Source organism: Ailuropoda melanoleuca, chromosome 8 (genome assembly GCF_002007445.2).
Source record: "Ailuropoda melanoleuca isolate Jingjing chromosome 8, ASM200744v2, whole genome shotgun sequence".
Lineage (NCBI taxonomy): Eukaryota > Metazoa > Chordata > Mammalia > Carnivora > Ursidae > Ailuropoda > Ailuropoda melanoleuca.
In genome coordinates this window covers 108,856,427-108,928,515 of record NC_048225.1, presented here as the reverse complement: position 1 = coordinate 108,928,515, position 72,089 = coordinate 108,856,427, and the positions used below count along the sequence as shown (strand labels likewise).

Here is a 72,089-nt window from a genome sequence, read left to right as displayed (position 1 = left end):
TTGCAATATGGTGATATTTTAGTAATATTTCAATGATACAATGCCAGGCTGTTCTCTGTTTTAATTAAATGCATTAGAACAGGGCAGTTACCCTGCACAGAATTACACATAAGTAACAAATCCAGGGCTTATAAATCTTCTCAAGATGAAACAGGAAGTGCCAATAACACTGTATGAATATTTTGCTGAACAATTACTTGTGGAGCCTCTAGTGTGTGTCCAGCCAATGACTCCTCTGCACACTAGTACCAGGTAAATTATCTTGTCTTGACTCCACATAATGACCACAAATAGCCAGCTTGCTGATCTACCACCACTTACATACTCCCCATTATCTCACAGTCTGGTAGTGCAAATTTGGTCAGCTATTATCCTCAAAGCTGTAAAACAGCAAAATTTCCCTTGATACTTCTGAGAGAATTACTGCCAGTAATTTGAATGTGTTACAATAGACTGAATAAATTGAGAAAAATTTCTCTTCCCTCATCTTTATTCACCCTTCTATCATTTCTCACCTTTCTCTACACCTGCCTTATCCTTAACCAATAAGGATTTTGATTCTTTAGAAAAGAGTTTTCCATTGTTCCACTGTTGAAGTGTCCATCTCCTGTCCACATAAGAATTGTTTTTCAAAGTGATGTGTGTTGCCCACACCCAAACATTGTCAGTGAAAAGTTGTCCAAACCCTCTTTTGTGACGCCTGTGTATCCAAAACACAAGCTTATCATAGCACTGACAACATGCATTTGCATAATTTATTTAATGACAATAATTGGACTGTAATGTCTTTGAAGTCAAAATGTCTAATTTACTTTTGCATCTCGGTCCCCTCTTAGTCCTGACAAATATGCATGTTTGCTAAATGAATGAAAATATCTTCCAATCTATCAATTGCCTCAAACAACAGTGTTCATAATTATATTCTGTGTAGGAAATATGAGTTAGGAGGAGAAACAAAAAATGGTCCCTACAGGTAGCTGAAAGAGAAGAGAAATGGAAAGAACTTTCTGCTTTGGTTAAGAATTTTCCTTTGGTTCACGAGCAGCTTTCCATAGAACGGAAAATATTGCAGTCTTTACCAGGATAGTGTATGTTTTCTGGATGAAAGTCTTCTTTTAGGTTGCATTATTTCCATCACTAGCAATAAATATTTGCCCTGTTCAATAGGCAGTCTTTGTGTATGATATCTCATTGTTCTTCATGATAATTATAGTGTATCTGATAAAAAGTCAGTGTTTTCCTTAGGATAGGTTAGAAGGTAAGGGTACAGGTGTCAGAATGAATACAGGAAGGGAAAGAAGTCCTCTGTAAGAAAGGGGACAAAGTTGCTGTAACAGCTCCTCAAATTAAGTGATAGCTATAAATGCAGAAGAGACAAATAGGAGAAAGGAAAGAGAAGGGCCAGAAACAGAGAGAGGGCCAGAGAGGAGGTGGTGAGGTCACAGAGCATATTGGATATTTATTGTTTTATTTGAGGTTGACTTATTATGATATAAATCCCTTCATTTTACCCAATTCTGCAGACACAATACACACATTTTGTTTTTTTCCTCAGTAACATCTACTTACTTACCTAATAAATGCTTTGTGTGAATGAAGACTTTTTTTTTTTAAAGATTTTATTTATTTGTTTGACAGAGAGAGACAACCAGCGAGAGAGGGAACACAAGCAGGGGGAGTGGGAGAGGGAGAAGCACACTCCCAGCGGAGGAGCCCAACATGGGGCTTGATCCCAGGACTTGATCCCAGGATCACACCCTGAGCCGAATGCAGATGCTTAATGACTGAGCCACCCAGGTGCCCCCTGAATGAAGACATTTTTTGTTGTTGCTACTAATAAAGTTAAGGAGGAGTCTTCTCTTTTCGGTGTGGAAGGGCTAAAGAATAAACAAAGCGTATCATTAAAGAAACAGGAAGCCCTGGAAAATATGAAATTTAAGATCTCCAATTTCCCTTTGCTCCCAGAATTGATGGAAAAATTGGTATGGTTTTTGGACTACACAGGCTATAAAATTCGAGTTTCAGAGACATTTTTACTGAGAACTTGAGAGGAAAAGAAAGCTCCAAAACAAGTGTGATTTGCACATGGTTTCTGAGAATGAACTCTCTCATGTAAACTGAAATAAAACTGCTAAAAGATGGTTTCACGGAAATATAGAGATTGGTGCACAGAAATTTTACTAAACGAGACTTGGAACTAGTCTTGACTTGAGATAACAAACCTGTACCCATCCTCACACTGAAAGGTAGTTTGAAAATGTGGCTAAGAAAAGTTGAAGTTTTTGGTTGATTTACAGGAAACTGTTTCAAATGATGAGCTATAGAGATTAGACTTCAACTCCATTTACTACAAAAAGATGTGTTTGTCTCGATGAGTGATTGTAGAGTGGTAGCAGAAGTAGAAATGAAATCTTAACAGGGATGGAGTATTTCTCCATTGTGTATTCTGAAGAACAGATTTCCTGGGAGTGTTTGCCGTACTACTCCTGAAAGGATACAATTTTTACTGGTTGTTGGCATCAAAGCATTACTTTTGATCTTGCAGAAACTTGTGGTTCCTTGCAGCGATTTCAGATCTCCAAAATTTAACCTAAAGGTTTAAAGTAACAATTCCCACAAGGAGTCCTTTCCACTTTCCAAAAAACGAAAAACCTCTTTATCGTATTATTTTGGCAATTTTCTTCATATTATCAACAGCGATTGTGATGATTAGTTTTATGTGCCTGCTTGGCTATGCTATGGTTACCCAGTTGCTCAAATAGTAATCTGGGTGTTGTTGTGAAAGATATTTTGTAGATGTGATTTACATCTATAATCAGCTGACTTTAAGTAAAGGAGATTATCCTTAGAAATGTGAATGGTCTTCCGTCAGTTGAAAGGCCTTAAGAGCAGTTTCCTGAGGGAGATGAAATCCTGCCTCAAGACTGCAACATTCCTTTCGAGCCTACCAGCCTGCCCTACAGAATCAGCCTTGGCAGCCCCCGTAATTACAGGAGCCAATTCCTTGAAATCTATCTATTTATCTATTATCTCTCTGTCTATCATCTATCTATCTATCTATCTACCTACCTATCTACTTACCTATCTCTATATAGACAGATATAGATAGATAAATAGATTACACCATGGTATTGGCAACAGAATTAGCTAATACAAGAACAGATATGAGAGAGATGGTTAACTTAGCAAAAAAAATGTAATTGCTCAATTTTTTATGCAGTAGATACGTAAGAATATCTTCTTGAGCTGAGAAATTAGATAAAAGCCCATTTTTTAAAAAAGTCAAGCAATATGAAAGATTGTTAAAGATAATTTGATTGTTGCCCAGCCTACATTTTAAGATTGAATGAAACAATAATCATCTTGGAGGAAAATATGCTATTTCATTTAGTACTAAATACATTTTTTATCCCCCTTTTCCTAAATGATAACCTTCTGGAAGGTAAGGAACATGTCTTAGAATGCCTTGTTCATGATAGGTATACAATAAATGGTTACTGAATAAATTAGCATTTTGATGTTAGTCATTCAACACATATTGACTGTGTTCCAGCACTGTGCGGAGTGTGGGCGCTACAGTGGTAAATACACACTGTTCTTCCCTCATGAAAGCATGTCGTGGTTTATCTGACCTAGGGTCTGACAAAAGCATCGAGAGATGCACTGGAGAAAAAGAGATTCCCCTGATTTATGTCCAACTCAGAAAGTTAGTTGTTTTGGTTTTTTTTTCCCCCAGAACATTTTGTTTGACTTCCTAACTATTATATATTTAAACCATTTTGTGGAGACAATCCGGAGGCTAAGGCATCAGTGGAGTGGTCAGACAGACCCAAGCCTATATCCTGGCATCTCTACTACCTATGTGACCTTGGACAAGTTGCTTAACATCTCTGAGCTTCAGGATTCCCAACTATAAAATGAGAATAATACCTATGGGGAGTGTGTGTGTAATGAAGCACTGTCTGTAAATCTTGTAGCTCAGTGTCTAGCATGTGGAAAGTCAGCAATAAATGGTAGCTAGCTTTGATATACTTTACACTTTTTTGTTTGTTCGTTTTGTTTTATCCCTAGAGTTAATGTTGATGTACAACACATACACTTTAAACCACAGTCTCTGGGGTGACAAGTTCCTTAAGCAAAATAACCACTACCCTAAATAATGCTTCCTCATTTTTGTCAGAGCATACATCCATTAGGCTCAGGGGAGCTTCCCTTCTCGTAAGATGACTTTGAGGGTGTGCTCAAAACATTCGTTTATCCAAGGGGAAATCCCCCCCCCAAAATCCTAAGACCTAACAGAACTCAAAACCTTTTTTTTTTAAGATGAGAGCGAGCACTCATGTGTGAGGTGCAGGGGAGAGGGAGAGAGAGAATCTTAAGTAGACTCCATATTCAGTGCGGAGCCCGACTCAGGGCTCAATCTCACGATCCTGAGATCATGACCTGAGCAGAAATCAAAAGTCAGACACTTAACTGACTGAGCCACCCAGGTGCCTCTATAATTCATAAGTTTTTAATTCAAAGCCTTTGGTCACTACATGGGAACCACAAGGGAAATTATAACTGGGTGGCAAGTCTGACTGTCATTCCCGTGTGCTGGGCAATATATTAAATACTTTGCTTATGCTTTCTTGTTTAATCCTCACCCACAACTGGTTAAGATACATTCCTGTACTTTCAAAATTATCCAGATGGGTAAACTTTGGCTCAATGAGGTTAATTTGTACAAGTTCACACCACTAACAAGTAGGAAGGCAAGATTTGAACCTATTCAGCCTGACGCCAGAGGCACAGAAATATGGGAGATTCTTGGCACTACAGCTTGCAAAATCGTTCCATTTTATCTTATTTTCCAGTGTTTCCCTGCCCAATCTATGATAAACTATTCCGAGTGTTTAACTTGATTCTCTAGCTGGTTGACGAGAGATTACAGTCACATAAATCAAAAGAAACCAGTCCAGGGTTTTGTGCTGATACCTAAGGAGCGGGATGGATCAGCCTGGACCTTTTGCTCCTTCAAGTGATGTCACGGGACTGCACCTTCCTTGGGGTGTGAACAGGATGGTCCAAGAGGAGGGCCCAGTGTCCTGGGGACCTCAACAAAATAAAAATCTTCCTGCATAGCTTTTCAAATTACTAAGAAAATTACATTACTCAAATATCTCTAAAAGCCCACTGCCTTTAACAATTCTCTTTGCTAATCTGATATGCTACATTCGAACAGAAAATGGATAAAGAGTGTAATGAAATAGTCTTTTCTTCACCAAAGTTACAGCAAAGTACCTTGATGTCCCCTGTGGTAGCAGACAAAGAGAATCAGGCAGAATAGCTCTCCTATATATAGGTAACATAACTGCAATGATAAATAACACTTGCAGATCTGTTTATTTGACAGAGAGTGTGGAAATTGAATTGAATTGAATTGAGTTCAGAAACTTGGGCCTGACTCAAATTAGCCATATAACCCAGGGCCTGCCATGACCCTGTGTGAATTTCAATACCTTTTTATAATGGTTTCATTTGCTTTTATTTATTTAATGTGTTTATTATGCCCATCAAATAAGAATGTTTGGGACATGGAGGTAAAAAATATAAAATGTTATACAAATACCTGATACTGTCACTAGTAACTAGTAGTATTTGGAAGGACTTTTTTGGCTTGTTTATCATATGTAGCTTACTGAGGCAGAGGTGTCTCAGTCCTACACTGAGAGAATGACACAAACCTTTGTGTCATTTAACATTGTCGTCACCAATGTTAACCAGAACAGGTGACAGACTCCAAATAGCAGAGCTGAGAGGGACTTTTAGAGATGATCCATCCAAACCCACGTAGGGAAACAGAGTTTTAGGAGAGATATGGGGACTTCCAGAAACCCACCCAGTTGACCCAAAGCAAAAGGGACTAGAACTCAGCTCTCTGGGATTTCAGTCCAGTGAACTCCTGTTGTTTTATTCTCTTCTGCATTTCGATTATTAAAATCTAATCTTCTTTTAAAATAATCTAAAAGGGAGAAATTCATGTGACTAATCCAGTGGCCTCTAACAGCCAGACAGCATTTTCCGAAAACTTCACAGTATAACTCAGACGAAAAGAAAATGACATCAGGGCAGCTACGGGACATGGCCTTGCAATCATCACCCCAAGATGACAACCATAACCTTGTCACTAAATGACATAACCACAAACAGGATGACTCTTTTCCTTCTTTCTGTGGTTACTGAAGAGGTGACAAAGCATCAGCCCCTAGGAAACTCCTGGAAAATGAAAGGAGACTAGATGAGGCATATTTTCCCTCAAGTTTATTTAAAACCCAAGGATGGTGATTGGCTTTTGAAGAGTACTACCACTCCTTCCTTCTCAAACACTCTATTTTACTCCCACTCACTCAACACTTTTTATAAGACCACTTAGTCACAGGATAAAAGGAAGTAACCAAGACTGATGGTAGCTCAATTATTTCATGTGTTCAAAAGCTTTAAGCTTTCAATAGATATACAAATGCCAATTGAAAATTTTAATATTGTACATACATTCTTGGAGTTGGAAAGTATAATAGGTTCTCTCATTCGGTCTTGCACCTGAAAAAAACGTTCGCTATGTGAGATCCTGTGCAGAAAGCCATCTCTGGAGGCTCCCATGACTGATCTAGTAATGACGCTTTCCTTATCATAGGATGGGAACCAGGGGTCAGAAGTCCACTTCATTTATGCATAATAATAGTTATGCATTTGAACGAGTCTTGCTGGTTATATCCATTCTGAATGAGTAGCTTTCATCTTTCCTTCTGATCACTAGTACCTCATACTGACTTGACTTACTTTTTATTTATTTATTTATTTATTACCCAGGCCCTGATACTAGCCCTCTACTAACTAGATCTACTAATGGATTTCCACTAGCTCCCTATCTTTCTGGATTTCTGTTTGTTGACTGCTATTTCAATCTCTCTTGATAGTTAGCCACGGGAAACCACCATTCTACTCCCTGCTTCTGAGTCCCATTTGATTTTTTTTTTTGATGTTCCTCATTTTTAGAATGCTATGCTTCTCTTTTGCAAAGCCAAATCCATCGTTCAACGCCGACTTCAAGTCTTACTGCAACAAAAGAATTTGAGTGTTTGGTATAACATTTCTGAATGTTATAATAGTTATAATATGTATTATAAGTAATATCTTACCTTTCTCTACTCCCCAAAGTGTACAACACAATTGTTGCTAATAACATTGTAGTTACATAACACATTTTATTTCAGTATGAAATTGCATTTCATACTGAATTATTATAAAATACATTACAAAGCATTGGACCATAAGTTTTACTCATATATAGATGGAAAGATAGATAATTTACATGATATCAAAGCTGTAGGAAAATTTTAGACTCAAGTTCTCAATCATTTTCCAAAATAAATTATATTCTGTTGTTGATGTCCATCTAGAAAATAGGTATTAAATAGACTAAAGATAAACCAAGAAGAGTAAAATATAAACCCTATAATGTAAGCAGATTTAGGATGAACTGCTTTAGATTATATTCTCTCTGATGGGAGATGATTGTTCCAATATATGGTATTTTGATTTTCTTGTACGTTAAAAAATGTATTTATCATCATAGGACAAACTTGCTACAAACTATGTTTATTTAATATTTTCTACATATATGAACAGTTAAAATTTGGTTTTGATGGATTAACAGGAAGGAACTATCATTACAACAGAAAATAAAATGAGGTGGCCAGATAAGTTCTCTTGAACCTATCTAGCTTTACAATCGTAGTATTCTAAGAAATATTCTATGAATATTCTATGAAATTCTATGAATTCTATAAAATATTAAATCATCTGCTACAAATGGATTCTTGAGATAAATTTCATCTCAATAATATGTAGACCATAGCAAAGAAATGGACCTAGATAATGTTTTCTGATGGTTTTTAACTTTATTTTGAGACTACAGTCATTGAAGATTGATTGAGTCTGGGCTTCACCATTAATTAGTTATATGAACTAGGACAAGTCACTTCTCTGACATCATTTCCTCATTTATAACATAGGGATAATAAAAACAATCACCCTTTCTTCCTCAAGATAATATTATAAAGAACATATGAGATAACATATATTAAAGTGCCTTGCAAATAATAAAGTTTAATATAAAATTTAATTATTGCTTTATAAATAAACATAACTTCTAAAAACTAAATATTTCAAATTTCATTATGTTCATTCAATTTCAAATAGCTAAAATTTTGCATTAGTATCAGTTCACTTCTTCCTGCCTTGGTTACTAGTGAATGGCCAAGCCTGTTGCTGTAAATAAATGGGCACTAGGATGTTTCTAAAAAATACATGTGGCTCAAGATTAGACTTCTTCCGCTTTGTGGTCTCACATGTCTGACCACAGCAACTATTTTTAATCACAGTCTATGCTTTTTAGTGACATCTAACTTCATACATAAGAGTCATCATCCTTAACAAGACGTAGAGATGTATGACGTGTTCAATTACAATGTAATTCTTTTTTTGTTTTTTTTTCCTTTTATCTTTTTAACATGTGTTTCTACTTTGATAATTTTGAAAACATTCAGGTCACTTGACAACATTGAGACAGGCATTGACCACTAGTTCCTCAAGTCTATAAAGTTCTGATATGAAAATGCCCTAGCCAACTGTTCTTGACCTAACTTAACTAATAAAAATGTTTCCAAAGAAAATTTATAAAATGACAATGAACTGCCATTATTTCCAACTCTGTACTTAGGGCTGAACAATAGTATTTTAGTAAGCACTTGGAATTCCAACTTAGATTGTGTCCCTAAATGCTGATGCATAATGAAGCATGCCTTTTTCCACTTTAGCTGCTTTCAGTCTTGATGGAGAAAACATGGCAAAGACTCATGAATATGTGGTTCAGCTGGATTAACCAAAACAGCATTAATATTATACAGTGTCATCTGTTTCTCTCTTTTTATATATATTCAGAAACTACAACTCCCAACACACAGTAAGGTTATGGGAAGAGAAGTAGCATCTTAAAAGGAGTGTACTCCATAGTTAAACACTGACAGGAAGGATAAGACAAGGAGCTGTGGGGACTAGTTGCCCATCCCACAGTATGAGATCAGCTTCCAAGGCCATTTCAACCTCAAAGATGGAACAGGGTGTGGTTGGGGTTGGGGTTTGTCAGCACAAAAAGTCTGCCATGGACTCTATTTCTTCAACACCACACTCCCAACTACTATGGCCTATTGGTAAATTTCTTTCAAATAAATATGGTACAGTTCAAAAGAATTGCAGTAGATAAAAACATATCTTTTTTTTTTACCATAGATATGTTCCCTCTAAAGAGAATAAATGCATCTTTCTTGAAGACAAAATAGAACATTAGAAAAATTGTTCAAAAAGAAAATCCTCAATAAATTCCCAAAGGGGAAATTACACAGACCACAATTCAATAAAAATTTGATACTAAAAATACACACTTAAACAAAAAATAATTTGCAATTATAATATTCTAAAAGAACCTCTTAAGTCAAAAGAGTAAAATAAAGAACAATTTGTAAAATAAAACATACAACTATTTCAACAACGAACTTAAGAATACTATATATAAAATCACAAGTTCATTCCTTGTTTTTAAAAAGGGAAAGTAAATGTGTTAAATATTTACATCACAAAAAGAATGAAGAAGTAACCACAAGAGAAAGCAGTTATTCAATGAACAATGAAGTTACTCAATAAAGGAAATATTGGATTAAAAACTGAAATTAATAAATTATATATTGATGAATCTAGGGATGGTTAATTGGAAGAAAATAAAATAAATAGGAAAACCTCTGTTAATTCTAATGAAACATAAAAGGTAATTATATCTTGAAGGAAATATAGTAAGAAGGAGATGATTCGTTGGTCATTCATTCATTTGTTTGTTCAAAAAGTTAATGCAGCATCAAGTGTTAAATTCTAAGTGCTGGGGATACAATAAAGAAAGATCAGGAAAAGTTCTAACCTTAATGAGCCAATATTCTAATGAGAAGAGACAAATTATAATAATAAAATAGAGAGAAAGAGGGTGGGAAGAAAGAAAAGACGGAAAGAAGAAAAGAAAAAAGGGAAATCAATTGGCAATAACTGCTAAAATAAAAACATAATGGGATTAAAGGCATAGAGAATATGCGGATAGAGAGGTTTACATAGTGTGTTCAGGCAAAGCCTCTGGATAAGACAATGGTGGAACCTGAAGGAAATGAAGAGATGATCTTTGTGTATTTATGGGAAGAGCATTTTAGGAAGAATGAACAGCCAAGTACAAAGTACCCAACTGACCAAGTGAGGTTGATGACAGGGGAGTAATACTACAAAATCTCCATCTGGTTCTTGGGAATCCAGGTGCTGAGGAAATGGGCCAATAGAGTCCAAAAAAGCAACAGGTATGGCAGAGTTCCCCAAACCCAGCAGGAGCAATACAGGAAGAAGAACTGCATAGGGTCTCTAGGAAACTGGGTTCAGGAAGCTTTAGAATGCCCCTCTCTTTGAATCAGAGGAACACAGAAATAGCTGGAGAGTTGGACTCAAAAAGCCTTACAGCCAGAGATGAGAAAAATTTAGCAGTTACTTGTCTGAACCAACAACTGAGGACTAGACAGGACCAGGGATGACTAGACCATCAGTGTGGTTCAACCACCAAGGACCAGAGGGCAGTATGGAAGGACACCAAGATAGACAGAGGATGACAACTTAGGACCAGATGGTCTCTTCTGCTAGAAACAAGATAATAAATCCAAAAGGGAGTCACTTATGCTAAGACTCCTGTCACCAAATTGAGACGGTTTCAGCTCTCCCAGAAATGGAATCTTAAACCAGTCAATGAGGGATCACCAGATCAGCACTATTTAGGTAATCTGCCTGATAGACTCCTGCCATCCCCTAAAGGAAAGTAACCTTGCAAAAAGCAACCCACAGTTTGCCTAATACAACTTCCTCATTCCTGTTCCCTTCTGCCTATAAAAGTCTTTCATTTTGTACAGCTCCTTGGAGCTCCCTTTCTATCTGCTAGTTTAGACACTGCCTGATTAGAATCAATTTTTGCTCAAATACAGTCTTAAAAATTTTTAATACGCCTCAGTTTATCTTTTAACACTTGCTACTCTCATACCACGATTTTATGGAAACTCCAGAACAATCAGAGATTTGAAATTAAGTTAGAGATGAGAAATTTTAATTTCTTGAATACATGAGTTAATGGATTGAAGGCCATATTCACTTAACTGTTGAGAGCAACAAGAATGCAAATATGTATATTTCTACACAAATATAAAATACACATTTGGCATGAAACATATACCAAGGCATCTTTTTTGCTCTATTTCTTTGGAATTAAGGTTATCTAAATTCTGGATATATCATCCATCTTGTACAGACAAAACCCTTGACATGCTAGGTAAATCTTCTACTGTAATTAAAAAACAAATTATAGCTATGAAACTGTTATGAAGAAGGAGAGAATGTTGTGGGAGGGCAGCCAGGGAAATCTGATCTAGGTTAGAAGATCAGGTAAAGCTCCTCTAAGCAAGCAGCATTTTAATTCAGTTACCTGCATGAGGGAGCCTCGCCACAAGCCTCTCCAATAGGTTTTATAGGTGAGGAAAAGGGTGATGATGATTTCCTGGGGGAAAGGTCAGGCATTGAGGCATTGAAGGGATATCAGAGAATTTTATTTAGCCTTATTTCTAATTGTTTACTTTTCATAAAGAGAATCATATTGTCTATTACGTATGTAATTAAAAATCCATTTTCACATAAGTTTAAATAACTCATGCCTGAGATCACCTAGCAAGTAATTGCCAATGCTAAGATTTCAACTCAGGTTTGTCAGACCCAATGCTCATAACCAGTATGCTCTGGAAAACATCTAGACTTCCAATAATAAGGCAATGGGTATATAAATAGTAGTAAAAAATATATGGAATAGGACACTTTAATTTGGAGGTTGAAGGTACAGATGTTTTTGATAAACAGAATAAGTCTACCACAGATTTACTAGCTTTTGGGACTTAAATCCTGCTCCAAGGGAAGTACCCTATGCCTTTGCTCCTCCATATTTATGTTCTCCATTTTTCTGCATAAAAGCTGTGACATTCCCCTGGCTACAGGTTCCATAACTTGTGCGTGATGTTCTGAAAGATGAAGAAAAGATCCAGAACATAAACAAACAAACAAATACCAGGGCAGGACCTGGATCCTTAGCCTTAAGGGAGGAATTCTCTCTCTGTTGTCAAACACACACACACACACATCACATATCACACATATACACACACATATACACCACTACTGCCACCACCATTTTATCCAGCTCATTGTTGGCAGCAAAGAGGACATCTATGATAATCTGGTAAGAAATGGTAATAGGCCTTATTTTATCACAATGTAAGCATTGATGCTTTTCTATCTTGGAAACTGGAAGTACATTAGCCATAATTCTTTGTTGCAGCAAAAATAAGACAAAAACCTAATGAATCATAAAAGGAATGTATGTATTAGAAGGCTATTGGCTAGCTCTTATAATCTCTAGGAGGCCCAGAGTTTGGGAACTCCATCCCCAATCCTGCTGCAAAACTGCCTCACAGACTGGCCCTCACTACCCCTCAACCTCTGGGCACAGGCATGGTGCTTGTGGTGCCAACACTCCAAACACCGGGCGCTACATGTTGCTACAGACACCACAACACTTCTGCCCCCGGGAGCAGACAGTAGCCACCGCCCTCACCACTCTCATTGGAAGGATTCTGCAGTTTCCCTTGCCATGGGCCTAAATTCTGATTCACATTATGACACACACACACACATCTGTTTGGCAGATGCTAAGACATGTACCCATGTCCTAGCTACAAGGGAGTCTGGAACGTTTTTAATTTTCCTTTACAAAGTGGGAGATGGACTCTATCTTATCGGGTAAGGGACTCTCCAAGGGGTCCCGATGCTGAGAAATCCACAGAATAACAAATATCCACCCCCAGAGCACCATGGAAGAGATCAAGAGAACTCAAAATGTCTTTTTCTGTCTACTTTTCTTTTCTAAAACAAAGGACTAAAAAACCAAAGAAGTCAATGGTGGATGTGGACAGACCCATTCTGAAAATATCTTAACACCTTCATTTTCAACCATGAGTAAACAAATATTTTCCCTGAGACAAGCAAACATTCATACAGGTGAAAGTGTAGTATTGCAAACTAGTGCAGGAGAAAATAGATGCCCAGTTGGCCTCCAGTCAGCCAGGCCCAACAACCACACCCTTCAAGCACGGAGTCACAGGTCCTACAAATCCATCCCAGGTGACCTTCCTCCTCCTCTGAAGCCCCTGCTCCCCTCAGCCCTGCAACAGACTGCCTAGGCAGATCTTGGATCCTCCTGCAACCTTCCCTCTCTCGTGAATACCACGTGCACGACAAGTGGATTTGAAGATGTGATGAACGTTGTCATTATTTAACATCTCCAAAACACACTGTTTTGGTCATCAAAATCCTCAGTATTACAATTAGGCCTCGTTTGTGGACTAGGAAAATAACCATGTGAAGACTATTCCTAATTAATCTTTCCACCTAGAGCTTAGATATTGAATCCCAGGGGTGAGAAAACTAAAGCTATGTGTCTAGGTCTATAAAATACCACTTCGTGCTTTAGCAAAAATGTTGCTATCAACTTTTCCTACAAAATTATCATACTGGCTTTTAATTATAGTGGGTTGTGGTGACACCTAGTGGCTGGTTGGCATATTTGGAAATACTTAGATTAACTTAATTTTCAATTTTCCTTTTTTTTAAAATAAATACAGTCATAATGTCCATTTATGGATTCTGGCACATTTATTATTTTTAAGATTTATTTATTACTTATTTGAGACAGAGAGAGAGTGAGCACAAGAGGGAGGGGCAGAGGGAAAACGAGAGAGAGAATCCTAAGCAGACTCCCACTGAGAACAGGGCCCAATGTGGGGCTCGATTCCAGATCCTGAGATCATGACCTGAAACATTTCAGTGTAGAAATAAAGAGAAAAACTGAATTTAAGATCTAAAAATTTTAAATCATAATTTTCTCATGTAGAAATTATGAATATCAGTCAACAAAGCAAAAACTAAAGGAGTTTGTGAATACTAAACCAGCTCTACAAGAAATATTAAATTGGACCCTTTGAGCAGGAAAGAGAGACCAAAAGTAACAAAAACTAGAAAGGAACAGAGACAATCTATAGGAACGGCGAGTTTACAGGAAATAAAATGGCACTAAATTCATACCACTATCAATAATTACTCAGAATGTAAATGGAATCAATGCTCCAATCAAAAGACATAGGGCATCAGAATGAATTTAAAAAGTAAGACCCATTGATATGCTGCTTACAAGAGACTCATTTTACATCCAAAGACACTTCTGGATTGAAAGTGAGGAGATGGAGAACCACCCGTAATGTTAACGGACATCAAAAGAAAGCTGGAGTAACCATACTTGTATCAAACTAGACTTTAAATCAAAGACTGTAGTAAGAGATGAAGAAGGGCACTATATCATAATAAAGGACTATCCAACAAGAAGAGCTAATCATTGTAATTATTTGCGCCCCCAACTTGGGACCAGCCAAATATATAAATCAATTAATAGCAAACTTAAAGAAACTCATTGATAATAATATAATAATAGTAGGGGACTTAAACACCCTACTCACAGCAATGGACAGATCTTCTGAGCAGAAGATCAACAGGGAAACAAAGGCTTTAAATAACACACTGAACCAGATGGACTTAACAGACATATTCAGACCATTTCATCCTAAAGCAGCAGAATACACATTCTTTTCAAATGCACATAGAACATTCTCCACAATAGACCACATGTTGGGTCACAAATCAGGCTTCAACCAGTACAAAAAGACTGAGATCATACCATGCATATTTTCAGACCACAACTCTATGAAACTTGAATTCAACCACAAGAAAAAATTTGGAAAGACCACAAATACATGGAGGTTAAAGAACATCCTACTAAAGAATGAATGAGTTAACCATGAAATTAAAGAAGAAATAAAAAAAGAAAAATACATGGAAGCAAATGAAAATGAAAACATGACAGTCCAAAACCTTTGGGATACAGCAAAGGCAGGAAGTATATAGCAATAAAGGCCTTCGTCAAGAAGCGAGAAAAGTCTCAAATACACAACCTAACCTTACATCTAAAGGAGCTGGAAAAAGAATAGCAAATAAAGCCTAAAACCAGCAGAAGAAGGGAAATAATAAAGATTAGAGCAGAAATAAATGATATAGAAATAAAAAGAAACAGGAGAATGGTTCATAAAAAGAGGATATGGTTCTTTGAAAGAATTAACAAAACTGATAAACCCCTAGCCAGATTTATCAAAAAGAAAAGAGAAAGGACCCAAATAAATAATACCAGGAATGAAAGAGGATAGACCACAACTAACACCACAGAAATAACAAACAATTGTAAAAGAATATTAAGAGCAATTATATGCCAGCAAATTGGGCAATCTGGAAGAAATGGATAAATTCCTAGGAACATATAAACTACCAAAACTGAAATAGGAGGAAATAGAAAATTTGAACAGATCCATAACCAGTGAAGAAATTGAATCAGTAATCAAAAATCTCCCAAAAAACAAGAGTCCAAGGCCAGGTGCTTCCCAGGGGAATTCTACCAAACATTTAAAGAATTAACACCTATTCTTCTGAAGCTGTTCCAAAAAAATAGAAATGGGGGGGGGACTTCCAATCTCATTCTATGAGACCAGCATTACCTTGACTCCAAAACAGAAAAAGACCCAACTAAAAGGGTGAATTACAGACCAATATTCCTGAACACGGATGTAAAAATTCTCAACAAGATATTAGCTAATTGAATCCAACGGTACGTTAAAGGATTATTCATGATGATCAAGTGGGATTTATTCCTGGGCTGCAGGGGTGGTTTGATATCTGCAAATCAATCAATGTGATATACCACATTAATAAAAGAAAGGATAAAAACCATACGGTTCTCTCAATAGATGCAGAAAAAGCATTTGACAAAATACAGCTTCTTTCTTGATAAAAACCCTCAAGAAAGTAGGGATAGAAGGAATATATTTCAACATCATAAAAGTCATATATGAAAGACTCACAGCTAATATTATCCTCAATGGGGAAGTACTGAGAGCTTTTCCCCTAAGGTCAGGAACATGACAGAGATGTCTGCTCTCATCACTGTTATTCAACACAGTATGGGAAGTCCTAGCTTCAGCGGTCAGACAACAAAAAGAAATAAAAAGCACCCAAATCAACAAAGAAGAAGCCAAACTTTCACTCTTTGCAGACGACATTATACTCTATCTAGAAAACCTGAAAGACTCCACCAAAAAATTGCTAGAACTGATACATGAATTCAGCAAAGTCACAGGATATAAAATCAATGTACAGAAATCTGTTGCGTTTCTCTACACCAAAAATGAAGCAGCAGAAAGAGAAATTAAGGAATCCATCCCATTTATAATTGCACCAAAAATCACAAGATACCCAGGAACAAACCTAACCAAAGAAGTAAAAGATCTGTGCGCTGAAAATGATAGAACACTTATGAGAGAAATTGAAGAAGATACAAAGAAATGGAAAAACATTCCATGTTCTTGGATTGGAAGATAAATATTGTTAAAATGTCTATACTACCCAAAGCAACCTACACATTCAACGCAATCCCTATCAAAATAACACCAGCATTTTTCACAGAGCTAGAACAAAAAATTCTAAAATTTGTATGGAACCAGAAAAGACCCTGAATAGCAAAAGTATGTTGAAAAGGAAAAGGAAAAGCTGGAGGCATCACAATTATGCACTTCACACTGTATTACAAAGCTGTAATCTTCAAGACAGTATGGTACTGGCACAAAAACAGACACATAGATCAATGGCAATGGACCCATAGCTGTATGACCAACTAATCTTCAACAAAGCAGAAAAGAATATCCAATGGGAAAAAAAAGACAGTCTCTTCAACAAATAGCGTTGGGAATATGGACAGTGACATGCAGAATGAAACGGGACCACCTTCTTATATCATACACAAAAATAAATTCAAAATGGATGAAAGAACTAAATGTAAGACAGGAAAACATCAAAATCCTGGAGGAGAACACAGGCAGCAACCTCTTTGAGCCACAGCAACTTCTTACTAGACATGTCTCCAGAGGCAAGGGAAACAAAAGCAAAAATGAACTGTTGGGATCTCATCAAGATAAAAAGCTTCTGCTCAGTGAAGGAAACAATCAACAAAACTAAAAGGCAATGGAAAGAATGGGAGAAGATATTTGCAAATGACATTATGGATAAAGGGCTGGTATCCAATATCTATAAGGAACTTCTCAAACTCAACACCCAAAAAAACAAAAAATCCAGTCAAGGTTTGGGCAGAAGACATGAATAGACACTTTTCCGAAGAAGGCATCCAGATGGCTAACAGATACATGAAATGATGCTCAACATCACTGATCATCAGGGAAATGCAAATCAAAACCACAATGAGATGCCACCTCACACCTGTCAGAATGGCTAAAATTAACAACTCAGGAAGCAACAGATGTTGGTGAGGATGCAGAGAAAGGGGAACTGTTTTGCACTGTTGGTGGGAAAGCAAACTGGTGAAGCCACTCTGGAAAACGGTATGGAGGTTCCTCAAAAAGTTAAAAAGAGAACTACCCTATGACCCAGCAATTGTACTAATAGGTATCTATCCAAAGGATACAAAATTGCTGATTCAAAGGGCACATGCACCCCAATGTTTATAGCAGCAGTATCAGCAATAGCCAAATTATGGAAAGAGCCCAACGGCCATTGATTGATGAATGGATAAAGATGTGGTATACACACACACACACACACACATATATATATAAAGATGTGTGTGTATATAGTATATGCATATATGATATATATACTGGAATATTACTTGGTGATAAAAAAGAATGAAATCATGCCATTTGCAAAAACAGGGATGGAACTAGAGTGTATTATGCTAAGCAAAATAAGTCACTCAGAGAAAGACAAATACATGATTTCATTCATATGTGGAATTCTTTTTGAGAATCACATAATGGGGTGTTTATTTAGATGATCCAGAATATAATTACAATAATTTTTTGATTGTCATCAAAATGAAAATACAAGGGGCTCCTGGGTGGTTCAGCTCGTTTAAGCATCTGCCTTTGGCTCAGGTCATGATCCTGGGGTCCTGGGATCAAGCCCAGCATTGGGTTCCCTGTACCATGGGGAGCCTGCCTGCCTCTCTCTCTGTCTCTCATGAATAAATAAATAAAATATTTTTTAAAAAATGAAAATGCAAGATTTAAAAATTCTTGCAGAACTCCTGGATCTCCATGAATGCTGTGATTGCTACAATTTGTAAAATACCACATCCACATAAATGAAAATTCATATTACAAGTTATCTAAATTTTTGTGGACTGTCTTGGAAACAAACTCTTCATATAAAAAGATTTGTCTGAGGATGTGCCAAATCCAAAATAATGGCCTTGCAAGTAGGCCTCAAAATACAACCTACTGATGAGTTTTCACCATCTAGATATTTTTTGGATAGTCAGTAGGATGAAAAAAAAAAAGTCCTAAAATAACTTTTTCAGACTGTTCTAAAATCTACAGTGTCTCTTTGTCATCTATCAAAAAAACAACATATGTGGAATTTAAGAAACAAAACAGATGAACATAGGGGAAGGGAAGGAAAAATAAGATAAGAGAGAGAGAGGCAAACCATAAGAGATATTTAAATATAGAGAACAAACTGTGGGTTGCTGGAGGGTAGGTGGGTGGGGGGATGGGCTAAATGGGTGATGGGTATAAAGAAGGGCACTTGGGATGAGCACTGGGTGTTATATGTAAGTGATGAATCACTAAATTCTACTCCTAAAACCAACACCACACTATATGTTAACTAATTTGAATTTAAATATATATAAATAAAAAATAAATATCAATCAACAAATTCAATCGTGCAAAAACTTCATTTTTCTAAAGTAAACATATTGTCCATACAAGTAAGTTTAGACTTAACTATGAAATAAGCCAATGAAACTTATCACCACAACATAACTTAGACCACGTGGTCCTAGAACTGTCTTGTTTTTTTCCATGGCACTAACCAAGAAATAGGACACATTTCTATTATCCTGTTAACCTCTTCCAGAGTTGGCCCTGAGTGGACAGGCACAGCCTCTTCTCAGTAACTGACTCACAATCTCCCCAGAACATAAGTTTCTTGCTGCTACCAGACTTTTATTTCCTTCTACAATAGAATCTTTATTTAATCTACGGACAGAGGTAGCCATTTCTTTTTTTTTTTTCCTTAAAGATTTATTTATTTATTTATTTATTTATTTATTTATTTATTTATTTATTTGACAGAGAGAGAGAGACAGCCAGTGAGAGAGGGAACACAAGCAGGGGGAATGGGAGAGGAAGAAGCAGGCTCCCAGCAGAGCAGGGAGCCCGATGCGGGGCTCAATCCCAGGACTCTGGGATCACGCCCTGAGCCGAAGGCAGACGCTTAATGACTGAGCCACCCAACCACCCCAGAGGTATCATTTCTATTGCCCTCAAAATCTATACTTTATACTCTAATTTAAGTGCTTAAATTTCAAAAGCCAATAATCATCTTTTTTTTTTCCTCTTTTTTCTTTCTGCATATTGGGTAACATTCTTCCCGGAAGCAAAGAAAACCACCAGTCTGACTTCTTGAAATTTTGAGACAGGTTGGGGTGAACAGGAAGGGTAAAGGAAATTCCAAAGAAATGAGATGATTTGTCTGCTTTATCAACAAAGAAGAGATAAGCCTTGGAAGCCAAAAAAGTTGGCTTTAAACTAAATAGAGATATTGGCTTGAATCATATAAGATTATTAATTTGCTGGCATTTTTTACGTTGTAAAAAAACAATTCTGGGGCACTTGGATAGCTCGGTTGGTTAAGCGTCCAATTCTTGATTTTGGCTCAGGTCATGATCTCAGGGTTGTGAGACTGAGCCCACACTGGGTGTGGAGCCTGCTTAAGATCCTCTCTCTCCTTCCCTCTCTGCTCCACACCCTCCCTCTCCCTCTTTAAAAAAAAAAAGGCAATTTTATATGGTTCAACCTAATATAACTATATACATGTTATAGTAAGTCAGTTCATGAGTTTAACATATTCTCTCTTTAACAGGGAAATCAAGCACCATTCTGAATCTATACATTCTATATTATTCTGTAGAGGAGGACTATAATTCCTTTCATAATGCCATCCTAAGAGATGAGGGTCATAAACTCTCCATCTATGAATTAAATAATGTCAAAACGATTGGACAATTTACAAATACCTAGACGGTGGCACAGAACATTGGAACCAGTTGGCTTAGGTTCTAACCCAAGATCCACATTTGCTCGCTGAATGACCTTTTTGTGCCTCAATTTTTTTTTTTTTAGTCTTTAAAGAAGGGATAATAATAGTACCTATCTCGTGGGGGTTTTATGAGGGTTAAATGAGTTAATGCTTCTAAGTACTTGTCAGAACAGTGCTGGGTACATTCTGTGCTATGTGCATATTGTTTAGTATCATTATCAGATGTGCTGGGTGGAACTGTGTTCCCCAAAGATTCATATTTAACATATGAATCTAGTCCTAACCCCCCAGTACCTCTGAATATGATCTTGTTTGGAAATAGGATTGTTGCAGATGCAGTTAAGATAAAATATTGCTGTAGCAGGGTAGGACAGAAAGGGTCAATGTGGACACAGGGATGGACATGCACTCAGGAAGAACATTTTGTGAGGAGGAAGGCAGAGTTGTGGTATTGATGGCTTCTATAAGTCAAAGACTGGCAAAAATTGCCAGCAAACCACCAGAAGCTGAGGGGAAAACTACAAAACGGATTCTTCCTCACACCCTCAGAAGAAGCCAACTCTGCCGACAGCTTGATCTTGAATATCCAGCCTTTAGAACTGTGAGACAAGATATTTCTGTTGTGTTAGCCACCCAGTCTGTAGTATTTTGTTACAACAGCCTTGACAAACTAATATATTAGATAAAACACACTTGTCCAGAAATGTGATCAAGAAGTCTGAAAATAAATCTATTTTCTCTTTTAAAAGACACCCTCTTTCCTTAAACAGAGTACTGTTTGACAGAGAGTAGCCTGCCCCAACTATTGACCACAGCAGGGCAGAGCACTGGCCTTGAACTGCATGGACAACAACTTGTAGAGTGTAATATGACACTAGAAGCCTATGAATTCTCAATACTTGCTCAACAGACTTTCTGCACTCATACATATGACCAGGATAGATTTCACTGTGATGTGTGTTATGTGTTCTTCCAATTCCAAAAATACCTGAGCCAACATGTCTAATATTCATTCGTTCGTTCATTCGTTCATTCATTGAGAAAGCATGTGAGCAGGGGGAGGGGAACAAGGAGAAGGAGAAAGAAAATCATAAGCAGGCTCTACGCCCAGCATGTAGTCCATTGCAGAGCTGCATCTCAGAACACTGAGATCGTGATCCTAGAGGAAATCAAGAGTCAGATGCTTAACCGACTGAGCCACCCAGGCACCCCATCAAGTCCGATATTTAAATTCAAAATCAACTACAACTCGGGATTGACTTAAAATTATCATAATATTATCTCTTTCCTCATTGAAAAACGAAGTGGAAGGATTATCATATTATCCAACCAAACATTTTCATCCAAATGAATGAGACATTTCTGGTGAAATGTCTTGATACCTAATTTATTTGTTTCATTTCTTCATCTCTCTACATGTATGGCTCTTGCCCCTTTTTAGTTCTGTATCTGTGAGCCCTATATAGAATTAACCCTTAACTTTATCACTCACCTCTGAAAAAGTACAATGTTAATCTCACCTTTCCTAGTTATTTGTCAGGTTTTTGAAAACAGGAAATATGCTTTACTTTGAAAAAAAATACTCCTTACAGTCACCAATTCATAGAAATTTTTCAAGAATAAATTACGGTGAGGGGCGCCTGGGTGGCACAGCGGTTAAGCGTTTGCCTTCGGCTCAGGGCGTGATCCCGGCGTCATGGGATCGAGCCCCACATCAGGCTCCTCCGATATGAGCCTGCTTCTTCCTCTCCCACTCCCCCTGCTTGTGTTCTCTCTCTCGCTGGCTGTCTCTATCTCTGCCAAATAAATAAATAAAATCTTTAAAAAAAAAAAAAAGAATAAATTACGGTGAAATGTCCAGAAAAGACAAATCTGTAGTGACAGAAATTAGACTACCGTCAGGGGCTTGGGAGAGACTGCAAATGGGCACAGGGGACCTTTGGGGAACGAAGGATATATTCTAAAGTTAGATTGTGGTGATGGTTGCATCATTGTACATATTTATGAAAATCATTGAATTTTACAATCAAAATGAATGAATTGAATGGCATGTAAGTTATTCCTCAACAAAGTTATTAAAAACAATAAGTTGTTTACCATTTTGAGTAAAAATATTTCTCTTACACTAGTTCTATGTTCATAGCCAGCAACATGAAACTGTACACATGGGAGATGAATGGAGGAGCTCAAGGTTGTAGAAAAAGCTGTTGCCACAGTGCAGCTAATTAACATCTTTAATATCCATCCCATTTTTCTTCTATTAGCAAAAGTATTTCCGGCCACCCTTGCCATGGGAACAGTTCTAGCATTTGATTATGTGTGCTGCTTTATTCCATTTTACAATCTTAATCAAAGGAAAAGCTAGTTGATCCCAAAAGGAACCGACCAGGCAGTCCCCACTATATTTTACGTTCAAGCTATTGTCATTTGAGAAAGATTATTTACCATGACAAATCTTAAATGGGAAATGAGACAATATTTAACTAGAAAAACATTTCTGTGCCAGAGTCATATGTTCACTGCAAGAGGAAAAACAAACTTCCCTTTCAAGTGGTTTTAATTATTCAGTCTTTGACGTGATTTCAGTATAATCCAACCCAAATGCTGCCTGATTCTTCTTTGCCAATTCTGATGAATAGTACAACAACATACTCCACTGTTTAAAGAAGGATCCTTTCCCTTTCCAGACCCTGTGGATTCCATACTCAAAGCATTTTGACTTCCCAAGAAAACTGAGTCACTGTACCAGAGCTTACGTTAATTGAGTTTCATACGTCTAAAAGCCCCTTTTAGATCCATTTTTAGAACAAACTTTTAAGAGCCAGATCAACGTAACCTAAAATCCTAGGCTCCCTGGCTGCTGGTTACCCATATCGGAAGTCTTTACTATTCCCCTAGAAAGACACAAAGTCCCACGTTATTTTTTCAATGTTATCTTGCGTAATTATTTAATTGGATTCTCCAGTCCACTGTTCTCTGACCCGTTAATACTCCATACTCATTTCTGCCACGAAGTCTTGGTTGCTCTTAAAGGCAGAGATCATGTCTTTATTAAATGTTCAAATATCCAACACATGAAACTGTTCAATGCCACCCATTTTTCAAGAGGCATCCCAATGCTACCCCTTCCATAATATATTTCTATCACCAGCCAGATATAAGTACCTATTCCTTTTATATCATCCCTATATTGTACCACTTTTATTACATGTATTATGTTCTCTTTTGTTATGTAGTAATTTGATTATCCTTCTTATTCCCCATCATACTGTACATCTTTGAAAATAAAAGGTATATTTACTAACTTGTGTTTTCCATTCTGCCTCCAACACCCAATCTCCCCCAGTGTCATTCTCAGAATTAGAAAGTGCTCAATAAGACCAATGAAATCAAATAGCTTTGGTATGCCATTCTCACTTATAATTACAATATCCATGAATATAGATTCAAATGGCAGAAACAATGAACAAACATGCTTTATCTAGTTTGTCTAAGGACCAAGAAATATTTGTGTGTTTTTTTAAAGATTTGTTTATATACTTGAGAGAGGGAGAGCATGCAAGTGGGGGGAGGGTGGGGAGGAAGAAAGAGAATCTGAAGCCGACTCTGAACTGAGTGTGGAGCCCTTTGCGGGGCTCAATCCCATGACCCATGAGATCATGACCTGAACCGAAATCGAGAGTCAGACAATTAACTGACTGAATCGCCCAGGTGCCCCGGAGCAAGAAATATTTGTATTCAATGAAAAGAATTTCTCTGTGAAAATTTTGAAGGGAATACATCCCTATCAATGTTCCTTTGCCAGAGTATCTTACAAAGCTCTCCATGTCTCTCATATTTTGCAGTTTCCCTCAGCATATGAGATGATTTTTATATCACTCTACCTTCTGATATAGAAAACAGTGTGGTGTAGTAGATAAGGCATGTTCTTTGCAGTCATATAGATCCAGTTCCAAACCATACATAACTCAGCTGTACGACCTAAGCACATTGCTTACCCTGAATTTCAGATTATTTCTCTGTAATAGGAAAACCAAAATAACACTCTCATGTGGTTACTGTGAGGATTATAGGTGTTTAAGGAACTCTTTACCATGCCTGGCATAATAAAGGTACTAAAAAATACTGAATTAAAGGTACCAATTCAATTAAACAAATACCTATTGAGTGCCAGCTGAGGGCCATGCATTAATTTGTTCTGAGGACCCAATAATGAATAAGACTGGCATAGGCCCTACTCTCCCAGAGCTCAGAGTCCAGAGGGAGACAGACACTGGAACATGCAAATGTAGCACCTGTGACAAGCCCAGTAATGCGGAAGCAAGTACAGAGTGTTTTTAGGGCCCAAATAAGGGACACCTATGGAATCATAAAAGACTTTTTTTCACTCTTCTGACACCTTCAAATCTTAGTGGAAACTCAGTACCTACAAAGTATAGTCATTATTAACAATAAAATCTATTCAATAGTCCAGTGCTGGGGCTAAGACTAAGGTGCCAGGGACCATATGACCACATCAGAGAATCATCATGCCTTTAGGGCATGCCACATTCTAGGGTCCATGAGCACAGTCTCATGGAGAAACAGGAATCAAATCTACACACAAAATATCCACCCTTTAGATTTATAGAAGAGCCTCAAGACAAAAGCGTAGTCAATATACACGTCTTCCATTTGCATATTTTCCTATCTTGGGTAATAACTTAAAACTCAATGTGAAGAGACAGGGACTCTGCAAAGCAGATGCCCTTGTTACACTTCTAAAACCTTTCTTCATTTCCTAAAATAGCATGCTAATTTTAAAAGGCAAAATAATGAAAGACATACAGGGTGGTGGATGGAAAAGTTTCAAAGCTCACAAGACCAATTTCTCATTATAAGTGGCCCCTGGGGAGTGATGAGAAACTTGCACTCCACTTGTCAAAGAGGAACCTGTTTGGCTATTTTACACTTCACTGTACTTACAGCAATGCTACCTGACCAAGAATGTTCTGAGGAAGAAACAACACGAGTTTAGGTAAATGAAGTCTAGCGGCTTCGCTGTTTGACGCAAATGACAGCTGGGACAGAGGGGCCTTGAGTTGATTTCCAGGGGCTGTATTCTCTGCCTCTGAACAGGGCTGACAAAGGGCTGCAGGAGGGAGGGCACACCCCCCTCTACATCTCCTTTTCCAGACTGGCATCTACTACCCTCTTCTTAACTCTGTCCGCTCTTCTCTGCACCAGCAGAGGGGCACAAGTGCATGTTCTGATCTGTAGCCTAATTCTAAATGTCTTGGTCACCATTATATTTCCCTAAAGTGGCATGCTCAGAGCTCTTATTCACCCCCACTTCTCTCACCTGGATTCTCTGTAAAGGTGAGTAAGCTCTCCAACTTGGAGATTGGATCATGAAGAATAACTTAAGCTTCTATGTCATCAACTGGAAAAAACAGTGAAATGAAACATCATGAATTAACACATGTAACAAAAGACTAAATACTGTAAGATAAACAAACATCCTTGTAATTAGTGGTTCTTGCTCAGCAGGGAGGTATAGAACGGAAGATCTCCCACTAAATGCACTGGAGTTTCCTCTGAGACAATCAGCTGCTGAAAACTGCTGGAAGGTTGATGAAGTCCTGAAATCGATCTAATTAAGAGCCATGAGATACTGAGCTTTGATTTCCTCTTCTGATAAGTGAAGATAGTAAGCTCTACCTCTTAAGGTTGTTAAAAGGATTGGGGGGAAGTTCTGAGCTCACTATGCCTATTGCAGGACCTATATAAATCGTATTTAGTAGTAGTGGTATTACCCTGATGGCTAAACACTCCATAATAACCTTGGAACATCTGTAAACACAGAATGCAACAGAACTCCTCAAATATACCAATAATAGACCTAACTGCCTGCAAGACATATGTGGTATAAGGGGAAAGCCCTGAACCAGAAGCTACTACCTCTAGTCACTAGAGATCTGCACACTTAGCTGTGAGACCTGAGCCATTCATACCCCTTTCTCTTTCAAATTTGTTGTCTGAAAATTCAAGGAGTCAACCTAAATTGTTTCTTAATGCCCCTGAGAGCTCACAGACTATCATTTTAATAGATCTTCCAGATTAAGCAAGGCCCACCTACAATATCTGAGAGACCTAATGTCTTGGGTCTGACCCCATACTTAACTTTATGTGGAAATATATACAAGCAGATAATATACTGGAGGTGTTTGTGGGGAGGTGGGTGGTTATTACCTATAAGATATCTCCCTAGAGTGCCTTGGTGGTACAGTCGGTTAAAGTGTCTGACTCCTGGTTTCAGCGCAGGTCATGATCTCAGGGTTGTGAGATGGAGCCCTGCTTTGGGCTCTGTGCTCAGCACAGAGTCTACTTATGTTTCTCTCTTCCTCTCTCTCTGCCCCTCCCCCCTCTTTCCCCAGCCCCTCTCTCAAATAAATAAATCTTTAAAAAAAAAAAGATATCTCCCTAGAGAACTGCTAACTAGAACAATTGAATTACTAAACTTCTTTGAACCAGAACCACATCCTCCCAGGCAACTCTACTAGACCCCGAATTTATTTCTGTTAAAGGAACAAGTGGCTGCGCTGATTGATAAAGAGCCTATCTCTTAGGAGCTTGGAGCACTTGACAGATCCTATCACATTAAAACTGTTAGTTGTTGGAGGGCAGCTAGTATGAAAAGCCATCCTACTGATAAGGAATGTGAAACACAGAAAGTCAAGTGACTTTCCCTTGAGCACCAAGTGAGTCAAGGCCATGTAACTCTCCAAATTCTATGGACTCATAAGGCCTCCTGATTAGGGCAACTGTGACGTCCCCTGTTATGGATCTCTCACCTATCAGCCACTGCTGTGCTTCTCCCCCCAATACCCAGAACCCCAGCCCTGGCTCTGTGCCTCCCCCATCCCACCTTACCACTCCCGCCTTTACTCCACCTGAAGCATCACCTCTCCATTCTCAGCAACTCCATGGTCAAATGCCCTCCAGATGCTTATCCAGTCATAATGGTAGGAGGATTATTTAAATGCCTTCCCTCTAAACCCCATTCTAGAAAATAGAATTTTCCATAGCCCAAATTGAAATTTACCCAAAATCTGCCTCTGATATTTATCCCCAGCCATCTATGTGCCTTTATAGCAAGACCAGCTAAATAATTTGTGGGGCCCAGTGCAAAATGAAAATGAAAGACTCTTTGTTAAAAAAGAAATTAGGAACAGAGCATTTAAGCAAGCTCTGGGCCCCGGTAACTGTGGGCCATGTCACATGCACATGGAGCTGCCCCTGACCCCCTGCGTCACCTCTTGAGTTCTAAATATCTCTACAGATGAACACTCTGGCATCTTCATCAACCCTGAACTATTTCCTCTCTCCCCCCAGCAACCTCAAGGGCTTTTTTTTTTTTTTTTTTTTGCCAATCCCTCAGGTCCACAAGTTTATCTTGTACACCATTGACATTTGCTATTCTCCCCTCGCAACCCCTCAGGGAGACTTCACTCAATGAACAGTGTTATCTGGAAAATCATCCTCATGCTTCCATTTCAAAAATGGCTTCCAAAATCCTGGCTGCATTTTTATTGATTTATCCATCACTAATTGGCCAAAGGAAACCCAGTATGTGGACAGTTTGAACCTCAGTTATCTGTCAGTAACCTTGTATATGGTCCACCTAGGATCAGGGCTTGAATCTGGAGAGTTTCCTCGGCAGAGTAATGGTGTCTTTTCTCCAGGATGACAGACAAAACATTTAATTTCTCATTATCTAAAGCCAGTAAAACATCTGTAGGCTGAAAGCAGCTTTGCCAATTAATTAGCAGAGGCCACAGCCCGAATCAATAAACTGCAGCCTAAAAATAAAGCCACACGGTCCCTTTGGAATGCTGCTTGACTTAAAACAGACCTAAATGGAATATTCCTTAATTACCAGTGTTTCATAATACTTTTTTTGACCCTCTTTTCTCAGGCATGTTTGGTTCTCTGGGGTATTTCTAGGCATTGCAATTTAGCAATTTAGATCCATTTCCAATCTGCAGATAGGATCATTCATCCTACCAAACAACCCTGGGTCTTGGCAGAAAGTAAAAATAAGATAATAAGAAATATATTAGTAAGTATATTATCGTTTGCATTATCAGATATAACCAGCATTTTGAACTGCTAGAATTATTTAGAAAAGTTTGAGTGTTTTTCATTTATCATCAAAATTCAAAGACATGTTGCTCTATGTTATGTTCTGGAAATACTGGGCATCATCTGAATTTCAGAAATTCAAACCAGAGGGATTCACTAAAGGAATCCTTATGGAATTCTTTTGTAAAATAAATCACTTTTCTCGGTATGAATAATTATTCCTCACTCTATATTTTTCTGTCAGATATTTTATCATTTTCTGGAGGCAGGCAGCATATACTCTGTTTCTTTAGAGAATGATGCCCAAACTACATCACTTGAGACAGATAAGTTACATTTATTCAACTCAAAAGAAATGATGAAATAACAATCAAGTGGCAAGATCAACTTCTCAATATGAAATTAATTAATTACAATTAACATAATGTAGCAAGAATGGGGCAGAATTGTGTAACTACAGCATCTGTGTCACATGTCCTTCTGGTAAAGAAAGGAAAATTGCATAGATACATAGACACATGTGCCTAAAATCTCTCAGCTGTTACATAATTTGAAATGAGACTGTAAGATAGACATAATCCTTCAGTTTCAAACCAGAAGTAAATCAGAAAGGGAATCAGAGACCTTATAGTAAAAAAAGAACAAAATTTATGGGCCAGGGTTTTAGCCTCAGCTATATCACAACTAGCTGTGTGATTTGGGGGCAATGCATAAGAGATCAGAGTCTTTGTCAGTAAAATGGAAAAAAAATGTTTAATAAAATGAAAAATTTAAACTAGATTATCTCTAAAATTCCTTTAAACTTTAAATTTCTCTGATAGAACTACTTTAAAATGGGTTTGGAGAAGCGTGTCTCTGATATGAGCTTTTCAACTTCTTACAGAGACCATCAAGATTTAAATATAGAAATACTTCCCTTATTGTAAAAGTCTCTCACAAAGCTGTTCAGCCAAGGTATTAAAAAAACAACCAACTGATGTAAATTGCACACTTCTACTTAACTTCTGCCTACTCACTTAGAAAAGCAGTAAGATGGGAGCACCTGGGTAGCTCCATCAGTTAAGCGTCTGCCTTTGGCTTAAGTCGTGATCCCAGGGTCCTGGGATCCAGCCCCGCGTCGGGCTGGGTGGGGAGTCTGCTTCTCCCTCTCCCCCACCCCACATCGTTTGTGTGTTCTCTTTCTCCTTCTGCTCTTTCTCTCAGATAAATAACAAAAAAAAATTTTTAGAAGAAAAGCAATAAGATGGGATAAATGCCCACCAACATAGAAAAAAAAAAACCCTCTCAAAATGCCATTTTCCCTAAATTGCTATATTTGAAATTTTTCAATAGACTTAAACAAGTTTCATGGTTTTTTAAATATTATTTTCTGTCATGTTTGAAAATGTGTTTAGGGGGCGCCTGCATGGCTCAATTGGTCAAGCGTCCAACTTTGGCTCGGGTCATGATCCCCAGGTCCTGGGATCGAGCCCCACATCAGGCTCCACACTCAGCAGGGAGTCTGCTTGTCCCTCACCTACTGCCCCACCCCCTGCTTGAGCTCTCTCTCTCCTCTCTCAAATAAATAAATAATATCTTTAAAAAAGGGAAAAGAAAATGTGTTTGGGAAAAAACAAATGTTTGTAATTACTGCCCAGAAATGTTTCTTTTTCAAAATAAAGTCCTATTTCTTGCGTCTTGGTCCCCCTTCTGCTTCCCATTCTACCCCCTTCCTTGGCTTCATCTATAAAAATCACTCAGGTAATTTCTATTGGTCTGATGTCCTGCATTCAAGATGCCTTACATGATTCTAAGCCCCCAAAATTACAACTTTCATCATGGCAATTACTTTCATTTTCCTTTATAATTTGCTTTGAGCCAAATTACTCTTCATCTATGTAAAAATGTTTAAAGATATACTTTCAATATCTGAAAAAAATTATTTGATGGGCTAGTTTTATAGTTATTAAGGCAGCCACCAGGTACTCAAACTTTAGGGGAAAATGAATTTTTTTTTTATGGTGGAAAGCATATGAAAGTGGATTTCTAAAGCTCTGGGATCATGTGTTTTTTTTAATTCTTTGCCTTTCCTAAAATTTAACGTGTTTTAACTAATCTTATTTGCATATCATGACCTTCCAAAGGTTCTAAGGTATAGTTTTATTATGTTATTCTCAGATCCTAAAGACAAACATTTGCTTTGTTTTATTCTAGTTCCTTATTTGATAGAAATACAAGGACTCCATTGTTGAAATTTGCATGCTTCATAAAAATACGTATTTCAGCAAATTATACTTACAAAGCTTGGCATTTCCAGGTGTATCTCATTAACTACTACACTAATTGTGGGTTATAACAAGGTTACAGGAGAGACACAGGACTGACTATCTCTAAGGAAGATTTGCTATGTGGGAAAATTTATACAATATGCTCCTTCTTCCTAAACTCCCTTCCACAATATTTATATTAATGAAAATTGGTTAAAGGAACATTAAGGGTAGTTTTTATTTTGGATGAATCTTGTTAGAAAGAGGATATATTCATTAATTGTTTAAATATTTATTGAGCATCTACTATACCAGTCTCAGTGCTCTGTTCACATATGCAGTTGAAGCATGTCTGAGAAAAATAGGAGATTCCCTTAGTAAAGAGAGAAGGGAAAAGTCAGCCCTGAGTTCTCTATCCTTTCTTGTACCACCACCTCCCAGCTGATGGAAAGACCTTTTCTTAAACTGCTTGCATCTGAGCCACTACCTAGCCATTCAGTTCCCTGAGGCCCTGGATATCAAATTGACCTACATCACGATGGGGCGGTACATCACCATTGCCCTGGGGACAGATTCGTTTCAAGATTGTCAACAAGTTTTTAAATAGTGATCTGCAGCAGAGCCATTTTAACTTCTGTGAAAAAAACAAAACAGGAAACATTGCCATGACACAGGTGTGTTCGTTCTGCCCTTCCATGGCAGGAAATTCAGATAACTTGCAGAAAGTAACAGGCTCACGTAAAGAATAAGGGCAGTGAATTGTTTCGGCGATGAGAAACCAGACAGACCTCAGCTTTGCAACCACATACCAGTAGCCCCAGTATGTTTAAGGCATATATGGTGCCTTAAAGAAGGAAATAATGGTGCTTTCCATGTGTGATAACAAAGAAATACTGAAGTTCCAGTTTCCTTGATACTTCCTTACATTTGGTCTTATTAAAAATGAACATATCACATTATTTCATATAAAATAAAACATGGATTATGGTAGATGAGATATATCTTGAAATATCTTCCACTACTAGAAACCTAGAAATGCTAGGAAAAAATACATAACAAATACCACCACCTCTAACTTAAATGTATACTTAAACTTGCAAAAAAGTAAAGAAAATCCCCAAGGAAGAACAAAGGGAATCCCAAACCAGAGGATTTAGCATATAGCAGAGCTCAGCATTTGCTAATCTCAGTTACCTGGAGGGCTGGCTCTTAAGAGTCCTTTGCAAGTCAGAAAAGAAGATCTTGGGCTGTACCAGGTAGCAAGATGAGCCGGATCCTCAAAGAGCTACATCTTCAGTAACAGAATAGATGGGAAAACACAATTACCTGCAAAGACTGATAATAAGGAAACTTGGATTCAGCATAATACCAGGGTATTATGCGCTCTCCTGGATTTATAATTTAAATTTATCCTATCTATGTGTTCCAGGAAACCACACCCCCCACCCACCCTTTCCCCATGCCAACAAGCCAAGAAAATAACAGAGCAGTCTGGGGTCGGAAGTGCCTGGGTTGCCTGACAAAGCCAACGCACATCTTCTTCAAAGGAATGTACCTTCAATCTTATTCTCAGAGGGTTCCACAGATAAACAACACGAATGTACAATAAAACTAAAAGACACATCCCAGTTCAAGTTAAACAACTTAAACTGTCTTCTTTTTTCCAGGAAAAGCACATCGCTTTTCTAGTTGCTAATGTTGCCTTAAATACACTTCCGAGGATGGGGGACGGGGGTGGACAATGAGATTCTAACTATTCCCCTGGAATCTAGTTGGTTAAGACAGAAAAAGACCAACCTCTAAGTGCTCAGGAGAAAATGGACACTAAGTAGGGCTGCTGTTCCTTTTCAATTACAAATTGGAGATCAGAAACCTTGAAAGCATTACTGAATTTCCTGGGAAAGTCAAGAGAATGGATTTAGAGACACCATCAAGTGGAAGCTATAATGACTGGGAATTAGTGAGTGGACTTTATAGACTGGAGGAACCACAATGGCAATAAAGGCATCTTTAGAGTAAGTCATCTGAATAAATGCAGACAAAATTAGTAGCTTGTTTTAAATCCCATTTAAGTACATTTTTGTGCTGGCAACAGTGTGGGGTGCTCAGTAATCTGTTTCTAATTTATATTGTCACTGTGTTTCTGGTTTATACAAGGCAAAAGCCAAAGTTAAATTGTTTCTAGTTGGCAGCATGCCAGAGAAGACAATAGGAGGGACGGAGTCAAGTCTGAGTTGTAGAATGTTCGACCACACTCTAAGATACGGACATTGAGGCTAAAGGACAGAGATTGCTCTGCAAAGATATAACATGGGAAGGAAATACAGGCCAAAGGGACAGAGTAGAAAGGCTAAGAGGGAGGCAGGTCCAGAGTTCAGGAAAAGCAGGAGCAGACTTCCGTCATCCTGACACAAAGGATGGAGGCGGAGCATGGGAAAATCCACAGAGATGACTGTCTCAGGAGCTGGGAAAGGCAAGGGGGCCCTCATAAGAGACAGATCACGCATATCTGCTCACTCCAGGAGAATGGTGAGATCTCTTATTTGGTGATAAAATGAAGAGTCTGGTTTAAAAAGAAAAACCAAAAAATACAAAACTAGTACATTGAGTGGTTTCCTAGAGCAGGGTACTATCTACAAATCAACACTCTACAAAACTCAAATGTTTCTTAAGTTTCTATTAAAAACTCTGTATCATTGTAAATAAAAGCAAAATTTTTTTAAACATTCTTTAAGGAATGTAGAGCTAAAATAATTGCTTTTTAAAAACCTTCTGGTAAAGACTAAGGAGACAATATCTGACATATTCACATCACATATGGCCTTCAACATATTGTTCTAGTATATCTTTCTTTGTGTTTTCTCTTCTTAAATTAGTAAGCAGGAACTAGCATTTTCTTACAGGACTTAAATCTTTTTTTTTTTTTTTTAGATTTTACTTGTTTATTTGACAGAGTGATAGCCAGCGAGAGAGGGAACACAGCAGGGGAGTGGGAGAGGAAGAAGCAAGCTCCCAGTAGAGGAGCCCGATGTGGGACTCGATCCACGAACGCCGGGATCACGCCCTGAGCTGAAGGCAGACGCTTAACGACTGCGCTACCCAGGCGCCCCTAAATCTTAAGTACCATAGTAAATGTTTTCATAATTTGTTATCTAACTAATTTTCAGTTTATTCAAAGGATACAAAAATATATTCTGAATTAGATCACTAAGTATCAGACGTGCATAGCCAGAAATAGTTGCTGAATATCGTTATAAAATCTGGTTTGAAAAGAAATACACTTCTGCAAGTGGGGAGAAAAGAAATCTATAAAGTTTGTACCTCCATCGAAATAGAAAACTCTCCATAGCAGTTAATGTAGTAACAATTCCACAGTTAATATAGTAACTATTGGTCTCATGCAAGTGATTATACTTATGGACACATTAGAAAATCTCTCCTATGTGGGAATGAAAACATTGGCACAAACTGCTGCCTATTGGATACATTTCACTGAAGAACTCACCAGTGTCTATGAGTGAATTCACCAGTGGTTTATTTTGCTTCTAGACTATATTTTAAAGTATTATATATTAACTCTATAGATTAAATATTTTCTTATGACATTGAAGTGTTATATATTAATTATATATTTTAAGTACTATATATTAAAATATATAGACCATATTAAAAAGTTCATAGGGTACTGTGAACAAATGGCAACAACTATATAACTTAATAAGATGCACTGTAAATAGCTTATTTCTTAAACTGCCACCACCACCACTAACCAATTTCTAACATTTCATTCTTCTATTCGTGTAAAAAAGTTCATTTTGAGGGGTGCCTGGGTGGCTCAGTAGGTTAAGCGTCTGCCTTCATCTCAGGTCATGAACCCAGGTCCTGGGATCAAGCCCCTCTTTGGGCTCCTTGCTCAGTGGGGACTCTGCTTCTCCCTCTGCCCCTTCCCTCTCTCTCTCTCTCTCACAAATAAATAAAATAAAGAGCTTATGATGTATTATGTGTTGGCTAATTGAACATAATAAAAAAAAAAAAGAAGATTGCCTAAAAAAGTTCATTTTGATTTTAACAAGACAAAAATAGTAAATATTCTTTATGCACATTTGAACTTCGGTTTTAGTTGGGCTGAAACAGAAATAGCGTAAAAGCACACAGGAGTAAATAAATCACAGTTCATCACAGTTCATCAAAGACCCCCTTTTAAAGAAAAGGGCTTTGCCATGCTGCACCGGTGAAAGCTCAATGATGCTGCTACCTGCTCTTACCTGACATCTCTGAATCTGTCGGGTCCACCTATGTACAGAGGATTACAGTGCTCTGACCCTATTAATTCCTTGCCTATCTTTTTCCAGGGAAACTAAAAATGCTTCGATATCTGCCACAAGCATCCTGTTCTGGAATTTTTCCAGGACTGCCTTTTACCTAGCCATTCTGTTACTCTGTTACTGTTCTGTTACTATTCTGTTCTGTTACTACCATTTCTGCTCCTCAGTCAGCCCTGTTCATACCCAACTTTCACTCTGTAAGAAGATGTTCATGTTTTATTCTGTTCAGCAAGCTTTCCTCTGGCACTCTCACAGGGTGTTACTTTCAGAATCTTCCCACTGGCTCATTGCACCCAAACCAAGAGAAAGAGGAAACATTCCTGAATTTCAGGCACAATGCCCGGAAAGACTCCCAAATGTCCCGAGGTAGGGAAGGAATTGGAGAACTAGAAACCAATGAAAATGAGTGTTATCAGCAAACAACCAACCTGCATCCTTCACAAATAATCCAAACCTCGCCCTTTATTTCCTTCATTATTGCTACATCTAGTTGGCTTCTGACTTTCTGAAGTTTGCCTTTTCTAGTCCCAAACTTACCCTCTAGATTTGATAGATTCAATTTCTCTAGGTTTGGACCTCAAGATCATGAAATATAAGTAAAAATAATCTTCTGCCTCATTAGGCTCCTAAATACTTTCAGAAATACTCCACCAACCTTATTCTGATCTCCTCTCCTGCTCTTTTAGTCTAGCATTCCTCAAGCCCCACCCTTCTGTTTCTCTTTCTCCGTCTCTGTCTCTGTCTCTGTCTCTCTCTCTCTCTCTCTCTCTCTCTCTCACACACACACACACACACACACACACACGCACACACACACGGTTAGATTAGACATAAGACAAGGGTATTAACAATCTCACCACACTCTGTGTTCATTAATCCTCACCTGGAGCTCTGTGTTCTGTTCAGATTTTAATAGGTATCTTAACTGAAGAAAAATGGTGAGTCCAGAAATCACCCTTATGAGGACCAGCTGAAGGAACTAGAAAGGTTTAACTAGAAAAGAGCCCTTTTTAGCCCCTTCAGTTATTACAAGACCTTAGTAATTTGACTATTCTAAACAGATTGATTTTAATAGTTCTTGATAATTTAATAATAAGTACTTGCAGGCTTAGCTTACTTATTGATATTCAGTTCTCTGTTTTTAATAGGCAGATTTTACTTTAAGCTAAACTAGAAAAATTTTCTGAAACCAGAAAAATTGATTATTTTAGAAAAAATTTTGAATATTACATCGAAAATTTCATAGAACTACTGCTTCCAATCATCTGATCACTTCAGATGGGCTGATAATGTTAGATAAAACCTCTTTATTAGCAATGCATTCGAGTCCCACAGCACTACTTTCCATATTCAACAAAACCTCTCTTTGCATAGATACATGTGTAAAAACAGAACATTCATAGAGAGGGCAGAGTGCCATCAAAGGTAATTATAGAGACAGTAAAGTTATTTTATGCCAGGAAAAACAGAATGCTGGGTGTCTCATGGAGTTTCAGAACCGGATTTCAAAAGGATCATACAGATAGAAAATAAAATTTAGCATGGTGGACCGTTCTACAGAATATATTTGTAAGTATGAGATTCCATAAAATAGTTGATGAATACAATGATGTTGGCTTGATATAAATAACGAGTGGAGGTTTACTTTAACAGCAGGACTGCTAGAAGTATTAGATTTCTTCTAAGAAAACAAACTACTAAACACATGTTTGCCTGGCCTAGGCTTTCTATAATTAAAAAATACTTGCCTGGCCTAGGTTTTCTATACTTAAGGAATACTTACACTCATACATGTATAAATGAAGCTTCTAAATTGCGCAGTAAAGGAAATATTACAGATTTAGAATATGGTCTTTCATTTTATGTGGTTTTTGTGTGTGGGAACATGGATGTATATGTTTAGATAAGGATATATTATAAAATCTCAGAATTTTTTGCTTCAAAATCATACAACTTCAAATAATTAGTTCCATCATTTGATTAGCTGTACTGATTCCATGTATGGATTGTTGCAAGATTCACACGAAGCATTGTTAATTTTGATTTTAAGGAATTTCTTCATCCCTTAATGTTATGCCTAAGCACAACTACACACAAATTACTTCCTTTTTAATAGGCAAGAATTTTATGTGCTAAGGCAAACAAAACCTCACTAAAATGTAAATTGCTCTAGGTTTTTCTGAATTTTATGTGACATTCTATGTCATAAGAAACACATTTAAATGCAGATATTGTATTAAACAGAATGAATTTATCAGCTGTCAGGATAATAAAAACATTTAAATATGTGGGAAGGTAAAATTGAAGAAAATTCATTTATTTTCATATTACTTTGAGAAAGATTTCATTTAAATGTTAGAGAAAACTTGGATCTATTCTGGCACAACATATATCAAACTCAATTCGTCACTAAAGCATTTATAACCACACTAAGAATTAGACTATATAGATGATATGTATGCTTTCTTTAGAATAATCAAGAGAAAACATTGGAAGCAAAATCATTTTTTGTGTTTTAAATACTCTTAGAGTATAAAAGTGCACACTAGTTTTACCAAAGGGATATGGAAAAATTTAAAAGACAGGCAAATTAATGCATAATGTTAACATAAGGTAAACAAAAAATATTTAAAGAACCAATGGAAAATACAAATAAAAAGCATAGGAATTTTTACAATATCCATCTATGAAGTTAAATCAAAAATAAAGATAACCATAATCTAGCACTTACAAAGTGAAAAAATTATTTACTTAAAATATAAGACAAGGCATTTATAGAAATATTTTGCCAAATCTCTGGGAAGTACACAATAATCTTTTTGGTTTTGTTATTATTTTCTTTTTAGGTCAATGGAATTTTTCCATAATCATACCACTAACATGAGAAAAAATGATTACTATTGATTTGAAACTTGGTGAGTTTCTTCAATTTAAATCAATTCTATATCATATCCGTTTAAGTCATTCTTTCACAGAGAACTCTCTTTTTGTCAAAACGGAATTTTAATTCTATGGACTATTTTAGGTTAATTTTTATTTTTACCAGTAAATGACCACATATGCTCTAATTCCAAGTAAATTTATTAATTTACTTTTTTTGGAATTACCAAAAATATTTCCTAAAAGTTCTCAATTATAAATGTGAAAAGGTTTCACTCCTCCACTCTAAATTTTGGTATTTAGATACAGACCTATTACTTAATGATATATACTATTGAATGCAAGATAGCGAATGTTTCTTTTCAAACCACTAGTTATTTTTGGAAATTCCTTGTCCTCAGACTGAATTTTATTTTCTTCATTTTGCCATACAACATTCCAAAGGCTACCTTTTCTCTTCTCATTTTAGAGGTATGAGAATTTTAATTTCTATTCCTTCATCTACTTTCCATCTTCCAAAATTAGTTTAAAAGATTTTGTTGGGTTTTGTCTCCTGTTTAATCTCCTTTTTTTTCCTTAATGTTTAAGCCTTAACTATAATTTTAAGCAGTGTTTTGGCTAGGCGAAGTAATAAGCTCAAGGGGGCCAATATGTTTTATTATCAGAAGCTGAGTTAAATATTTGTGAATTTATCTCTTGGTTTCAATGTAGAAGGCATTATGAGGACATGGAGAGTATTCTATGGGATTTTAGCAAAGGAGTGGTGAATAGTAATAGTGAATCCAGCAGTAATCAGAAGAAGGAGGTGCAGTGGACATTCAGTTTATGAAAGCTTAGAAGATGGACAATAGGGCTCCAGTGGGTGGGCAGGGACATGGATCAGAACTCTGGCACTGGGACAGTCCCTCAAAAAATTCCATTTCTTAATGGATTAGAAAACCAAAGACCTTTGTAAAACAAGACTGCTTTGTGATCTATTTTATGCATAATACATCTTTTACATAATTCTATCACTAAATACTTTATTTCATTGTGGATGCTCTTATGTCATTATAATCTATTAGTATTCTATAATTTAATCAATTTGTGAATGTTCGACTTAGAATACTATACAATATATAAACAACTACTTACACACGATATCAAATAGCCTTTGAACATATCACTTCAGAGAATTTATAGTCTATTAGTATTACAGACGTCAGAAATACCGATAACATTATTTTAATACATTTATATTTATATTACCCTCTTTTCCAATGTCACCCAACTAATGAGCCACATGGGCCAGAGAACCTCCCTCTAAATCAGTCATGTAGCTGAACACAGGGCTACTACTGATCTATACAGAGCCTTTGCTGGAATTTTAAAAGATAGCCTTTTCACTACATTGATGAAACCCCACTTGGAGGCCCATAGCTTGGCAAGGGGACTGTAGGTGGATCTAAATCTCTTCTCTCCTCCAGACCAGGTGTGTCCATAGAGGACACAACCTGCATAATTGTAAGGGGTAGCTCTGGCTGTGCTGTCCTCTCAGAGCTCTTCTGGCCAAACATACCCTTCCTGGCAGCCTTGTCCCTTCAATATGATACACTTACCCAAAAGTGTCTGATCTGCTATAGGAGACCCGGTGACTTCTAAAGCTGGAACCCCAGCTACTAATATAATGTATGAACAACAGAAATACAGAAACATGGTACAAAAGAAAAGGAAGATTGCAAGAGAGTGTGCTAACACACCGAAGAATGGATAAGGTTAATTGGAAGATTTATGAGGTCTGAGTTGAAATTTAAAAAGAGGAAGGAATGCAGTCTGGCAGAATGTGTGTTTCCTGTACATACAAGAGAGTTTAGGAAATATTTCCTGAGCGACAGAGTGCAAGAAGCTCAAAGAAGATCAGATTAACTGGAACAGAAAGTTTTTGCGTACAAGCATTTTTCTAATCTTTACAATTCCATTTTAGAGACAAGGGAATCTAAGAGTTTACTTACTATGCCCAAGGTTACACAGCTAATAAGACCCTGAACTCACGCCCATGTTCGTTTGGCTTCAGAGCCTAAAATTATTTTAATATACTCGATCACCTGTCAAGAGCTGTGGGAACCCCCTAAACTCTTAGTGCATCTGGAAATTACTTTACTTTTTTTTTTAAGATTTTATTTATTTATTTTGACAGAGAGAGACAGCCAGCGAGAGAGGGAACACAAGCAGGGGGAGTGGGAGAGGAAGAAGCAGGCTCTTAGCAGAGAAGCCTGATGTGGGGCTCGATCCCAGAACGCCGGGATTACGGCCTGAGCCGAAGGCAGACGCTCAACAACTGCGCCACCCAGGCGCCCCTACTTTACTTTTGTGATGCTTCTGACCTCCGTGGGTGTTACATACTAAGCCTCTTCTACCTTTGCCAAACAAAGTTCTTAAAAATATATGACAACTTGTAAATAGACATGAATTTTGGTTACAGAAATCACTAAAGTGTGCACATAGCTCTAATACATCAAGTTAGCAGACATGACATATAAAAACTAGTGTTAGATATAGTAGAGAGGGGAGAAGTCAAGGCCCAGGGGAGGACAGGGATGACTAATTGTACTGATATATGACGGAAGGAACTTCTTTACCAGCCTCCTACTTAGAAGAGAAGCAGGGGGCCATTGGGTAATCTGCATCTTAGAGGTGATTACAGAGATAAAGAACCTTTTAAATTTAATACAGGGTCCAATTATGTGCAGGATCAGTTATGAACAGCCAGTCAATGTAAGAGATTTCTTAGCCTCAATTATTTCAGTGTTAATCATCTTTGGTCAGATTTATCTTTAAAGACCTCAGTGAATTGTTACTACAACAGAATAGAGCTCAACATTTAAGGCCATCCAGACTCTAACTGTACACACAGTAATCCTTATAATCAACTCTCTCTTTTGCTTAAATTCGTTTGAATCTAAATTTGCAATCACAAGAGTCCTGTTTTTTTTTTTTTCCTGTAGATATACTTAGCTACCTTGCCCCTTGCTCTTCCTTAAGGGAGAGACCCACACAGAAAATGAAGTCCATCAGACCACAACACCCATAAATTCTTATCCCCAAACTTACAAATATATTTAGTTCTACACCTATTCCAATTATAAGAAAACAGCAATTTCTTCTTTTACTTCCACTTCTCCAATGTTCTATCTGCCACAGTCTGAATTCTAGTTCTTTTTAAATTTTTTTCCAGAAACCTGAAAATCTTGATTTTCCTCCTTTTTCCTATGTCTACAACTTCTTTCCATGGACACCACTTGCAAATCTCAGGGCATGTCACTCGCACTACAGACTTTTTGAACCAGACTCTTGGAGATTTGCAGGCCAGAATGGCCTGACAGCATAGTCCTGCCTCTCTGTCTCTGTTATACTGTTTGGTCCACAGCTTCAGAAGGGAAGGAAGGAAGGGAAACAGGGAATGAAGAAGGCAGGGATGGAGGGAGGGAAAAGGAGAGAAAGAAAGTGCAAGTAGCCCTATGTTTGTCCTACATTTCCCCATTTCCTCTTGTTTTCTTTCCTCTTACTTCTGCTCTCCCTGTTCTGCCCAAACCCCTCTCACCAAGGCTCTTGATGACCTTCTTGTTAGCAAATCTACTGTTTATTTTTCAGTCTTTGTTCTCTCTCTCTCTCTTTTATTTATTTATTTATTTATTTATTGAGAGAGAGAGTGCGCTCATGTGCGTGGAGCGGGCAGAGGGGTGAGGGGAGGGGCAAAGGGAGAGAGAGAATCTGAAGCTGGCTTCATGCCCAGCACAGTGGGGCTCAATCTCACAACCCTGAGATCATGACCTGAGCTGAAATCAAGAGTAGGATGCTTAACCAACTGAGCCACCTAGGTGCCCCCATCCTTTGTTCCATTCATCTCTTCCCAGCCCTTCACACTCAACTGACTAGTCTTTGCTTTTTGATAGCTCATCCCTCGGTTTCTGTGATACCATATTACTCTGATTGTCCTTCTGCAGGCTTTACTTTCTCAGTGTGTCTCTGAGTCATCTGTCTTGGTCCATCTGCTTTTCCCAGTTCATACTCTCTTTCTGGACCATCTTTTCTTTTGGTTTCTTCTATGTGTTTTACAAAAACTGCTACCTTTATCTTGAGATGAAATCTTTCATCCAAACTTGTTTCATGTCTTTCTCCCACCTTCCACATCCACTACATCAAGTTCTCCATCACATTTAAAATCTGTCCCCTTCCCTCCATCTCTCCTTCTACCTTCCTAATTCAAGCCTGTAACACTCTCATGGGCACTCCTGCAGGCAGTCTCCTAGCTAGTCTTCTGGATTCCACCCTTGCACCATTACAATCAATTCTACTCAAAAACACAATATCGAATGTCAGCAAGTCTGGTCCATATTTTAAAACCCTCAATGATTTTCCAGCTCCTTACTATGAAATTGCTGGTGTGTATGGCCTAACATGCTTAGCTTCCGCATGTCTTCCAACTTCATCTCTCATCGATTTCTTACTGCAATGTGTATTTTTGAACATGATTATTTGTCCAATCTTAACTCTCTAGTTTGTTCTCTCAGCTCTCCCCCTGCCATATTTTAGATTCATGAGATGACTACATTCCTTTCATTTCCTCAATTAGGACATGACCCATTACCCAAGCTGCCCTGTCCCCTTCACTCAGCACATTCCTGCACATCCTGTGGGTTCCAGCTCAGCTATCACTGTGCTGGGATGCCGTCTCTAACAACCCCCAAGTCAGGCTAGGTTCTTCTCCTGCATGTACTCATGGCCCACTGGACTTCCTGTCTCAAAGTCCCCATCACATGGACTTTAACTGCTTGCTAGTGAGAATAGGAAGCGGAAAAGACAGGATCTGCATAGATCACTGGCAGCCAGAACTTGGCACATAAGAAGTGTTCAATAGATGTTTTGAATGAATCAATAAAGACTGACATAAAAGCTAATATAAAAGCTGATATAAAAGCTCACTGTTATCCTTAATAATTCATTGTGTATAAGTGTGCATCTATGTTTAGCAAAATATTTCCAGTTCTCATTATACATTGTAGATTTAATTATTCTTAAAATTTTGAGTTGTTTTCTCAATGGTCCTGAGCTTAAAACCCTTTATGACATACACTGTTATATAAAGCCTGGGCTGAGTAAACTGTACCTGAATTTTAAAGCCAATGTTATACTGCCAAGAGTGGAGAAAACAAGGTAAGGAATCCCCTTCTCAGAATTCACCCTTAAGGAATCTTATTTTTTTATTTAGCTATTACATTATTTCAGCTAATCACAAAAAAGCAAATTCTTGTTCAATATATTGAGAGATCTTTCTAAAACTAAGATTTACCAAAAAAAGGGAAGATCTGGGAGTTGAATTCACTGTTCGTGGGCACTAAATGGGAAGATCTGTCTCAGTAAGCTGTATTTTTTCAGATCCCATTAGGATGAATAAGTGGCCCAGATGGGTTCTAAAGTCACAACTCTAAGTACCTATATTTCTTAAAAATATTTACGAGATGAGTTATTTTATTCTCCTCTCCCCTCCCCACCCCCGCCAGTGATTGTATCCCATTAATTTCAAAAACTCATACTCATTTTTTTCATGATTTATAATTTTGTGTTCCTGAGACATTGACTCTAGCATATAATTATTTTAAACGACTAAATTACATTAAGTATATTCTGTATTGCTTTAGAAAAATGAGCAGGCGGAATTGTTGGATTTGCAAGATGTGCAGAGACAAATCTAAGAGGCTTCCTTCAAAGTAAGTAGCATTTAAATTCTATGGCCATTCTAATGCATATTTATCGCATGATAAATAGGTGTACATTTATTCAACGGCTAATTTAATATATTCTGTTCAGAGAGTAAAATTTGCATTTACACATGAGTAATTACACCAGAAGAGCAATCATGTATTACTCTAAGGTTTATTTTCATTATTTATGGTTTACACTTGAGAATTAAGCAAGTCTAATGTTTATACAGGGTCTATTATCAATAAATACTCTTAGATTTTTTAAAGTTTTATATTGTTTATGTTAAAATGAGATTCTTTATCCAAAATATTTTCATGATTCTAACCCTCCATCTACACAGTGTCAGAAACCTCAAGCCTAGTTGGAAGAAGGGAGACTGGTGGGGTACCGAGATGCTTACCAAGCTCCCGAGTCTCTTGGATATTTTGCCAAACTAAACTATGCAACCATTTGGATGGGAACAGTGATTGCTAAAATGGAATGCATAATGCCTGAGAATAGTAACAAATCCCTTGATTGGATTTTCCACCTCAAGGATTCCCACACTGAGGATCACTGTATGTTAGTTTAACCAGAGTGCCTAACCAAGTCCACATGGAGTGCTCAGTCTTGGCCACATCTCCCTTGCTATGGTCAGAGCTCCTGGCATGTATGCTCCTGTCCCATACCAAAATGTCCAAAAATACTTACAAGCATTTGTGTGAGGTGGGGAGGAGGCTGCAGTGGTAGGTGGAAGAGACAAGAAGACCCAAAGCTCAGCATTTTAAACAACCAGGCAAAGCTGCTGTGCTGAACGGGCCCATGCAGGGAGGGGGATGAAATAGTCTAATTTGGGAATGGCTTCCATCTCTTCTGCTGATGACTCCCATGGAGTGTCACCACCAGAGCTCGTATTTCTTTCTACTTGCCTTGCAGAGCCACCATCAGGGAAGGGTGAGGCTAAGGAAAGTGAGAATTCACATTTGTGGCAAGCTGGTAGATAACAGTCATTTGATAGGTGCTTTACATTCATGATCTTCTCTAATTTTCAATATAACATTGAGAGATATGTATTATCCCCATTTTATAGATTTTAAAACTGGGGCTCAAAGATTTTAAGCAAAACCAAAAGCTATCAAATGCAGCACTGCAATTAGAACTCAGGACTGTCAGACTCCAAGTACTCTTCATTCCTATTTCCACAATGACATGAGGTCTCAGAATGCTCCCCTGTTTTGTATCTGCTGCTTTTATTAGGAAATCGGGTGGGTGAGGGGACAGAGATGTTTAGAATTACTCTCATATGGGCATCTGAATAGCCATGGGACAGCATGAAATGAGAAACTCAGAAAAAACTACTAGCAAAATTTCATTCACAACTTTAACCCCGACCATAATCACTCCAATCATGATCTATCTCCATAAATCTCCTGAATCTTAGAGACAGAAGAATTCTCCCGCCAACGAAGTACCAACACTTTATTTTAAGCTAAACCAAGACAAGGATGGCATCTTCACTCATGTTGAAGATTTTATTTTTTCCTATATAATGGGAACAAACAGGTGGAACAGAGAGGCATGCCACAAAACTTGCTTACCACTTACCATTTCACTGGATGGAAAAGGTTACTTTAGGTTACTGTTTTTAAAGTTCTAATAAGAGAAAAGAACAGTGAGTCAGACAGCATTTCATGGAAATGTTTTTTGAAAGCAATTTTAATGGCAATATACTGCTAAGCCTCAGTACTGATGCACACGGTCCACCTAAAACTGGCAAGAACCATCCGAATTTGAAGAAAACAAAAGATACTTGACCTTTTTAAGAATCCTGATATTTTTCCATGTTCTAGGTCATTTTTTAACCTCTTTGACTAATTTTCCTTCATTGTGTTAAGTGCCTCCTAATGCTGATGGCTGTTCCCTCAACACCAATTATGGTGCTACCTACACCAGGTGTAGCCAATGGACAATGGACTTGCTTGTATCTATAGCTAGCTGATTATCGGACGTCATTGAAAACAGGAAAATTGAGAGTGAACCAATCATAAACTGAAGCAATCATAAACTGAATGGCAATGAACACATTAAGTATTTTAAAGGAGAGAAAACAAAATGATTTATATGTAAGACTCCATAGTCACTTGCCAAGTCACCTCACAAAGCCCCTAAAGATGAACAGAAATGAAGCTTCAAACCCAGTATCTTTCACAGATATTTTTGAAATGGTAAATGGTTTTGATACTATTTATTCACATATTATTCATTGTAGCAAAAATTCAAACCCTCAGCATGTAAAAAAAATATACAGCAAATAATAGAGAAAATATCAGCATATAATAAATACAGGGTTACTAACTTTGTTATATGAATGCATGCAAACAGACTTTGTGGATAAGCTCTACGATGTGAATAGTTAAATGGGCAAACACATTACTGGTGCCAGCAGCACACAGTGCAAACCCAAATGCAGTTTGGCAGTTTATACCAAGAACCTTAAAAATGTGCATTTCTTGACCCACTTTAATTCTACTTCTACTAATCCCACCTGTAATTACCCTATGTGAACATAGCAAGCCTTAATCACAAGTTTTTACGTTAAAAAACGAGAAAGAACCAAGATGCCCATTGAGAATAATTAATATGTAAGCTATAGAATGCCCCCATATAGGGGAGCCTGGGTGGCTCAGTTGGTTAAGCGGCCAACTCTTGATTTCGGCTCAGGTCATGATCTTAGGATCATGAGATTAGGATCGAGCCCCACGTTGGTTTCTGTGCTTGATGGGGAGCCTGCTTGAGTATTCTCTCCCTCTGTCCCTCCCCAGTCTGCATTCTCTCTCTCTCAAATAAATAAATAAATCTTAAAAAAAAAAAAGAATGCCCCCTGGTAGAATACTCCACATTGACTATCAAAGATTATAATTTTATAATTATAAGTCATAACACTATAAATGGATTTTAAGACAACTGTGATAACATATAAAAAGCTTATTAAAAGTGAATATATACATATATATGTATACACACACACGAAGTACGCATGCACACAAGCACACATTCAGAGTATGGCTACTTCTTAGTTAAAAACACACAAACACACAAATAACAAAAACACTGAAAATAAGTAAATCAAAACATTAATAGTAGTAATTTGGCAATAAGGAAATTATAGGACTATGGATCTTTATCTTTTAAAAATTTATCTTATCATATTTTCAACTTTACTTCCACAGTTTTTTTTTAAATTTTAACAATTTAGAAAGTAAAAATAAAATGTAGAAGATCACAGAATGGTAAATTTCCATCAAAAACCACACACAAAGAGAGAACAACTATATTTTGGTGTTATTTTCAGGATCATATATTTCTATGTAGTTCAGCAAAACCTTGAGAATACATTGGTGCAATGAGCACCTTTTGTTTCTTTTCAAAGCATTACTTTGGAGGAAGTATTACAGTGGGGCCAGTCTTTTGAAAAGCTGATGGCTACAAAATGTGAGTATTATATATGATTCATCTTTGAATAACTAGTCAGTTTCACTCCTAACAGAAAAAGGTGACACTAGGTGATGAATGTACACTGCTCTTTTCACAGCCTTCTAAATGGCAACTGCCCCCAGTTAAAAAAAGAAAACCTGAAAATAGTTTCTCATGTCAACCACTATTATTTTCTTTGGTGTTAATTAAAACAAGATTAGTCACTGGGAATATTTAGTTTTCACAAGTATATGTGTAAAATCCCTTGGAAAATATGCTTAAATCGTAACATGTACCTAAATATACTGCCTTACCATGGCCTTCTAAAGTTAGAATTTTAGAAAACTCAACAATTTGCTGCTCTTAGTGCTTTCAAAAGTAAGAATAAGTTTGAGTCTTAATGTTCTGAAACTCCTCAGAGTTAGTTTTCAAATTTATCAGTGTCTGATTTAATGGGACTTTGTATAAGTCTGCATATAGTATGTGTCAATATTCAGATGGTATAAATGAAAGTTAACAAAAAATGGATATTAGAGAGATAGGGTCATAGGCTCAATGCAAGAAATACGAAGAAGTGTGTGCATTCATGGGAGCAGTCAACTGTGTTTGGGTAGAAAATTGAGAAATTGATAAATACCAGAAGAAAGGTATAGAAAAAAAAAATGTAGTAGGTACTCAAAGAAAACTATTGTTTGCTGAATTTGGCATTTTCTTAAATAGAGTTTGTTCTCATCAAATGTTTGCTAATTTTTGCCTATAGACTCTTTTTCTTTGAGATTCCCTATTAGACTCTCTGTGAATATTTCATCTGCTTACACCTATTGACTATGGAGGGGGAGTTAGCTATGCTACTTGATGGGTTTTTTTAAAATTTTTATTAGGTTATGTTAGTCACCATACAGTACATCATCAGTTTTTGATGTAGTGTTCCATGATTCATTGTTTGCGTGTAACACTCAGTGCTCCATGCAACACGTGCCCTCCTTAATACCCATCAGGGCCTAGCCCAATCCTCCACCCCCCCGAAACCCTCAGTTTGTTTCCCAGATTCCATAGTCTCTCGTGATTCATTCCCCCTTCTGTTTACCCCCCTTCATTCTTCCCTTCCTTCTCCTACCGATCTCCTTGCTATTCCTTATGTTCCACAAATGAGTGAAACCATATGATAATTGTCTTTCTGCTTGACTTATTTCACTTAGCATAATCTCCTCCAGTCCCGTCCATGTTGCTGCAAATGTTGGGTAATCGCTCTTTTTGATGGCTGAGTAATATTCCATTGTATATATGGACCACATCTTTATCCATTCGTCCATCGAAGGGCATCTCACTCCTTCCAGAGTTTAACTATTGTGGACAATGCTGCTATGAACATTGGGGTGCATATGGCCCTTCTCTTCACTACGTCTGTAGTTGATGGTTTAATTGATGGGATGTGCCAGTGGTAACTCTGGATAGAGTACTTCCTGTTACTCCTGGAGGGTGGCCATATTTCTGGGGCACTTCCTGCTCTCTCTGACCCAAGGGCCCCTCCTAGTATGGAGACAGCTATCACTGTCTGACCCAGACCCCTAGCTCCTCCTACAGGAACACCTTCATCAACTATGTTGGAAATTACTTCATGGCCTTTCCTTAGTACTGGGATCCATACCTCCAGACCTGGGTCAACAACTGAACTCCCACCTATCATAACAGCCCTTTCCAATAAGCATCTGAGGCCATGGTTTTCTTGTGAATCACCCCTGCCTTTTACTTTTCAAGTATTCCTCATAGTTTGTGATCCAGTTTGCCAGCATGATTGTGAATTTTTAAAAATATATTTTTGGGTCAATTTTAGGACACTGGAATGAGAGGAAAAGACAAAAGCATATGTTCAGTCAGCTATATTGATTGATCCTCTGCTAAATAATTTGGATTTCAGTCCCAACCCCTTGCAATCATGTTTTGCAACATTACAGGTTAATCTCCCTCTTGAAGTTTCAAATTCTCCATCTGTAACATGGGGATAATATCACCTATCTTTTCAGCACCATTGTTCAGGTTAGCCATAAAACACCTAGCTTAATGGCTAATGCAGATTTGGCTTGCAATAATTGGTAGTTATTTTAATTAGTACTAAAGTGCGTGTCTCTGACTATTATTCCTTTTTCTTTGCTGCTTACCAAAAAGTTCAAATCTCTAACATGGCATTCAAGATTCTCTATACCCAAACTCAAATGCACTTTCTAGGATTTAGCCGGAGCTCCACCCCTTCACATGACACACTTTTCACCAAGGTGACCCTTGCTCCATTTGCTACACCTGCAAAACACCTGCTCCAAGCTTCTGTGCAAAGTCTCCTGCCTACTCTGTCATCCGCCCATCCTGGCTGGTAAAGTTCAACTTCCACCTTTTTCCTGCAACCTCTTGGAAATACTTGCCCCTTCTCTTCTGTTAGTATTATTATTTATTCTAAGCACAGTTATTTAGTGTACTGGATTTTTTCCACAGACACTTTCTTGGTAGATCTCAAATTCCCTGGGAACACAGACCACTGCATATTCACCTTTCATCTCCCATCCCAGGGTCTAAAAATGTGCTTTGTATCCAATGGGCATAAAATAAATGTTCAATGAATAAATACAAGACAAATATTAGTAAGAAAAGATCAAAACACCAAGCCATATTATGTAAAACTTTCTGTGCCAGTACTGAAGGCCTCATAAACAAAGTGAATAAAGTTAATTGTTTGGTAATGATCTCAACTGAGAGCCTAGCTACGATTAGCTATTTAGAGATCTAGTGTCATAAGAATAAGCAAAGTTTACAGAAAGATGAGGACAGGAAGACACCATACTGCTCTTTATAAAAACCAGCAAAAGCAGGATAAGAATCTTATGAGAAATTGAATTACTGTGAAAATCATGTAGAAATTTAATAATTACATGACTAAAAAGGTGATAAAACAATTCATTCTCTGGAACATCCAATCAGAAAGATAAAACTAAAAAAAAAAAATAAAAGTTGAATGTGCCAGAGAATAAAGTATGTTTACATTAACCAAGGTACTAGTGAAATGATGCATTCTCTAGCTAAGATATGTAGATGCCTCTTTGTACATAGATTAAAAGACTATTACTAAGACATGCAGTTCCGCTGAGGAAGGAAATGTATTAAGCATGGTCTCAATGGATGAACAGGAATTGGTTTAAGATATATTTGCTGGACAGCTATTAAGTACTAGTTGTCACAATACAGCTAAGCTCAGCTTCCTCATGGGAAGAGGAGATCCAAGAAAATCATCAATTTAAGAACAGAAACCTGTCAAAATTAAGACCTTAGTTAGAAATTAAGAATGCTAGTAGTCTAGATGTTATTTAATGATACATTATTGACAAACAAGTTAATTTAAAAAAAACAGTATGTGTGCTCAATATCCATTCCCTCAATCTTAAGCACTTAGGTACCAGGCAACGTGCTTGAAAAAAAAAAAAAAATTCCCTGCACGCATGTACCACATGAAATAACACAGGGAAAAAGGTAGATTTTTTCCAAAACTGAAAATCTCCCAGAAGAGAACAGGGAAGCCTGCTCTTGATAGAACATTGGGGTAAAGTGGAGAATGGTGATTGTTACTTCTAGTAACATCCTGAATGGAATTTCAAAGGCAAGGCAAACACACACTTTTTAAAAATAATAGCCGTTGACAACATTTTCACCAAAGGCTACATAAAGGGCTGACTGGCAGACTTTGGTTGGGTTTGGTTTGGTTTGGTTCGGTTTTAGTTTTTGCTTCCAGAGTAAAGATGGTTTTATGAAGCTTTGCCTTTCCCTTGAAGAGTCTATTGTTACATTCAACAAGCAGAAGGAAGTTCTAGATATAGAAAGACAAACATAGATACACATTTCTTTGACAAGAAATTACTTGCAAGGTCCAGTTAGGACAGCCGTATAGAAGATCATCACTTAAAATATATTTCCGAAGTGCAGCTTGTGACTGAAGAAAAATGTGTACTTATGAAGTGCCCTATGTGAAAGGCTGAGAATCTGAGGGCTGAACAGATTGCTCAAACAACTGCTAAGAACAAACTGCTTTGAGTTTTAGCATACTGTGTGAGGTGTGATCCCTGAGCAGTGAAGCGTCTAGTTGAGTTCCAACTGTGTATGATGTAGGGATGGCAGAAGTACTTTCCTGAAGGCATCCACAATTAAAGATAAATAAAATATATGTGCACCATCAGCAGTTTGTGAACAACTATAAAGGGAGACTAGAAATAACAGACCACCTAGCACAGACCTAGAATGTGTGTCTGTAGCACATACATACTAGGTCTGCACTAAGGGGTGAAGATAGATGGGGAGGGATGGCAGGTCTCCTGGGAAAGCTTCTCACAAGAGGCAAATTTGAGCTGGAACTTGATTCAGACTGTTGTAAAATGATAAGGAGGCCTGACTGGCAATACTTTAAAAATAGTCAACTGTTTTAGAAGTCCAGTAGAGATAAATGCTTCTTTGAAGGAAGAGATATAGTGTGTAGGATTCCTCAGGATTTAGTGTAAAAATTAGTCTCATTAAAAAAAATCTCCATAATGAATTAAGCAGAAAGTACCCTGCAAAATTTCCAAGTCTGAAGATGATAGAAAGTCCACCAAGTTTCCAAACACCCAAGTTTTTAGGAGAGTTACATTATTTGCGAATGAAGGCAAAAGTAGTAATAAGTTTTTTAATAGATCAGAAAAAAAATTGTCAGAACTGTTAGTTATTTCTTCATAAAAATACCTGAGAATTACCAAAGATTTTTCCTTAGATGATGTTGACCCAAAAGTTGACACTGTACCTCAAAATATCATCAAAATGTTAGGCATCACCAAGACAAAAAAAACAGAAAGAAAATCCCACGAGTATTTCTGCTAGCTAAACCTAGCAGAAATCTGTAGTTCTGATGGCTAAATCGAATAGAACTAGAAAAGATACAGAAACATGCATTTGAAATGACAAGGGGACCAACGATTACCTAAGACACCCTCAGGTTTTATAAAATTTACAGCTCTACCTACTGGAAAGGTTGAGTGAAAAATAATCAAATCAAAATTTTGACTAATCAGTTTTATTTTTAATTTTAATTAGGGGCACCTGGGTGGCTCAGTTGTTAAGTGCCTGCCTTCGGCTCAGGGCGTGATCCCAGGGTCCTGGGATCGAGCCCTGCATTGGGCTCCCTGCTCCCCTGGGAAGCCTGCTTCTTCCTCTCCCACTTCCCCTGCTTGTGTTCCCTCTCTCGCTGGCTGTTTCTCTCTCTGTTGAATAAATAAATAAAATCTTTTAAAAAAATAATTTAAATGGTGCCAGGAAAAAAATGTATATATGTGTATATACATATATATACATATATATATATACACATATATCCCCTAAATCTCAAAAGATGAAGGTAGAGGTCACTCACTGATATTTGAGTAAAGCATGTTTAATATAAACAGAAAGAAATTAGTAAAACTGCAACTAACTTCCTTGGATGATTCATTCAGTCGTTCCATGTGTCTGGTAAACCTTCCCAGCAATGGGACAGAGGTGAAAGAGACCTACAAGGTCACTGTGCTCAGCTCATGTGCTCCCTCTAGAGGGAGGAGACAGACAAACAAGCAAATAAATTAATGAATACATTAATTCCAGAAGGTGGTAAGCGCTTTGAAGAAAACAAGACCAGGTGATATGGCAAAGAAAGGCAGGTATAAGAGGGCAGTTCAATTGTATGATTCGGGGACAACGGTCAGAAGGGGTAAAATTTGAGCTAAGAGCTGAACAATGAGAAACAGCCAGCCAGGCGTGGATCTGGGGGCAGAGGGGCCCAAGCAGAGGAAAACCATGTTCAAAAGGCCCTGAGATACGAGTGAGGTTGGTGTCTTCAAATAACCAAAGAGGTTCACCATGACAGTAGTATAGAGCCTTACTGGCCGCATGAGCAACTTTAAAGTGCAGAGTAACAAGAGTGGACATGCTTTTAAAGGTACCATGGGGGGAGAGGGGCGGGGCAGTAGCTCAGTCAGTTAAGCATCCAGCTCTTGGTGTCAGCTCAGGTCATGACCTCAGAGTCATGAAATGGAGTCCTGTGCCTGCTCCACGCCCAGCGCAGAGATTCTTTCTCTCTCCCTATTCCTCTGCCCCTGTCCCCTTTTCAAAATAAAAAATACCCTCTGGTTCTCTTCTGAAAAAAAAGAAGCATAGAGACCAGACGGAAGGTTATTTCCAAAAACCATGTAAACAAGTCAGCAGGGAAGACAAAGCCAAGAGTACTTAGCATATAGACCCTAATTGAAGCCATGGGACTGTGGGATCACTCAGAGGGAGAGTCAGAGAGAGGAGAGGAGAGGTCCAGAGGTGCAGCCTAGGTGCAGGCTAATATCTCCAAGTCCAAAGAAGAGGAGTCAGCAAAGGAGATGGAAAAGGAGCATCAGGTGACTCCAGGATGACCAAAACAGTACATCATCATGAAAAGCAAAGAAGAGCACATTTCAGGAAGGGAGCTGTGAACTGTGTCAAAGACTGCTGGGAAGACAAGTGAGGTGAGGAAAGAACAGTGACCACTGGATACGGCAGTATGGAAGTCGGTGGTGCCTTGACAGGAGCAGCTGCAGGGGCATGGGGATGGATAGGACAAGAGGAAGCAAGGCAGACAATGTAGGGAATTATTTACGCAAGTTTTGAGGTGAAGCTCAGCAAAGAAAAGAGTAGAGACAGAAGGAGGCATGAGGTCAATACTGAGAATATAGAGTGAATAGCAGTGTTTGGTTTTATTTGGGAAATACAGTAGCTTCCTTAGAGATGACAGCAACCATGAGAGAGGAAGAAAGTGATGACATAGAAGAGAGTGAGGACAATTTTAAGAGCAACAGAGAAATGGAAAGCCAAGCAGAAAGCATAATAAAGTGGAAGCCTAAAAAAGAACTGCTTGGACATTGTTTCCCTTCCAGGAGGAAAGTTAGAAAGGAGGGAGAAGATGAGGGAATCTCTACCTGATTAAATCAGTGTTTTCAGTGAAGTCTGAGGCAAGGTCATCAGCACACAGCTGAGGAGAGATATGGAAAGAAGATATGAAATAGTTTCTGGAGAGTTAAAGAACCAAGATATTACGGAAGGCTGGTAGGATGACTGGGTCATGTAGAGTGCCCACGTAAAATTTGCCCAGATGATTTCAAGTGAGAAAGCCCAGTTTCATATTTATTTTTCTATGGCCTCTTCAGTTTGCTCCAGAGCAGACACAGAGTTAAGCCATTCTAAATAGGGAGGTGTTTTGAATCAGAGTTTGCATCAGCATTGATTTGGGTCAAAATCATCCTTCAATGTACTGTATGCTTTCCTGCCTTTCTCAGTTACCACAATCACCTGCAAACAGCCTTGGAAATGCCAGGTTGGACACTATAGGATTATCATACAGCTGAAGGCAATGAAGACTGCTCCAATTTCCTATGGCTGGTGCATCTTCACCCTGGCACAAAGCCGACATTAGAAGTTACTAATGGATGTGGTTATTCTGTCACGTGCGTCCTGATCCCCGAGGCAGAGCTGTTCCCTCAGCGCTCTTCATCTGTGAGACATTCTGGGCTGCTCACTGTGGACTGGCAGCTTCCTCCACTATCATTTATTCTGCCCTCTGCTAACCTCTTGCTGTTGCCATGGTTCCCTTCAGCAGCCCTCACATTACCTCCGGAGCCTGCCGGGCGCAGCCCCTCTACTCAGTACTGTTTGTCTTCTCTATCTCCTCTATCTCCTCGTGCATTTGTTCACCTTGCAGGGAGAAAAGCAAAACAACAAAACCTGGCCTTATAGACACATCATTGTCCAATTAGGACATGTCTCACTGTCAAAAAAAAAAAAACTGTCAAAAAAAAAACACGCCAGGTAAAATCCTCTGGTCTTTGGTGCTCCCTGGATGCTGAATAATTACCACCTGCTTCTTCACTTTTCAAAACTTACAGAGAATCACTCTCAAACGTAGAAGCATGAGGAATCCAAAAGCCTGGACTGACAAACATTTGTCTGGTCAGTATGTGCTGTGTATCAGGCAGCGCGCAGGCACTGGGCCTATGAAGACAGACCCGCGGTCTAATTCGCAAAGGGCGAGCCCGTGAGTGGGGGAGTAATCAAAAGTAAACCGGTAACTACAACTGACTCTGATGTAGGGAGAGACGGAACTGTAATTATAATAAGGTGAACTAGGTGCTATCTGTCAACCGACAGGAAACATTTAGTTGGGGACAGGGGGTGTCCCAGAGAAATTTTTCTAGAAACTGAGATACTTCACTTAAGTCCTAGATCAGAGTACAAAGCCCACCTCACAGAAGGAACTGCATATGCAACAGCATGGGGTTGGCACACGGCTTGGCAGGAGCAAGGCTCAAACAAAGAATATTTCCAGAAGTGATAAGGGAAGAGGCTAGAGAGGCAATTATATCCTAATGAGCCAGGCAGATCAGATAGAAGAACTGAGGCTTTTTGGATTATATGGTTTACATATACTTCTCAAAAATCATAATCAAAAATAATATGTAAAAAGAGAATAGAAGATAATGCAATAAATATAACAGATAGTGTCTTTAATATATAAAGAGATCTGAAAAATTGCAGAAAACACTAACAGTGCAAAAAAAATGGTCAAATGCTTTGAAATTCACAGAAAGAAAAGATATGGTCAGTAAGAAAGAGAAAAATGTTTGGGCATTAATATTTTTAAAATCCAAAATTAAACAATTACAAGTCACTGGTTTTACCCTCATCAGATGAGAAAGGATGGAGTGAGCAGACACTGACACTGACGTTAGTAATGAAAAGTAATGAAATCCTTCTGAAAGCCATTTTATAACAGGCATCAAGAGTCTCCAAAAACACTACATCTGTCAATTTAGGAATTCCACCCCTTTAAATTAATTCTAAGAAAATAATTACAAATGCAAAGATTTATACACCAAATATTCAATGTAGAATAGTTTACAAATAAAAATGGGAAACAATATAAATATCCAATAATAGCAGGGTAGCTAAATATAATATAGGGTAGCCTTACAAATGACTACTATGTGACCCTTAAAAATGAAAAGGAGAAAGTATTTCTACATATTAAGTATGAAAGAGTGACAAAGATTGCTTTCACAGTATAATGCCATATATAAATATATGTGTATCTGTGTTTGTGTAGATGAATAAATACTAATTAGAAAGTTAAACATTAACAAAGGACTGAAAGAATAAAGGGAAATATATCAAATTGTCAACAATCGTTATTGTCTTTATTAGAAGTTTTCTGTATTTAAAAACAACTCATAGTACTTTAAGTTACTTTTATAATAGAGCAAAAAGAAGTTAAGAGAAAAATCATAAATGATTAATATCATAGGAGCCAAAATAGAGAACTGCAATAAAGCAAATTTACTTTAAAACTTCACGTAGAGGCTAGTACAATTATGGAATTTATTATCCCAAGTGGTACAGATTGAAAATAAAATAAATCTAAAATTGTTTTAGGCACATTTCTAATGAAAGACTGCAACATAGCAAAATGTTAGGATTTAATTTATGGTGTAAGCTTTTTCCCCTTGCAGAAAACAATCCTGGAACAGATGGGCCACTGTTCTGACTGAGCCAAGAGGAATGTCACGTTTCCCTTCTGCATCAAGAGACTGACATGTGTCACCTTGTGTGTCATAGAAATACTAATTTCAGTGACTAGCTTAAAAAGAACGTGCTAGAGTCCCAAAAGTATCACTCTCATTCTTAAGAGAAAAGCATGCGCTATATATGACATAAACCTATTTTTTCCATCTTCTCAGTTTAATGAGCAATTCTGTTGTTTCTCCTTATTCACTCTGCTCAAGGAGAATCATCATGTCTGGAGTGTAACGCTCAAGTAGGAGTATCATTTACAACTTCAGAACGGGCTACTTTGGGCCACACTGCCTGACTTGGAAAAGGCTTTTCCACCTTTAAATTCACTTGTTGTCTGAGTCAGTAGAAATTCTCAACTGAGCAATTCAGTTCCAACTTTAATAATTATTCAGATTCCTGGAACACTTTTATACAAATGCGTCATCAGCTGCTTACTTGACTGACTTATAAAAATTCTGTAAAACATACCAGCCACGTAAGTCTACTGATCCTAGGCACCAGAACCTTCTCTGAAATATCAAAGAGGTTCAAGTGGTCCAGGTCTGAGGCTTTTGGGTCCAGGTCAGGTTATGATGCAGTAAAACACCATATTCAAATCCCACTAATTTACAAGAAAGATTCATTTCTTGTTCATGTCACACAAGGACTGAGTTCAGCTCCAGCTGTATTCCACATCTTCATTCTGACCTTCAGACAAAAGGAACAGTTCTTTTCCAGAATGTGTCCTTCTCAAACCACATGCTTAAACCTTCTGCTTAAAAGCTTCTTGCACCTGTACATGGCACTTTGCATGTATTTTGTTGGCTAAAACAAGTCCAATGGGCAAGGCTGATAAAAATTGGACATGAAAGTGTAATCCTCCTATAAGAAGGGCAGGAAGTGACTAAGATCAATACTATAATCTACCATAGCAAGCATCTATATAAAATATCAACAGCAATGCATGGATGGCTTCATGAGTGAAGGACTTGGGTATATTGAGAATTGTTGAACCATTTGGCCAACCCCAAAAGATCCTTCCACTACTAAATCAAGCGAGAAGTTAGAGAAGGCAAATACAGATGCAGGCAGGTTCTGAAATGAGAATCTCTAAAGATTTTACTATACAATTAAGCTAAACACAAATATAAACACAAATTCAGAATATTATAACATAGAATCTAATATTGGTTTCCAAGTCATCTCCTTCTCCCCTATCCACCCACCCACCTACTCAACCATCCAAATAGCCTGGTGGCTGACTCTCATTCCAGGATCTACAGATTTTATCTGGTATCTCATTTTTTCCCCCTGTTCCATAGCTCATTTCTTTCTTTTAGGACTCTTATTTTCTGTTCCTCATGAAGCACTGTCAATATTCGACTAAGTACAAAGTATATCAAATTGCTTTTTATTTTCTTAAATAGAACTCCATTTCTTTCAACACACACACCTGCAAATTATTGGCTTCCAGCTTTATTTGTTAAGCTAGAAATGTCTTTCTGTTTTGATTTGTTTTGTCTTGTTTTGTTTTTTTGGTTTGCCTTTCCATTCAGCTATTTCTCTAATAGGAGTTCCACTTGCTACAGGCATTGTCGCCGGCCTCAGCTTTCTGTGCCTGTGATGAGGCAAGGCACATCTTAAATTTCTGTAGGTGTGAAAATAAACTTCTTGTTTGATGTCTAAGATAAGATATATTCCCCCATTGGGTAGAAATATTGAATCCATATCATTTCCTATGTTACATTGTTATACATGCTCTATCTCCATCTCATCTGTCCTCTCAACTCAAGTGACGTTCCTTTCAAACCATTTCCCAACCAATGTCATGAAGGCTACTTATATGATAATAATGAGACATGCTCTAATTTTGTGTATTCTCACGATGGCACATTTCTTGCAAACTGTCAGTTCTCCCCAGCCCTAATCCTTCTTAGAGGGGATCTGCCTCTCTTTGAGTTTTTCTCTTGAATAAAAATATTTTAATTGTTATCTTTATTTCTGTATCACTGCTGTCAAAGCCAGCAGAAGCCAAGGAGTAAAAGCTTTCTAGTGCTAGAGGAAGCAGCCTAATCTCTGATGTGAAGATGTAGGAAAACTTGATTTTATATTGCTATTCCATCTGATTACCATTATTTCATATGGCAGTTAATAATACTGAATAAAATACTGTTAATCAAAATCCTATGCTTGGTCACATATTTAATGTGCCTACACACACATTTCTATCAAATAAAAGTTACGTTTTTTCATCAATTAGCAATTCAATTTCTCAGATATGCCAAAAGACTTCCCAGTCACCAAAGAAGTTCTGAGAGTGTTCATCTTCAAAAGTGAGAATATTTAGTCCTCACAAAGATTCGTGTTAATGTATCAGATTTGTGAGAGCTTGCCTAACCCTCTTCTACAAAATAGTGCCTCAATCAGAAAAGCTCCTTCCAAACCCTCTTACACTGTTGGTGGGAATGCAAACTGGTACAGCTACTCTGGAAACAGTATGGAGGTTCCTCAAAAGGTTACAGATAGACAAATGACTATGACCCAGCAATTACACTACTAGGTATTTATCCAAAGGATACAAACACAGTGATTAAAAGGGGCACCTGCACCCCAACATTTATAGCAGCAATGTCCACAATAGTCAAAATATGGAAAAACCCCAGATGTCCATCAACAGATGAATAAAGAAGATATAATAGACCTATACAATGGAATATTACTCGGCCATCAAAAAGAATGAAATCTTGCCATTTGCAACAATGTGGCTGGAACTAGACAGTATTATGCTAAGTGAAATAAGTCAGTCAGAGAAAGACAAAGACCATACGATTTCACCCAAATGTAGAATTTAAGAAACAAAACAGATGAACATAGAGGAAGGGAAGAAAATATAAAATAAAAGGAAAACAGAAGGAGGCAAACCATAAGAGACTCTTAACTCTAGGTAACAAACTGAGGGTTGCTGGAGGGGTGGTGGATGGGGGACTGGGGTAACTGGGTGATGGGCATTAAGGAGGGCACATGATGTAATGAGCATTGGGTGTTATATGCAACTGATGAATCGCTAAATTCTACCTCTGAAACTAATAATACTGTACATGTTAATTAAATTGAATTTAAATAAAATTAAAAAAAAGAAAAAGAAAAGCTCCTTCCACATGTATGTCCTTATCTACCCACTCCAAAAATACAGCTTAAGACCAAAACGAAGGATGACCATCTTTGGCATCAAGTGTCATTTGATGGTCGTGCTGCACATACCCCCTGTCTTGTTCTCGATTTTGCGATAGTTTCCAACCCCCACCTGAGTTCCATTATTTGCCTGGTCCTTCATTTCTACTTTGAACCATAAAGCATGAATATAAAGTTGAACTTTTCCTCCACCCATGTTCTCCTGCACTGACTGGATACTGAGAAACACCCTAGGCTGTACAATCTGATCAATTTATTATTTCCACATGACTTGGATATTTTTCTTCCAACCTTGACCTGCCTGTTGAGATTCTAAACCTGGTTCTGACCGTCCAGTTTGGCTGGAGGGTTTAGATTTTTCATGTCAGTTTCATGACCAGAGCTCCATCCACTGTTCCAACTTAAGTCCTCTTTCTGAGTCCCTGTGACCTCTCCTACCCCAAAGCCAGCCACACAGTGGACATTTTCCTCTGAGTGACTCAGAAGAAAGGAATGAAGGGATGACCACTCCACTGACTGGCATTGTCAAAATATCCTTCAGATGTATAGATCTAAGTGTGATGTGGGGGGGGGGGTGTGCGTGTGTGCGTGTATTGTTATATAATATTCACTTGTTGAATAATTTGGGAGCTTTGATTCAGACTTTAGTTTTAACCTGCATTAAATATTGTTCAGAATTTTTAATGATTTTGATCCATGAAAATAAACTGATTTCTCCATTACTTTTAGATGGTCCAGTAGTCTATGCAGCATACTTAAAAATGGAGCACAGTGATGAAAATATTAAATTCTGGATGGCATGTGAAACCTATAAGAAAATTGCCTCACAGCGGAGCAGAATTTCTAGGGCAAAAAAGCTTTATAAGATTTACATCCAGCCACAGTCCCCTAGAGAGGTAACTATGTGACAGTGATGGCTAATGGAAATCAGTACATCCCGGGGAGGGCGCCAATATCTCTCAAGCACACATATGTGCCAGGCACTTCATATCCAGTATCTCCTGCTATGCTACAAAGTCAGTATTGTTGACCTCATTTTACAGATAAGAAGCCTGAGAATCTGAGAAGTTAATTAGCTTGTTCCATGTCATGTAGCAGATTAGTGGGAGAGTTAGGATTCAAAGTTAGGCCTGTCTGGCTCCAGAGCCTCTTCTCATTAAATTATCTTAATTCCTGGAAAGTTTCTTTAAAAAAAAAAAAAGAAAAGGAGAAGAAGTCCTTGTAAGAAGAATCAACTTTGCTAGAGGGAACTACAGATACCATACATTGGCATGTTGACAATCCCAGTGGTTTGGGAAAAGTCTGTGCCTTCGCACCAAACTCACTGCTCACCTCAGTTCCAAACCAGCAAATCAGCAAACATTCACACTGATAGTACTGCCAATCATTTACAATGTCCTAAAGAAAATAGAGAGTCATGAGTGCATGACACACTAGGACCCCTCCTGGTGGAGAGAGAATAAGGAATGAAAATTCAGCCCTGCCTCAAAGGGCTTTTGATTTCCTTTTTATCTTTATTATAATTGCGTTGCTATTATATGTTTATTATAATGTATTTTATTACATGGGTTTTTGGAAGTAGGAGAGTATAAAAATGTAAATGATAGACAACTAAAATGGTTTTACTGCAAAAATGATAGGATCTGGGATGCACTGTAATAGCAGTGATGAGAGCACAGAGCTTATTATCTTGTAGACTCTGGGTTCAAATCTCAGTTCTGCCCCACTCACAGTGTAAACTGAAATAAATTATAATTCCTGGAAAAAAAATTATTGTCAAGGTAATAAGGGTAGATGATGATATATGAGATTCCTATTACATAAGACAGTCCTACATTATTGACTTGTTCCTCAAAACTCTTATCTGGAAAATACTTGGCTTATTGAAATAACCACTTCTCTCCTTTATTTCTCCACTTCTCCTCACTCTCTTCCCATTTCAGGGCATATTCAGTGAAATCAACATTCATGACTACTAAGAAAGATAAACTTTAAAATAGCACCAACTTCCCTTTTCCTTAAAAGAGACCTTCATCTCATAAACTTCCTTGTTTGTAGACTCCACTAACAAACCAGTTGCATCTGCCTAAGTAAGCAATGGTTTCTGACATTTCCCTGGTCTTGGGCTGTGTGTTTCTGTTTTGTTTTGGTTTTTAACCTGGGATATAGAGGTGGATGTTTAATTTTACAAGAGCAAAGTTTGTCTCTTAAAAGTCTTTTTCGATATCTATGAAATTTCAGGCAAAATTACCCTTTTCCAGTAAAAAAAAAAAAGGAAAGAGGGGAAAATTAGACCTTTCCATTATGGTTTCTATCTTCAATTATACCTACTTATGCTCTACATGTAATTTCACTTTTCAGATTAACATTAACAGTTCAACAAGAGAAACTATCATCAGGAATATTCAAGAACCCACTCAAACGTGTTTTGAAGAAGCTCAAAGGATAGTGTATATGCACATGGAAAGGGATTCCTATCCCAGATTTCTAAAGTCAGAAACGTACCAGAAACTTTTGAAGACTATTCAGCCCAACAATTCCTAACTACCACTCAAAAGTTTAAATTGAAGATGGTGTATTGAAAGTGCTGGCTTTGTTTTTTTTTTTTTTTAATTCACACACACACACACACACACACACACAATCAGAAATAGAACAGGAATGAAATAGAAGAAATCAAACTACAAATTAATTTCTTCTAGTTCTCAAAGAGAAACAGATCCCCAAAAGGAGGGACTCTAGACCAGTTAAAAATTGAAAATCACAATTTGTGGCATGCCTACATAGCTCAGTTAACACACAAGAAAAAAGAAGGTCTTCATGACACCAATATTATAGTTTTTACCGCATTAGTCAATTAATGGATGTTTTCTTATAAGTGAAATTTTGCTGTCATGATTCACAGATCAGTTCTTTAAAAATTGTAGCTGTATGAGTTGTCTCTAGTGTGAGTGTATCGTATAGATGGAGTGCTTGTAATAACTTCAATTAGTAGACAAACTTAGTATATGAAGTACAATCAATGGTCTAATATTATGAGCAATAAAAAGACTTGTTCTTGAGAGATATTTTATCTGTAAAATTTTCCTAATATTCATAAACTTCTATATCACAAGTATCTTCTACATATGAAAAATTCCTGATGATTCTAAGCTATTAAGAATGCATAAAATTCTTCATTTATTCTTATATTGATATGAGGGTAGAAAATTTGGTTCCTATATTTTAAGTATTGTTTCCTCACAATGTGAATTTATCATGGTCCTGATAATCAATAAATCCAAATATAAACTAAAAACTTATAAATCTATGCTTTTTTCAAAGACACAATGAAGTTATTTTTCCAACAAAAGACTGCTTTTTTATCTGTCCTGTCGTAGCAGTTTCCTAGAGTTTGTTAGGAGATTCCAGAGGAAGCAACTCATGTCTATTTCACTTGTTTTGTTTAGCATACAGCATAGCATATAAATATTCCATACAGATGGATAAATATTTGATGTTTTTGATGAAGAATAAAACACATAAAATATTTAATATCATTTTGCCAAAGAATTAACTATAGGAAAATATTGTTCAGGATTTTTAGTTTTACTATGAAAAGTGTTTCTCAGTTCTCAGATTTGACTGAAATAGCATTAGTATTTTAAAACACCTATAAACCTATGACATGAAAATGAATATTAACTGTAATTCTTCTCAATCGGCAAAGGGCTCTTATAACAGAATAAATATTTGAGGGTTTATTTCTGAGAAAGTACTCAAGAGATATTTTTGTGAAAAAGTACATCACTAATTAATGTAGATTCTAGCTAAAGTAGAAAGTGTTACTACAGTGTCTAATTTTATGTAGCTCACTGAATTTTATTTTGTCTTAAAAATACCAGTATAAGAATACAGATTGACATCTTAGATATCTGAAGCTGAAGATGATCCTTAGCCATAATAAACCAAAAAAAAAAAATACACATGTTTCAATAGTTTCATCTCATTCTGACTGGAAATGAGTATATTTATAGACATATTTAGGAAGTGTTTTTCATAAACGGTAATAATACACATGGTTTGAGCAGTTTCAGAAGACCTTGAGCCCTTATCATTCAAAATATACTAAATTAGCCGCGGATATAACTAATGAACGGAATCGGAATAATCAGCATTCTTTACTACTTATCTCTCCCCTTCAGTGGGTGAATATTTGTGTTCCAATACAGGATAAGTCCAGAACTTTCAGTTTTGCTTACATACTGATTTTATGTCCCGAATACAGTCCCTCTGTTTAGCTATCCCAGCACCTCCACTTCATGTTGGGTCAACAAGGTGCCACATGGTAACATGATACAAAAGACTTTGGACTGAGGTACAAAGCAACTGGATTAGTTCCTGTTCGCTCACCTGATGTCATTGTACCTTTAGTGCCAGTAGGTCTTATTCTCCTCATCTATCAAATAAAGGCGTGGGACTAGTTGACTTGACTGAGCCATACCCAGTGTATGCTTTACTACATATCATTACTAATGTATTCATTATTCTTTTTCTCTATAACAAGCTTGGACTCATTTTGGAATTCCTCCAAAAATCAAGGTTTTCATTAGGAAGTGGATAATAAACTATTTTGCATCTAATGTTGGTTGAGGGAGTTCTGAAATTTTTTACTTTGGAACAGAGAACTTAAACTGCTATCTTTTCAAGAATTCTAATTGCGAATATGTGGTTTATGTTAGTAACAGTTAAAATAGCTTTCAGATCATTTTAACCTAATAACATACTAAATCTTGTTCATTTTCCTTAATTATTAAAATAATTAAAAAATTGATGATACTTATCAAATGGCTATAAGGGTACACCCACATTTACACAGTTTTACATGGTATTTGTTTTTTCATAAGTGCTTTGAGATTAATAAGTCAAAAAACACATTTTTAGGTTTCCAATATGAGAACCTGGATGTATTTATGATTTTTTTTCTTTTTTTAGATATACATTTTTAAACTCTGGAGCTGTATGAGATAAGCCTTCATTGTATCTGCCTAAAAATAAAATCTTATCTTCTCCAAAGAAGATAGTGACAGATTCGTACAATTCAGATTCAAATATCTTGGCAGAGATGAACACTTTCCTATTTATAATTCATCAGTCACACCATAGTTTCATCAACTGCAAAAGACTTTTTACCAATTTTGGAAGAACGATTATAGAAAAGAGATATGTAAAGCTTTCTCCAAAGACATAATAGGGTGTGATTTGAAGAAAATCCTAAGATACCACTGCCCAAAAATATCTTCCCCATATCTAGGACCTGAAATTCCCATTACTGGTCATAGAAGATGAAAAATGGGATTGAAATTCAAGCTGTAAGTGAAGAATGAAACACTAGTGTTGACACTTTACCTGTTGCCTGGCAGAAAGTAAAACTGGAAAAATAGAATGTAGGCCTATAGGGTGGCCTAGGAAAATAGGCTGAGAGAACAAAGATATTTGGGTAACTAGAAGTCACCAAATACCAAATAGGACATGGAAATTGGGGACACAAATGGAAAGGAATTGCTTATTAAAATCTTCCTATGTTGTTAGTAGAAAACCAAAGGAGAAGGAGGCTTCATTTAAAAAGTAGGTATTCTAAAATGCTAATTATACAATTTTGTGGAAAAAAATTAGTAGCATTCCTATAGAAATAAAAGAGCAAGTATGAAATTTTTCAGCAGATAGTATTATAGAAGCATTCTTTGAACAAAACTTTACCTAGCTCCCACTGAGTACAGATATAGTACATGCAAACATTAATTAGGTGAGGCTCTGTTCTCAAGAATGCGTGAGCTGATAACTAAAATACAAAATCATAATGCAAAATAATAACAGCCAAGGTTGACATGTGCACAGTGCCATGGAGTCCCAGCAGAAGCATCCACTTCTACCCAGCAGAATTTAGAAAGAAAATAAGAGGTCAGGTTTAAGATGATTCTTGAAGAATAATTAAGAGATCGCTCAGAGGAAAGGGGAAAACAGGGTAGATTGGAACAAGGGTAGAAAAAGGGAAATCTTGTGGCACATAAGATTTAAAAGATGGTTGGAGGCTCTAGAATCAGACCAATTTAAGTCCAAATCCTGGCTCCAGCATTTAACAGCTGTGAGAATTTAAGGAACTGTTTAATCTCTCTGAACGTTATTTTTTCTTCATCTGTAAAATGATAATCGCAGTAACATCTAGAACATCTACCTTTTATATGCTCATGTGCATATAAAGTCCTGTACTGTGCTTAATAAAATTTAACCATTTTATTCGTTACTATAAAAGTTCAAATGAGAGACAATGACAGCCTAAGCTAGGCAAATGCGGAAAACAGAGGGATAAATTGTGGACAGATCAGATACAGGGAATGACCAGGGTTGATCCAAAGTTTCTAATCGGAGCATCAGGATAAGTACAGGATGCCATTAATTGAAAAAAGCAGCTCAGAAGGATAAGCAGGTTTGGGAAACAGGTTGAGTATGAGGTACCTACATGCCATAAGTGGGATCCCAGAGCAGAAATGTAGATCTGGGAATTGTTAGCATGGCTGACTCAAGGACCAGAAGAGATCTTATAGTGAAACTGTACAGGACAGAGAGCAAAAACCCAAAAGACCCAATCAAACCTTAAGGAACAAGATAACATATTAACAACTCTTAAATTCTCATTGGGAGCTCATCACATCCTTTATAGTAATGATAAAGCTTATTTATTGAGTTTACTATGTAGTGGGTACTATGCTAAGTATTTGGATATGTTATTCACTCATTCAAGAAATAGTTATGGAGCACCTACTGTATACCAATACGGTTGTCAGAGATAGGAAGTCATCAACAAATCAAGCAGAAAACATGTCTGCCCTCAAGGAGCTTACATGGTCTTTATGTCATAAAATAGTAATCACAGAAAATCATATTGGCTATAAAGAAAAAAACAACGACATAATAGGATAGAAAGTAGGAAGGTGGGAGGTGGGGATGCTCTGGAAAAAGTAGTCAAGGGATCCTCCCTACATAATTCATATGATCCTCCCTTTTGACAAACTTAATTAAGGGTGAGGAATCTGAGGTTTTGAGAAGTTAAATAACTCCTTCAGTATCTCTCACTAGAACCAAGATTTTTCTAACTCTAATACATTAACCGTCTAATACCTTAATCATTATAATCAATACAATCATATTATATAACTCAATACCATTAATCATGGTAAGTACGGTCTCCCACAAACAAGCTGAATAGAAAGTAAATATGCAGTGATCTAATATATAAAAATATGCATTCAAATTTAAAATAACATTACTATACAGACTGTTTTAATAGGAAAGATCACTATTAAAACTATCTCTAGGTACTGCTAATCAACTCATGAAAACTGGCTTAAAATGCCATCAATGCTTGGGTCTCTGCTAGAAAGAAGAATTATCAGGGAACCGATGTAATGATGCCCAGTTTCCGGTAATAGGATGAAACATCTTCTGTTTAATTGGCAAATATGTTGCTTAAACATAGTATTTAAACACACACATTATTTATGGATGAGAGCAGAAGGTGATTGCAGAGTACTCAAGCTACGAGCCTGCCAAGATGTTGGAGGTCACGGTCCTCACCATGCAGTTGTCCCTGTTATCCTGGATGAAAAAGAAGCAGGAGATCCAGGACCAAGGTCATGGCCATAGTCAGTCAGTACTACCTGCCTGCATCTTCAGTTTGAGATCCCGAAGATAAAGGTATGGGCAAATAGTGGAAAATGTCATTAGAAGCACCAAAGCCAAAGAAATAAAGTGCTAAAAGAATCTAGAATGTATGGACAAAGAATTCAGAGAAAATAAAATAGGAAATCATAAGAGCATTTTATTTAATTTTAATAAGCAACATCTTTCTCATCTGAGGTGGTTTTATCTGCTAGCCATACACACAGCAGCCACCTTCTAAAGATACCCCCCAACATTTAGTACCTGTTATTGTTGCTTTGCCCTACAGTTTTGCTTAAAATGTGGAACCAGCCACATAGGGCTTAGATCATCTATCCAAGTATAAGCTAGTGTGTTTATAAAAAGGATTTGATCAGTGACACTTTCAAACTTTAGCAGTTTATGGACCTTAGAAAGAATAATTCATTTTCACATTTTATTTGAGCCTCCAAACAATCCTACCAGGATTTATTTTCATCCTCAAGACATAGAGGGGAAGAGTGGTGGGACCCAAAGGGCAGGGTGTTTGCTGTTCCCTGGGCCAGTGCTGGAGCAGTGAGATTCAGGCAGGCAAATATAAATCCGGTAGCAGGGGAGTAATGAAAACTTCTCTGCCGGAGTGCTTCATGAGTAAGTGAGCTGATGGATTTGGATGTGTGGACCACAGTCCCTGGCAGAGTGCTGTGATCCTAGAAAGGGAGGTCATGAAGACAGGGACTGTGCTTTTAGAAAGTACTGGCTTCTGAGAATCAAAATGGAAGAAAGAGTTCACATGCAAGGGAAACACAAAATGAAATAGGGAAGGGGAAAGAGAGGGAGTAGGAGTGTAACCTAGGGCGCAGCAGCCTCAAGGTGTCAAACGCTAGAAGAGGGGAAAGTGAAAAGAAATCAGCACCCTGCCTGCCCAGAGCACTAGGATAGTAAATAAGCAGCACTTGTAATGATAAACCCCCTTCATTAGCTTCCATTCTTAATAAGGAAAGGAAACTTTTAAATGCAAGAAAGGAATATGCCAGATCTATAAACATCCTTAGTTTGCCACTTATCCTTTAAAAGAAATGGCGTACAGAAAGAGGTGGGAAAATCTACTGGATAATTTGACTTCTTGACAGGACTACAGTTCATCTGGCGTCTTCTAATTAATAATGCATTTAGCTGTATCAGACACTTCGCTGTGCTTCTCTGACAGCACTTGTAACTGAGTTCTTTCTCACAGGCCTCTACTGGTGAGAAGAATGATAGAAGACAGGTAAGGTAAATATAGTCTGTTCGTATGCCATAACACTATCTGATAGCACCCCGGCCACCAGGTGATTCATGCGCAAGTTACATCCCAAGCAACTAAATCTAAAATTGGAGCGTATGTGCCAGCTTAGTTTTTATGTTTCGGTTTGGCAGTTTGTTTCTAGGGTTGCCACAAATGAATGTTATTATTAGCTTAAAGCTTTGGTGAAAAGTGTCATCGATGCTTGTGCTTTGAGAAGAAAAAACAAAAAGGATTCTGAGGTTCTGTTTTCAGGAAAAAACTTGGAAGCTACTAGGTGTCAGGCACTGTGATAGTCATTTTGCATTTCTTATCTCATTCAAGTCTCACGATAAATGTGCAAAGAAGTTATTATTAACTACATTTTAACCTTGAGAAAACGAAGGTTCAAAGAGATTAAAATCTTGTCTCCGTTCACTCAAGGAAACAAGAAACCAAGAAACAAAGCCCACAGTAAAATTAAGAACATTCTAACTCACATCCATGCTCTTCCCATAAATCAAATGAAGTTTTGCTTATTAAAGACCAAAACTGCAACTTTTTTCGGTCACACGCTTGCAAATCAGCCTCTGACATTAAAGGGACTCTCATGTGACTAAGTAATGATTGATCTTTTTGACAGATCTCAAATGAGCTATTGTCATCATTCAAATGACACCAAAATGATGGCTGCAGATATCATCCTAAAGATAACACAAGTTAGAAAATACTTTCCATGAAATGAGCAACAGCTATTGCAATGTGCACTCCTATGTACACTTGAAGAAAAAAAATCATAAAGACCTGATTTTATTTTCTTTAAAGATTTTATTTATTTATTTGACAGAGAGAGAGACAGCCAGCGAGAGAGGGAACACAAGCAGGGGGAGTGGGAGAGGAAGAAGCAGGCTCATAGCGGAGGAGCCTGATGTGGGGCTCGATCCCGGAGCACCGGGATCACACCCTGAGCCGAAGGCAGACACTTAATGACTGAGCCACCCAGGTGCCCCAAAGACCTGATTTTAAAAGAGATTATTGTCTTCAGTAATTCCCTGTCTTCCCAAAGGCAGGGAAATCATTCAGACAAACTGAAGTGAATGATCTGAATATTCTGAACTGAATAATCATTCATATAACGGAAATGCTAAGAAATCACCGAGGCACCCCTTGCTAAGCAAGCTGTGTCCAGAACAGTTTTCCCGTCTCCCACTCGAGCATCACAGATCATATATGCTCCCCCAGGATAGATCTCTTACCTGAACTCCAGACCTTCTCTATGCAATGCCACCACACCTGGGGACCACTTATGATGCCCCCTTTTATCATCACTTATCCTTAAAGACTCAGAAAGGTAGGGGATCTGAATCCCATTTTTCAGAGGAAGAATTCATTACTTCCCTGAAATCATAAACCGAACAAGTGATGGAGCCAGGCAACAACTCAAGCCCAGGTCTTTCATATCCTTGTTGATTCTTGTTTCTCCAGTCCTCGCTGCCTAGCAGCATAACCCCCAGTGCCCACATGGGGTTCCAGAGCTCTCTCAATTTTTTGCATCTAGAGCTGAATGCATCGTTTTTCCTTGTAATTCATCTCTGCTTCCTTTCCTTCCTGTTCTTTCTCAGAATGGATGGCACCACTTATCACCTGTAATATAACTGCATGTTCACTTGCCTACCCTTCCATTAAACTCTCAGTTACCTTTATGTGCCAAGAATCTGTAAGCCTGGTAAATAGTTTAAAACACACTTAATATGTAAATATTTGCTAAATAAGTGTTGCTACCCAGTCACCTTAGTCAGAACCCATGGAGTCATCCAATACTCCTTCCTTTCCTTCTGCCCCCAAGACCAGCTAGTAAGCAAGTTTTGTCTGCTCTACTTTAAATATCTCATGAAGCTGTCTTCATTTTTCCATCTTAGTGGCTACCTGAGTTCTTAGTCCCACCATTCTTGCATGGATTGTGACAGTCTTCTTCTGAAAGAGAAATACCCTTCTGTCTGAGGTGGCTCCCATCCATAACACTATCCAACAAATATGATCCAATTCTTCAGTAATCCCTCATTGTCTCTACCATGATACATGTCTCTCCAAAACTTTTACTGTAGCTTACCATTCCAATCTCATCATTTACTTGCTCTCTCATGCTTTCTTGAGCTGGCTCTCTCTGTCTGTCTCTCTCTCTCTTTCACACCCATCCACTCTCACATCCAACCCCCCCCCCAACACACACTCTCTCACACACACACAGAGTACACTCTAGCTATTAGAAACTGCTTACAAGCCCCTCGAACCCATGTGCCTTCTCTCCATGGTGTCATTTCCGCATATGAAATGCACTTTTCTCATTTACTTGCCTCATAAATTCCAAATTACAAGACCAAAGGTTAATCATTTGTCATCCCTTTAAAGTCACAGTCTTCTAACACATGTTCTCTCACACAGAACTTCTAATCATTAAAACATGTATGTCTAATTTTATATGTCTAAAATATGGAAATTTATTGCTTGCATTAAATATCACCAAGTATTGTATCTTATCTGTTATCATTTTTATATTTCAGTCAATCTGACCCTCAATCCTAGGTAGGATTTGCAGCAGTAAAAAAAATGTGAGATATTAACCAAGGTGTTTTACTTGCATTTCTATGGCCCTGCCCTATCTTGTGAACAACAAACAGTGACTCAAGGGAGCACTTAGAAAGAGCACAGAGGGGCGCCTGAGTGGCACAGCGGTTAAGCCTCTGCCTTCAGCTCAGGGCGTGATCCCGGCGTTATGGGATCTAGCCCCACATCAGGCTCTTCCGCTATGAGCCTGCTTCTTCCTCTCCCACTCCCCCTGCTTGTGTTCCCTCTCTCGCTGGCTGTCTCTCTCTCTGTCAAATAAATAAATAAAATCCTTAAAAGAAAAGAAAAAAGAAAAAAGAAAGAGCACAGAAAGCAAATGGTCAGTCTTGGCTTTTGGATTCTAAAATAAAGACCTGAAACTTGTAGCAATAACAAAGATCTTAGAAGTTTTTTATTTGCAAACACAGACTTTTCTCTACATTCAAACAGTTGCCTTGAAAACTCAGGCATAATAGTTACACCGTTAGAAAAATAAATTTTAAAATTTCAAATATGGAGTGCTTGGAATCCTGCTTTCCTGAA

At 37.6% G+C, this 72,089-nt stretch overlaps 1 protein-coding gene across 2 annotated transcripts; it reads left to right on the top strand.

Moving 5' to 3' along the window:
* The first annotated feature begins 36,553 nt into the window (after nucleotides 1-36,553).
* On the top strand, nucleotides 36,554-63,264 carry RGS13 (regulator of G protein signaling 13). 2 transcript variants are annotated; one of them, XM_034665580.1, is made up of 6 exons: nucleotides 36,554-36,691; nucleotides 37,969-38,037; nucleotides 43,681-43,749; nucleotides 47,154-47,215; nucleotides 60,731-60,897; nucleotides 62,363-63,264. In XM_034665580.1, the coding sequence occupies exons 3-6, from the start codon at nucleotides 43,685-43,687 to the stop codon at nucleotides 62,543-62,545; spliced, it is 477 nt and encodes a 158-aa protein (XP_034521471.1). In that variant the 5' UTR covers nucleotides 36,554-36,691; nucleotides 37,969-38,037; nucleotides 43,681-43,684; the 3' UTR covers nucleotides 62,546-63,264. The 2 variants fall into 2 exon arrangements, with proteins under 2 accessions (XP_034521471.1, XP_019659520.1); XM_019803961.2 differs by lacking the exon at nucleotides 37,969-38,037.
* Nucleotides 63,265-72,089: the final 8,825 nt, after the last annotated feature.

Coding starts and splice junctions, on each gene's coding strand:
- RGS13 (XM_019803961.2), top strand. CDS start 43,685: ATGAGCAGGCGGAATTGTTGGATTTGCAAGATGTGCAGAGACAAATCT. Junction 47,216..60,730: donor AAAGCTGATGGCTACAAAAT/GTGAGTATTATA, acceptor CATTACTTTTAG/ATGGTCCAGTAGTCTATGCA. Junction 60,898..62,362: donor AGCCACAGTCCCCTAGAGAG/GTAACTATGTGA, acceptor TTCACTTTTCAG/ATTAACATTAACAGTTCAAC.